Below are 70,608 nucleotides of genomic sequence, written 5' to 3'. Positions count from 1 at the left end.
ACTTCTTGCAGTGACACACCGACTTTAACTGGGCCTACTAGAGTTTCCTCTTCTTCTGTGCTTGTGAAGAAAGTGAGGGAACCAGAGGACACCTCAAATGTCAAACAAGAGGATGAAACAAGGAGGAAACTGAACACGGTGGAGAGGAGGGTAGAGCGAGAATCCCAGGGGACAGAGAGGAGAGACAGCGAGGAGGCTAACAGAGGAGTGGACCATTTTACGCAAGATTCAACAGAAGTGCCCGATAAAGTTAAAGAGGCTTCTAAGAGAAGGTTGGTGCCGAGCCAGTCAGCAGCACCTGTCGACGATGGAGTGGCTGCAGGAGGATCGACTGGTGAAGGAACGGAGCCTAAAGTTTTCAGGTCCACCGGTGACCTTAAAACAGAGGCGGTTTCATCTAAGGGACCAGACAAAGTGACCTCCAGCAGGGAGAAGACAACCAGCCAGACGGCACTTAGACCCAGCGGAGTAGAGAGGAGAGAGAGCCTCCAGTTAACCAGAGAGACCGAAGCTCAGAAGGTATGACTGACAAGGAAGCGCATGTTTTATATTTCTACTCAAAATTATGAGTCTCATCAACAAAACTAAAATTTAAAGCCATTGTGCATCAAATCATGTGTATTTCTAACTTTGTGTTCAGCCGGCACCACTAAACAGTTCTCCTCTGATTAAGGAGACATGCTACAAATCTTTACAACTGTATTTCATGAAAACGTAAATCCACAACTAAGTCAAATTGAGAGGCAGCATTTTATCCAGCTGCCTCCTTCTGGTGTTTCTTTGATAAACCGTTGCAGTTTGATCATTCGTTGTTTTTAAAAGTATCATAATCAACCATAATGATTCCTATTGTTGTATTATTATTGTCATGAAGTTGGTTCTTGTGAACTTCTTGTTTACAGTTAATTCTAATTTTGGTATTTCTCTACAATACCACAGAATATATTAAATATATTATAGTTTGAAACATTATGAATGTATGAGAAGCTTTGGGAACATTTTTAGAACATTTCATTCACTGGTATGTGAGAAGTTTAGTACCACTCAAACATGTTTGATACATATCTGTACCAAACACTGTCAAGTTTTTGCTCCTGGTCTGGAGTTTTAAACAGATTAAATAACATTTTAATTAACGACCTTTAGAAGTGCTTGTAGATACATTTCTTTGTACTTTTGTTCTATTGTACTAGTTAATTGATCATTAACCATAATCATGATTTTGGCTTCCTACCGTTAAATGAACCTGATCAACTGCAGAATTGATGTTTAAAATTTGTGCTCAAATCATAAAAAACTTATCAAATAGAACACCGTATTTTTACAATTTCTAAGTCCATTTTGATCACACACCTATCTGAGTTTGGAGATTAAAAGCTTCTCTGTGCTTTGGATAGCAGCAATTGCATGTGATGTGTTCATAGAAAACATTGGTAAATAGTCGTGTCTGTTATTCAGCAAGTGAGGCATTTTGGGTAAAGTTTCATTTATGTTTTCCCTTCTAGGAGATGCAGTAAATTTACCTGAAAAAGAACCTTATTTAGGTCTGATTGGAGGTAAAAATGTGTTCATTAGCATGAAAGTGGCACAGCTGGAATCAAAGCAGTGCACTTTGAAAATACTTTGTGACTAAAATCAGTGATTTATTTCTGATTTTAAAAAAATTGCAATCTCAACATTGATCAAAATTATTGTGATTATGTTTTTAGCCATTTTCCAGTCTTGGTGCTAAGCTAATCAGCAACGTTTTTACAGCACATACGTGAGGGTTGAATCAATCTTCTCTTATTACTCCAATTCTCAAATTCAGTTTTTTTTGTCCTATAATTTTTATCCTTATTGTGTGCGTGTAGTGTGTGCAGTTGTGTTGAATACGCAGCAGCAGAGCATCACTAAGTTAAACACGATGCTTGTTCATTATTGAACAAGGAGACTGAGTGTGAATTAAAGTGGCATTCTTTAAATGAAGCACAGCACGGGTTCAAACTGATGCAATATTAACAAACCGGTAAAAGATTGATAGTTTCACATTTATTGGCGTTTAACTCCAAGAGTCCGCTACTCTCTCCCTAACAATGGCCTGTTATAGTCACTGAGGTGTCGTTGGCATGTCATAGCTCAGCTCAGTCATGTAATATTAACAAACGTGAAAATCAAACAGACTCTCACATTTGCACCCAACTACTTCTTTTTTCCATTTGCAACGAAGCTTTTATGTCACTTGGTGATGTATTTGTGAGTGTAGGAATTTCACACTGCATTATAGATAAGTTGCCTGCACACAAGCAGAATAAATATGAGGACCTGCTGAGGTGTTGTAATAACCCAGATTCTTCTGTTTTTCTGTAGCTTTTGCATTCTCCCTCCAAAAATCAGCGAGTTCAGCAGCTCGACAGCAGGGCTTTCTCCCCTTCCCGACCGCCCAGAGCCCCTCGGCCCCTCTCAGCTACCCAGTCTTTAGGGCCTCGTCCGTGGGCAACCCGTCAGCTGAGTCAACCAGACGGCAAAGTGCTCCACGGTAGCCTCCAGGTCTTGGATAATACGCCATCTCCTCGTAGAAGTCCGTCCAGACCGCCTCCTGCAGGGGCAGCGGGTTCTGTCGGTTCTGCCACCGGGCGGAAGCAGGTTTCCGGCAGCCTCCTCCCTCGACAGCCTCCAGCGGCACAGGGCAGGGCGAGAGCCGGACAGACGCAGAACCAAACTCAGTATCCAAAACCTCAAGCTTCCTTTCTTCATACACACTCTCACCTGCAACTCCAGTCTCAAACCCAGAACCAGATGGTACCAGCGGAGGAGGTGCACGGACAGGATGAAGTGAGGGCTCCGTTTAGCTTCACTTTCAGCAAGCTGTACAACCTGAAGGGCCTGAAGGACAAAATGAGCAAGCTGCCGACGCAGAGCAAGAGAGGCAGCACCAGCTCCTCGGTGCAGGGAAATAAGAGCTCAAGCTAAAGTGGCGTCGTCAGCCATCAAGGTTTCTGTTACTTGAACATATCCGGCCTCAGAAAAAGGGCGAAATCCCTCCTGTGACGTTGCTAAGTTTTGGACTAATGAGTAAATGTGTGCTTTTCTCTTGAAAATACTTTTATTCCATTTGGTGCATTTCAAACTTGAAATTCTTTTCATGTTGAAATGAAGCTGCTTGACAAACTGTTGTCTGAGCTTTTCCTCTTTAGTAAGTCCTGACCTCTGGAATTCCAGATTTAATCTTAGCTGCATTTAATTAAATTATTATAACTGAAGCATCACAAAACTGTTTTCAGCCTCTTGGTCTCAGTTATAAAACAACTGAATGATGGAGCTGTGTGTAAATATGTTTTTTCTCACATTTTCATGCGAAATAGCTGAACTTTTTTTTCATTGATAGCCAAACAAGATGGTTATAAATCTAGTCGTTCTCTTCCTGCACAGTAAATGCTACAATCAACTGTACAGTGGATCGAGCATAAAGAAAAGTGGTTGTTTATCGAGATGCCTTTTTGTGAAGTGTCACTCTGAGTCGACCACTTCATACCTCAGCGTTATTCTTTTCTGTCTTTTCACTCGCTCTGGGGTGGTGCAATGTGAATGCAGAATAACGAATCTGTATTTAAATTTTACTGTATGAGTAACTGGGATTCAACATAGTGTACTTTAATAGACTTTAAAACTGGTACTGTCGAATGTTTCATGTAAGAAAAAGTGTTTTTAATATGAAAATACACACTGCAGTTCGGGCCAATTCATGCTTTCTGTGTCTGGGTTTCTGCAACGGTCGGCATGATGTAAATTTAAGTGTCCGTGAGGATTCTTTCGGCCTGCAGATATCTACGTGCAAAGAAATTGTACTCAAAACAACTTTTAGTTTTGAAGAGAGGCTGTGCGAAGAGATTCTACTCGCTTTTTTATCCTTTGTATCCTTTAAAAAGTCCAAAGTTACTGCACTTCTGTACTTCTAAGGAAACCTTTTGTGTTGTTAGATGTAATGTGGAAGAGCAGTGCAACCATTTACACAGCAGATCAATGCACAGTGTACGTATATATATGCATATTGGCCTTTACAGAGAACTGCATGGTGCGATGCTAGACGTTGCTGCAAACTAATGAAAGTCAGTTTTCTCCAATTGTTTACCAGCATCACTTTACATTCAGTTTGCAGATAAATAAGTACATTTTCAAATGAACGGTAAATAAAAAAAGAAGTTTGTCTGCCTCCAATGGGAGTTGTTTTTCTCCTCTGTACGTTCAAAATGGCTTTATGATAAAACAAAACAAAAAATTGAAAAACTGAACACAGAATGCTCTCCTATTGTTTTTTTTGTTTTTTTTTTCTCAGACCTTGTATTTTGGCTATTTTGTATTCTTAAGTAGTGTGTGTTGTACATAAAAAGACTAAAGGAGTCAGGCTATTGATTTATTCTTTGTTTACACCAAATCCCATTTACATTCAAAATGCTTCTGGCCTAGAAGACAAAGTTGCAATGACTGTGCCCGAAAGAATGCGTTATCTGCAGAGACGAGCACAATAAACATAATGCAGAACTCTCAGAGGATAGATACAGATGTCCTGCAGATTAGAACAACTGTACACAAGGTGTTGCCCTTGAAATCTCTCTGAAGGGAAGCAGAGGTGCTGTTTGCAGGAAATTCACACAATTCATGTCCCCTGATAGTAAAGCAGCTCTACTACACAAACCATTCTGTTATATTGTTAGGAGACAGACAGTAGATTTGAGTTTTTTTTTGAATGTTTGTCCTTCTAGACCATCTTTATTTGACTGCAGTGCATGACTGTTTGTGAGTCTTTGTGTTTACATTATGTTTCTGGGATTTCCTGTCTGTTGAGTAATTTTGTTTTTTTTTTTTAACACAATGTAGGATGATTTTTTTTTTTCATGAATCATGCAGGGCTGCCCTTTGGAGCTATAGCTGCTCTGTCTGCCAACTCAGATACTCACAACTTGAAATCGTGCAGACCTCGGTGGTAAACAAACGAGAAGACAGAAGCAGCTACCTTCAGTCCTGTCAAAACAAAATCCTGTACTGTACAGTCTCTGGAAGTTCCAGTTTTATTTTACCGCATGTTGCAATTCTGCAAACATAAGCTGTAATACGAATCAGACACGGCTGTGAGTTGCCAACAAAACTCCAGATAGTAAATCGTACAATAGAGATGATCCCAAAGGACTTTTTTTTTTTTAACAGATACCGAATATTCAGGTGCAGCAGAAGAAGAGAGAAATCTGCAGCAGAAGTGTGATTTACAACTTCTGCTTTTAATGTCAAACATAGTTTATTTAAAGTTTTCTCTCTGTGCTGGAGGCTTATAAGCTGTGACAAGTGATGCGTCCGACGGCCGACTGACTCACGAATTTGCATGTTTAGGTAAGAACAGAAAGTGGAAAGAGAGATGTCTTTATTGCAGCAGAGGATGGTGTGCAAACACGCGCTAACTTTCGCACGCTGCAGATTATTCGGGACGCCAACTCAGTCAGAACCCCCGGGTAGGGCTTGTCTCTGCACATTTGTTGAGGAATATTGCTGCTAAAATGAAGCCAGATCATTTGTGATGAATATAGGTCAGGTCTAATATAGAGGTAACACATCACAGTTAAAAGAAAAGGTGAGTTAAACAGAATTTTTAGATACCAAAGAGTTCTACCCTTTTGCAAAATCAGATTTAAGGAGTCCACATTATTGCTTTTCAGGTTTTTCCCCTGTTCTTTAGTTTGTTGTTTGCGTGTAAAAGGACTGAAAACTCTCACAACAGAGAGTTATTTTCTTTCATGCAACACTACTCCTTATCTGCCCTGAATGCCTCGTTTGAAGTCCAGTCTTTTTCTTCTTATCTACGTCACCATGTAACTCATTCGCATGAAGCTACTTTGGTACATCATTAAGTAAAGAATGAGCAACTGCCTTATAGTTTGAATTGTAGGCCATACAATGATTTAATACGTCCCACTGCATAATATGTCAAATGCAGATTGCCAAAAACACCAGCATGTCCTACGATGTCAACCACTTTTCTGGAAATTCTAAAATATGATCATCTTTTCTGTGGAAAATGGGCACATTTGGAGAATATTTTGCACCACAATATACGATATACGAGCAAGACGGTCAAAGCTAAGGTGCAATATTATGATAAAGTAACATACCCTAGTTGTCTGAACACTGCATCCAACAGTATTTTGTACAGGCAGCTCCAGCATATACTGTAGCAGGGTTTGGGGTTGGTGAGGATTTAACTCTGAGTTTTCAGGTCTGCAATGGTGGTTAACTTCTCACAGGGGTCCATCGCTTTAGTAACTTATGCTGCACACCTAACCTGCTCTGGTGCACAGGTAGGGTAAGAGGAAAGTCAGAGTTTTAAGTGAACGCTTAACCCTGACAAGCAGAGACACGACATGAAAACCAGGCTGGTAGATTCTCTAGTCGTCTTTGCTTTATTTTTTTCCGTCTTGGTTGAAAAGAATTTTAAAATTAATGTTCTGTAGACCTTATGAGGTGTAAAAAATGCAACAGAGTATGATTAATGCACTAAAGCTTTGTGCTTGTTAACCTTATAAATGTTGCAGTTTGAATTCTCTTTTTATATTTGTTCTTTGTTTGTGTGCTGAGGTGAAAATTAGAATTAAACACCATAAAAAATAATGTAAGCAGTATATTAGGTTAATGTAAAATGCACTTTGAATTGTAGGCAGATCCAGTTGCACCTCAACAAATGTGCAGTTTGAGAAATATGTTTGTGAACATGAAAGCATATATTCTCTCAAAAATACAATTATAAACCTGTAAATAAATAAGCATACTTTAAAATAACATGAAAAACATTCAACAAATAATACATGAAGATATGTTTAGATTTTGCATATGCTACAAAGTGCTGCACGCTGTATGGAAATTGTAACAACAAATGAGGTGTTTAACGTCATCTGAATCACGACCAAAAAAAAACAAAAAAAAAACGAGTCTAGTCATACAGATGAAGTATGCTGTGAGAATAGTTTTCTGGGTCACACATCCAGATTTAGAATGAGTCAGACACAGTCGATACTACGCACAGACTCATATCACACAGGGAGAGCGGCGGTGATTGAGATGCAGAAAGCAAAAAAAAGATAAAGGAGGAGAGGCAAACAGAAAATCCCTCCCTCTTATCTGAAGTGACTGAGAGGCAAATGGCGAGGAACAGAAAGAAACTGCGAATAAAGCAGGAGGCAGGGAAGGATGGGGAGTCAGAGATCGAAGAGGCAGCCGAACCTCGCTGCCTCCAATGGCCTGCTTGTGTTGTCGTGCGTTTGACAGTGAAGCTCTTGAATCTTGATATACAGCCAGCACGAAATCTGAAAAAAAAAAAAAAAGACTGTCGGCGTGCATGGTGCAGACACAGATTAATGACTGTAATCAATATTTTTAATGGTAACTTGTGACTCATCTCCTAACTGTGCAGTTCCTCTCTGCCACAATAAATCTGTTAATGTTCCTGTTTCGGTTCACCTTAGTTGTCTGTTGCTGCTGTAGACCTTGTTTTTAGTGGATAAAAGCTCTTAAACCCCACAAACACAACATGTTTGGCATCTGAAATGAAGGGATCAGCTTGTTTCTGCTGTGGAAGACTCAGATCCTGAAATTCAGTTAACTGAACTCACCTGTTACAAGGTAAAGGCATGCATTTTATTCCTACTTAAGTTAAAGTACAAAAGCATTAGCTTCAAAATACACCCAAGTACTCATTCTGCAGGGTTCCATACTGCAATAAGCAATGTAATTATTGATGTATTCATGTGTTCATCACTCTTTCATAGTTTATCTGCTGGCTAACTTGTGACTTCCCCTCAGGGATCAATAAAGTTAATCTATAATATTATATCATACTGTAATTTGTCGTTTATGTTGTACTATTTGAAGTCTAAAAAGCAACCAGCAACTACGTCCATCCGTCCATTTTCTTCTGATTAATACTGGGATGCAAACCAACCCAGTGTGCGCTAAAGGCTGCTGAAACCAACAGAACCACATCATCTGCAAAAAAGAAGTAGACATAAGTTTCTGAGATTTCCAAACCAGACATCCTCCTCTGTCTGATATCCTGTCCACAAATACCAAAATAACACGACAGGAGACAACACACACCATTAACCAGAAGTTAAAGCAGTGGACTTAAAAGAGCAACATTCAAATCGCAATGGAGGAGAAGTAGAACCAAAAAGAAAAAGAAAATCGGAAGCAAAAGAAAAATACAACAAAACCAAAACTGAGTAACTGTACTTAGTTACTTTCCACCACTGTGTCCTAATCTGGTATGAAGGCGAAAGGCACTCAGCATGTTCTGGATCAGTTTAAGAAGCTGATGTGCTCCACTTCAACTTCGTCAAACTTACTTGGAAGCATCAAATTTTGCATCAAATGTAAAATTTTCAGACCGATTAGCAACTTCTGAAACATCTGTCACGTCACCTACTTATCAATCTGGAGTTTGTGTTTACTGTTTGTTAGCAGCCAGAAAAATGTTTATCCAGGCAAGAGGGTGGATCCTGGATGGGTCAGACATGCAGCAAGAAAAAAACGACTTCATCATCGCCACACTCGTCTCAAATATAGATACACCACATAATGCAAATCTCTATAGCAGTAATAAACACACAGTCACACCACGGAAGTCTTGTGGCGATCGTCTCGTGTCTGCAGATGAATGGACTGTACGATAGCCGTGGCTCAGGCCCAGAATAGCACACCATACGCACTCAAACACAGCAACAATTTTAAATAGAAACCATCCATTCTCCCTGCAGGCCATTTATATGGAGATGAGAGGCACGAAAACACACACACACACTCGCACGTGCACAGACACACAGTGATCGTAACATCATCCATTCAGCTGAGCACTCCGAGCTCATCATAAATGATAATGCCAGACTTCCACTCAGAGGTCGCGGCGCAGACGAGGATGACACAATGGGCTCACGCACACACACACAGCGGTGACTCAGCCCTTCTTTTGGGTCTTTGTGGACGGTCCTTTGGGCCCTTCAACCGCCAGGCTGCTCGCACACATCAATATAAGCATCGGTTGCCTTGCGGATGCCCGGATGTGTGTGTGTGTGTGTGTGTGTGTATATGTGTGTGTGTGTGTGTGTGTTGGAAGTTGTAGGTGGACTGGGGGTTTAGTCAAGACACCCTCTGATGTCAACACTTTCTGACACTTGAAGTGACTCATCCTTTAATTAGCGCCTTTTCATGCTCACTCGGTCCTCTGGGTAATGAAGTGTCCCGTTAGCCCGTTTGGACTTGATTAAAGACACACACACGTCATTTCAGATTTCTTTACATGACACCAACACGGACGACGACAGAAGACGAAGACGTTAAGTGTCGTCCTCTCTTTCGTTTTACGACGGGTGAATGAAGCTGTGGTGCTTTAAATAGCTGCAGAGAAGTTAATCTTGTCCTCTCTGAAGTCGACGAAGTCCACGGAGCAGCAGGGGAGTGATGACAAACCAAAGTTCTGCACTGATGATGAAATGCATTTGTAGAAAATGTGTTAAGAATGTGTCGCCTTACACACTTTAAATCAGAAAAAGTATCACAGACTGAACAGATAAATGCAATTCGCCCGAGTTTAATCACATCCTGAACCCGCAAAAGCTCATAAAGTTTCACCTTTCACCTGGCAAAAATAGGAGGACGATGCTGATTACATGTAGAATACAAAACAGCACAGTGTCTCTGCACATTTTTAAATCTTCAGTTGTTTGAAGTGACTTATTTCTTGTCCTTTGGGTGCTCTTTTTGTTTTTAATTATGTAAAGCAAATTGAATCGCCTCTGTGCATGAAATGTGCTGAATGCATTCGTTTAACTTGCCTTGCCTTGCAGTCACAGCTGGTGAGCGGTCGCACATCCAGTTAGAAGGAAGGTGGATCTGCATTAGGTTCACAGAAGCAACATTAAAGGACCACTGTGGAAGATTTAGGGCGAGGCTGCAGCTTCTTCACAGCATTTTGACATGAAATATTTGCTTCAAACAGGAGTTACTCATCACATTCATGTACCTAAATTGAACCAGTGTTTTCCTGATATTTCATGTCAAAATGGCTGCCGTGGGAAAAGTGCAACCAGCTGAATAGCTCTCCACCAGCACTTGACTTCCCATGTGTGGGAGAGCCTGCAGTCGATCCCACTTCAATGTGAAAACACAAAAGGCCCACTCTAGAGCCAGTGTTTGTCTGTCCGTTCTGGGCTACTGTAGAAACACAGTGGACACAATGAAAGAGGACGTTCTCCTCATTTAGACATAAAGGGCTCATTATAAGATAACAAAATCACGATTGCAACTTACATATGACTATACACTAATGAAAATTTATAAATGCTGTATTCTATTTCTGCAAATAAACCCCCCCTAAATCCTACAAACTGGTCCTTTAAACACGTGAAAAAAAAAACAAGATGCTAAAATTTGTGGCAGCAGCTTGCCAACACTGCATTGTTTAGTCGTACAATAGTTTCACCACCTGGCTTTAGATGCAGTTTGTCTGATTTCCTCAGGGAGCAATGGGCACAAAGAGCTGCGGATTGAGATGTTTACTGAACGTACTTCGTGCAACACAACTCTCACGTCCTCGTGAAGCCCCACGTTTTAAGATATCAGCTGACAGAAGGTGTCCAATAGGCTTAGAGGAAGTGTCTTGCACAGGATCAGGCTCAAAAGCAACAACAACACAAAAAACACAAAGACGCAGTCACTCCTATAGAAAGCAAATGGATTTTTAAGCAGGGCGACAGAGATGCACCTCACCCAGGTGAATTATGTGTCTGGATCCGCAGGGATGAAGGGCGTGTTGCATTTCACAGGGCGATCAGGTGCACGGGCTTGTTGAGAGACTTCTAAAGACCGGAGTTTAATGCCAACCTTGGTTGTTGGCTTTAAATGTCAACACTCATGCCACGTAATTTGCTTCATTGTTATTTTAGGGCAGAAGGAAAATTCCTTTAAACTGCTGACTCTCTAAGACAGAGATCCTTTTTACAAGCTCTACAAAGTGACGGCTTAATGCGGCGGAGTTGCGTGATCGAGCCGCAGGAGTCGAGACACAGTTTGATCTAAATAGTCGCATCAGTACAATTTAACATGAGCAACAATAATCACAACAGGCATGACTTTTTAAAATATTAACTAACTGTAGCTGTACATTAAAATGATTCTCCTTATTACGTTGACTTACATAGAAAGTGTTTTTCTAGAAAGTCGCTTGCAAAGAAAACAAGAAACTCTGGAAAATAGCTTGGGGGTAACTGGCACATTTTGAAAAGGCACTTGAGTTTGTCTTTTATGTTGTTTTATAGCAAGTACCATCCCCCAGCTGATAATGGGCGAGAGGTATAGTTTGTCGAGTCAGTCACAGTGCTAACAAGACAATCCTTCATAGCCAAACTTGCACCTGGAGAAACTCCCACGCAAGTACAGGAAACTCCACACAGAAAAACCCCCGTGGGCCAATAGGTTTGACACTTCTTGCTCGGAGGTGATAATCGCTGCTAATCTTTTGCATTTTTATTGCAAGTGCTGATGCCGTAATGTCACATGGATGCCTCATAATTTATAATCTGCGACACAACACACCTTGTTTTGTCTCAACCTTTTCCCTACTGACGGTTGGTTGGTAGAGAGTCCTGTCTGGTAATGTCAACACGTACGAGCAGTTTGACTGTCTTTGCTCTCAAAGTACTTACATGAAAGAAAACACACGATATGTGTTGAAAGGTATGTTTAAAGTGAGGGAGTTTTGGAGCAAAATTAAAATGAAGTCGTTCAACCTGTCGTGTTTATACAGACTCTCCACCATCCTGGATGAGGCCGTTGAGTCGTCTGCAAACATCTTTGAGTTTTACAGGCAGGTCTTAGTGACTTTGCCCCAAAATAAGGTTTAACCTGTTCAGCCGTGAGCTATTTTTCAGGCCTCTGCTCGAAAATTACATACCCATAATAAAAACAGTTTATCTCTGCAACCACAAGGTCTATTTGAATAATTCTTGTGTCATAATCAAAGGAACACTTGTAAGATTTGTTCAGATGTGTAAATATCAGTATATATGTTACTGGTTAAGAGTAAATGAAGATGGCACACACACAAATGAAACATTTTCAGGTTCGCCTTAAAAAAAAAACCACTTTCAGGATAATGATCTCTTTGTAGCGATCCAGCTGCAGCTCTACCCTTCTCCCAGATCAGACCACAACATGTGAACATTCTCTCTGCAAAGGTTGACTCTGATAAAGTGAAGCAGAACAAAATTAGAGAGTTTTTAGTCCAGACAGTTCAGGTGAGGTCACATTCTGGCACACTTGTGACCATCTGAGTGTTCTTATGTACAAACTATATATTTCACTTGTATATCACTAATGGTGTTAAGTACATCCAAATACAGCAGTTTTTAGTTTTTTGAACATTCAACCAGACCGCTGTCTGTGTTTCACATCCTGTGCGTGATGCTGATTAAACTGCTGTGGAGCTTCTGTGGTGACGCAGGGCTGTATCTCCGTGATGGATCGGTCGATTTCAGTGCTTAACACCTCCTTCGAATCGTTAGAGCCAAAAGAATATAGCGATAGCCACCAAAATGAGATTGACAGCACTTTTAGCCAATCAGAATCAGCAGACCACCATCTTGAAGATGAGCCGCTTGCTGAGCGAGTGCTCACCCCTCAGGCTTCGGCTAATGAAGCCTCCAAAAGACGCCCGGAATGATTTCCGTGTGACACAGGAAGTAGTACTAACTGATTCCAGTGTGGATTTACTGATAAAATAAACTTTTCATGGCAAAACAGCTAAGGTAAGAGAAATTTTACAACTACAGTTTGATGAAGCAATTTAGTTTTTTTTCTGTTCTTTGGGTTATTTCTCGCTGATGCTTTGATTGTAGAGAGCTTTGATGGACATGCTTGGACTCTGTGGACTGTCTGCTTTCGTTTAAGGGGTTGTTTGTGAGTTTTGCATAAAGTACCAAACCGGCTAGAGCCAGAAATGTGGCGAGTGGGTTGACTTGGTGGCGCTATATCGATGCCCATATTTGATAACTCATTTAGTTTGTGTTTGAGTTGTGTTTGGGGCATGTAAAAATGGCTTATATATTCTTGTAGCCCAGGTTCTGCAATTTAATTTGATGTGCAACATCACTCTATTTTTCATGATGAGTGCATTGTTTCACACTATATTTTTGTGTGAAGCCTGAGTTGGGCTTAAGGGGTTTTATTTTCCCCTTCAGATCACACTTGTGCATTCAACAGTATCGCCACTAAAGTGGGCATTGTACAGAAACTGAGCCAGACGGCAAAGCTCTCGATTTACCCGTCGATCTACATTCCAGGCCTTACCTGTGGTCATGATCGCTGGGTTGTGACCGATAGAATGACATCAAGCAGCTGAAAAAGGTTTCTTCTTTAGGGTGTCCAGACTCAGAGATAGAGTGAGGAGACTGGAAATCCAGAAGGAGCTCAAAGTCCTTCGTCAAAAAGAGCCTGCTGAGGTGGTTCAGGGATCTGATTAAGATGCCACCTGGGTGACTTACTATAGAGGTTTTCTGGGCATGTCCAATAGACCCAAAACTCTCTAGAGGGAATACATATCTTATCTTGTCTAGGAATGTATTGAGATATCCCAGGAGGAACTGGAACGCTTTACTGACAAGATGGACCCCTGGACATATAAAAACACACCATAATGAAGCAAGATATGTCTTGTAACCTCCATCTTTGAAGTTCAGTTTCTTAAGTAGTTATAACGTCTCTGATGCTACTTCATATAAAGATGTTGCCTGATTTATTGCCATGAAAGCTGCTGATCCAATGATGGAAAACACCACAGTTTATCTGGTGCAACTGGTGCAACTGGTGCTGTCGCTTTGTTGGACAGTGCCTGTCTAGTCAACAAACAGAAACTCCAACCAACCAGCCAACTTTGGATGAAGAAATATAACAGAAATACATCGTGTGTAGGTATCTTAATATCACTGTTATACCAACAGTCTTTCCGTGCACACTGTAATTTTGCAAATATCTTGTCCTAAAATAGAAACCCTCGTGTTCAAGTATCTTGGGGTTACCAGTAGGTGAGATAAACATCAGTTTGTGCAGCTTTGGTTCAAACTGTCCATTTCAACCAAAGCTCTGTGAACATGAGATCCTGAGTTCAAATTCCAGTGGTGCCTTTTATCTCAAGAACTGCTTTTGGTATTAATGAAGTTCAGTCTTATCTCATCTTATCTCAGCGGGTTTCTTGGCCCACACAGCATTTGCATCCAAAAGTTATTCTGACTGAGCTAGTTGGCTGAATTTCCAATTATTTAACCAAATAGATCAGATTTCGTAACAATCAGAAAAATGTATTTTCTGCAGTCGCCTCTTTCCTGATGATTGCGTGTTATCGTTGTCATCTCTTCCCCATGTGACCAACATTATTCTGCAGCAGGAACTGGATACCAGACTTAGAGGTGGACCTGCTCAGTTGAATAAAAACTGCTTTTTGTCTTTATTTATGTTTTTGGGGTGTTTTCAGATTTGATTTTCTTCAGTTTTGGCTCAGCTGGTTCCACTGATAAAGACATTTCTTTTCCCAAGCTGCTCGAGGCCTTCGCTGCTCAACACCATCGTTCATGTAAGATGATATTTCAGTCGCTGTCTCACATCGAGGCTCTCCAGGCTGCCCTGCAAACCAACCAGAGAGACGAGGAGACAGACAGACAGACGACTATTATTTTGGATCTGTTGAGGCAGAGCAGCAGGGAGGGTCCTGGTTTAAAAAGAAAGAAAGAAAAAAAAAGCTAAAGGTCACACACACCGTTCTGAGGCCCACTCCCTCCTCTGGCATGCAGCTGATTGTTAGACTGCCATTTAATTAATCCTGTCAGAGAAGGTTAAGAAAAAGAAGAGAGAAGGGAGGGAACAAAACGAAAGACAGAGGGAGAGACGCTGTAAAGTGGAAAACAATGAATTTAACCAAAGCTATTTATCACAGACCTCTCTTAGCAAGACGACTGAATTTGGTCCACCTGAAATCTCACCGAATCCGCACCAAAGATTGAGACAAATCTTGGGTAAACGATGTTAACAGTGCACTATAATTCTACATGATGCCACTATAAATCTATGCGGTGCACAATAATTCCCATCACTGTCATCCTGGATGTGTGTTTTAAGTCCAGGCGGTGAAATTTAATCCCCTCCCTTTACAACTATTAGCAAAGCCTTAAGCAAATTATTCAACCCCTGCTTGGCGTTGCAAGAGATGACTTGTTGTGCAGGTGCGATTGTGTGTCACGAGCTGTTCCAAGAAAAGGGAAAAAAAATTCTCAGCACAGGTTTTTTTTTTTTGTTTTGTGAAAGTACATTCTGACTGAGATGCATGGAGGTTTTCTGAGAGATCATTTCTAGACAGAGCTGTTTCAGGGAAGCTCAGAGGAGTAATAAAAGAGGGTTTTACTGCTCCGTAACTCAAGTTCAGAGTAACAGCGCGTCTGCAGGGGCTACTAAGGTCATTGATTACCTCCACTGGGGCACACTATTCTGTCTTTGAAAAGTCAGAAACTTCAGAGATCCTCTCATGAATGTGGCTACATCTGAACATACATGAGCCAGGAGTTATGGGCAGAAAAAAAACAAAAGCTTACATGGCCTTCACTTTATACATTGACATATTTGAGACAGACTGAGCATAAAGGTGACCTTCGGGGAAACATGTTTTTAGTGTTTGCGGCTGTGACAGGACACACAGAAACAACACCGCCGAGACAAACACAGGACACGCAACAATGATCTGCGGCTTCCTGTGGAACAATGCTTCTGCAGCCTTTTTCAAACATCTGTTCAGTGCCGCTAGATTAAACACAAAAGTCCCCGTTCTTGAGCCGCACAATGAAATCGTTAGGCTGCATTGCCATCTGCAGGCCTTCGTGAGCTCTGAAAGCAGGAATTTGTCGACAGATAATCAGGTACACAGAGGAAATCTAACAGATAGTGGAGTCCAAAATTTATAAACTTAAGTTCACTGCAGAGTGCAAAGTTCTATATTTAGATAATTATTTATAGTGACTGAAATTGGACATTATGCAGGTTAGTTGGTGAAGGAGGAGTGATTTAAGATGCAGCTTGTGTCTCCCCCTGGTGGAGGAAGAGGCAAGGTGCACATCAGAGACCACAGCCTGTATCCACTGTGCACTCTCAGCTAGACGGACTAGATTCATTAAATCATCCCAGATCTAGCCAATGTCAGTGCTTATCTAATAGCTCTGACAGGTATCCACCCTGCAAGAAGGAACGCAGCTCATTCCTCCCAACAGCAATAAGGCTGGACAACATCAGCATCACTGGCTGATGTTAACCAAACAGACAAAAATTAACACATGATTATAATTCATTTTTGCACAGCAAATTTGCACAAGTCTGGGGTTTTTTCAGTGTAAATATTGTATATATTTTTTTCATTCAATAGTATATTTTTGTCATCTTGTGTATATATTTATTTTATTGCTTAATCATTATTTCCTAGTACTTTCTTTTTTTATATATATGTTTTTTAGATGCTGCTGTGGCATGTACATTTCCCCCAATGGGGATCAATAAAAATATTTTATTCTATTCTATTCTATTCTATTCTATTCTATTCTATTCTATTCTATTCTATTCTATTCTATTGGCTAATGCTTGAATTTTTACCTGAAATAAAGGATTGACATTTATATTATTGTTCCTGCGATGTGGTTTGTGCAGATATGGAGTCTTGTAGAAAGAATTATCAACATCGGATGCATCTCATCCTTGTGTCTCTCCGTATTTTGGAGTTTTAAGTTAGCAGTTATCGACTACATTCGTTCGCTGTTGTACTTGCAAGTGAGCAACTTAAATAGTTACTAAGTCATGTCCTTTAAAGTGAGACTAAAATAGACAGTTGAGGTTTTTTTTTGACATAATTAGTGAAGTTTGATCCTGTTTGAATCAGTACCTACAGATATTATACATGAACCACACCACATGGAAAATGAGTGCTTTTAATCAGTTATTAAACACAACTGATGTGATGATCTTCTGTGGCCACAGTGTCGCAGCTTCAGCATAAATAATTCCTTGTAGGCATTTTGCACATTTATCCACCAGTCTTTTGCTCTTCCTGCAAAATTCCCTCAGTTGCACGATGTTTAAAGGGTCCCTGCCCGTTTCAAATCCCCTCCACAGCTTTTCAGTGGGGTTATGGCTTTGACTGAGCTTCAAATTTCTCCTTTCTGAGCCATTTCTTGGTGGATTTGCTGTGTGCTGAGGATCATTATCCTGCCGAAAGGTCCACTTCTGGTTCAACTTTCAGACACATGGCCTCATGTTATATTTAAGTGCTCTTTGGAATGATGCAGGATTCATTGTTGAATCAATGAGGCCTGAGGTAGCAAAGCAGCTCGAACATTTCCACCTCGCTGCTTTCCAGTCGGTATGAGGTTCTTCCTGAAAAGCTGTCCGAGATCTACAGCAAATATATCTACTGTTACCAAATAACTTTATCTACGATTTGCCGAGGGCACGTTACTCCAGAAGACCCAATCTTTGCAGATATGTTCGTTGGCTGCAAAAGTTTAGTTTCTCTCTCGTATTCTTGTTTGAGAGCTTTTGACCCCAAACAAGTGTAGTTTGTGCAATCTGTCCCTGATTGGAGGCGCTGTGCAGATGCTGTGATGAAATTTTCAGGTTCTTGGAGACTTCAGATGGTCGAATGGCAATTGTGGATGATTACAGTGAATGATTTATGTAAAATCATTTGGAGGTCAAGTCCACCAAACACTTCATCACCAAAGAGAACAGCAAAGTGTAGTTGCCAGATGGTTTAAATACTTCAGAAGGAGGTTCTAGTCCTTGGCTTATTTTAATAAACTTCGTTTTTTTACACATCATTTTTTAATTAAACCGTGAAAATGACCACGGTGTTTACATTTTAAGTCATTTGTTTGAGTGTCGTTGTAGGAATAACTTCAAAGAGGATCGTGTATTCTCTTGTTGTGACGTGAAAAAAGTCAACACTTTCCATTTGATGTACTCACTTACAGTCGCAGCATCATTTTTATTTCCATAAGCTTCACAAAAGTTGTTCTGTCACCGATTTATTTTTCCTAAATGTCAAAGTCGGATGCTGAAGCACTTTGAACTGTCATGAAATAAAGAGAATCCTTAAAACCTCCCGAGTCAGTCGTCTCAAACGTTCCTCACATTTCACCAGGTGACAATAGCTAAACAAGAGAGAACACTTGATTACTGTTTGAATTTTTCAGCAGTAAAACTCACATTCATCTTACATGATGTAACAGTTTCTGACAAAACTCCACATTTTTTGGTTGGTTTTTAAAAGTCTCCTGTTTTCAGGCCTCGTTTAAATCTCAGCTTTTTAGCTTTAACCTATTTTTGGAACATAACAATCTGTCTGAACAAAATCATCTTAAACACCAATTAAATGAAAAGAAGAACAACCAAGAATCGCTTATTTCTATATGAATATGTTTATTAGTCTTTTAAAAAAAAGAAGTCCACAAACAAAGAATTACAAGAAAATAAAAGGAGATGATGAACGTCTGGCTGTCATCAGCCAGTTCAATGAATGTAATAACTTTATGTGGAAGTTGAAGATTTAAACTCCCCTCCACATGTCCGCTTTGCGTCTGTAAATGCAGATCAGAGCCTGAAGCAGGAAAAAACACTCCTTCACAAAGCTGACGCCATTTCATGTGGCAAAGAATTTGTTTCTCGAAGATCACCAGTATTTTATTTTCTCTGTGCACACATCACTGCTGTCTCAGATAAAGACTAAGGCACTTTCTAGAGAAACGTCTTTTCTTATATTCACTTGTAAAGCTGCTTTTTTTGTTGTTGTTGTTTTTTTGTCACTAACAAGAAAAGTATGACACATTCAGCCACACCATGTGGATCTACTGCACTAGAAGCCAGTTTATATCACCACATAACCCCCCCTAACAAAAAGAATAAAACATTTGCCACTTCATGTAAATCATAGCAATATTTTGGGCTTTTTGATAAATGTGGATACAAGAGCAAGACACAAGAGAGTTTTGAGTTAAGCGTAGTGTACATGGTACCGAAAGCAGAACATATTCAGTTTCTAAAAGCATTTTAAAAAATTCTCATAATGAGGTTTTTACAATTTCAGTTCATAGTCTTCTTAAATCATTTATAAAATGCTGCAACAGTATTGACGAATACAATATTTGTGTTTGTAAAAAGCTGCTGTCACATCAAAGCAGCCGGTGAGAGGACAACAAGTTTAACAGTATAGTACCATAAGTTAACAGCAGTGGAACAGAGATGCAGCTGTGCAAGAATCAAGTAAATTTCTCCGATGATGAATTACAATAAGCTGGATGTCCACGAAGAATGCAAATGTCCTCAGCTTGTTGCGACACTAATCCATTCATGATCATTATTACTGCAAATGTAAAAAAAAGCAGGGATTACATTGTATAAGGATGCGTTTTCAAGATAAACCCCTTCACTCCGTGTTCAATCCAGCAGAGGGAACCCACACTCCGAGTATTATCTGCAGCCATGACAAGGCATTTGCATAGCTCATCTCGACCCTGGTGAGATGGACTCTGTACGTTTAGTAATGACCAGCGCATGTGGGTGGCCGCGGTTTCAGGGCGAACATGAAAAAGCATTCAGAGCACCTGGATAACTTCGCTGAGGATACGGTAATGGTAGAAGGTACAGTGTGTCGGACATGAGTTGTAGCTTTGACCATGTTACAGTATATGGAAATGTAAAATCAAGTCACAAGGAAAAAAATCGGCACTGCAGTGAAGACGGAAACCCAAATTTACACGATAAGTCAACTTCAAGTACATTACAGTTCATTAAGGGACCGTACAAAAATTATTAGGGAGAGGGGTTCCAGAAAGGGGGAGGGGTTTTTTGGGTTTTTTTTGGCAAAAAAATAGGGTCTTATTTTAATTTTCTAGTTCTAATTTTGGCTCATCCTTTATTTTTTTATACACCATTTCACTAAAATGACCGTTACAAACTAAAGTGCATTCTTATTTATGTTTTGAAAGAAATGTGGGGGTTCATTTCTTCTCCTTTCCACCCTTTGATTAAGGGTTTAATATATAATTTGTTGGCAGAAAATTGGCCGCAAAAAGGCAATAAAATAAAAGGGAAACATGTTGATTAGAGATGCATTTGTGATACGTCACAAACAAACATAATAAGGAAGAAAATGCCCTTAAAGCATATATAAGAATGCAGTTTAGTTGTATAGGAACACAATATTTAGAAGATGGGTTCTGATTTTGTACTTTTTTTCATTTATGAGATTATTTACATAAATCATTTTCATGATTATAACAATAATAAAAAAGAAAGGTTAAATAAAAGATGGCTCTGCCGTGCGACACAAGTCTTAAAGGTTCATTCTGCCTCAAATGCAGGGCAGCAGTTCTGTTTTTGTCTTTGGAGCTTCATTTTTCTCAACACAATCAAGTAGCAGCTACAGGGCTAATTTGTTTAAGAAGCACAATGATGTGCATCTCGATACGTAGTTAATAGCGACTGACTAATCACCGTCTCTCCAGAGCGCCTGTTATTTTTACCAGCAGCAGAAGCAATGTGTTGCTAGGCTCAGCAATATGGAGCAAATTCATCTGACCAATTGGAATTTTAGATTTTGTACTATCTGTAAAAAGTCTTCGTTTTTTGTTTTTGTTTATTTAAAACATGCAAAAACAACAGTTTATTTTTCGATCTACTGGCTAAATGACATGATGCACATTGATTTAAACATTTTCCTTTTTCCACATGCAATCATCGGGGCAAAACAAAATTTCTCCGAACATCACAAATCCTGCAAAATCTGAATTTGTTCCACTCAGTCCAGCAACATTCTAGTCTAGAAGAGATGCAAGATTGTTAAATTTCATCCCATTCCTGGATGTTAACACTAATATGCTACGGAACCAATATTGCGGAAGCATGCCGAGATCCAGATCCATCATGGAATTTTTTTGGTTTATTCACTAACGAGCGGATTTCATTTTAAAAAATAATAAAAAAAAATGCAGCACCAGTTTGTATGTCGTTCTATTTAAGAGATTTAGGGACTCCAGGAGCCTCCATGTTGATCACCACCACACACTAATAATTTTTGTACAGTCCCTAAAAACTACGTTTGCATTCTGTTTTAAAAACAACAGCTCTGTTTGTGCTCCTTCGATTGGAAGCCAGTCACTTGTGGTTCCAGTAAAAGCAGCAGAAGACGATGTGCGCTATCAGCTCGTTGCATTGACTGTATTGCACTCAGGATGACTGTGATGTATTCATCAAAACCTTAAAGAGCTGACAACCAGCACTTCTTTCAACATTCTAGTTTTCACTTTCAGCATTACGGGTGATTTCGTTTTTGCGGATGCACCAGCATTCGTACGGTATGATCTGATCCTGTTGACATTTTCTGGTTTATTTCTTTAATTTATGAACTGTTTTTTTTTTTTTTTAAGATCAGGAGAGAAACCTTGGCTGTTTAAATGCGATCATAACTCCTCTCCTGTAGCTGAACAGTTCTGGTGCGTGACCTGAAATAAACTGTGTGTTTACAACATGTGTGTATAAAAGTGTGAAGGGGGCCACTGATGATAATGCTAACATTTGCACTCTGCTCTGCTCTGGTGCACTAACTCTCATCACCACAGCACCAAACAGCCACCGAGAAAAAAAAAAAAAAAAAAAAAGGCCACACAGCAGAGCAAAGCACTTGACTCCCTCTTTGCTCGCATTGATCGCATGTCTCTCAATATGCAACACCAACTGACACAGTATCGAAGCCCCCTGCGCCCTCCACTTTAGTGCGCTTCGACCAGTCTCATGTGTTTGAAATCCACTTAAAAGCTTTCATACGATTAAAAAAAAAAAAAAAAAAAAGACTCTCTATTTAGCACGCTTTTACAGATGTAAAGCTTCATATTAAGGACACATTAGGTGCTGATGGCTCGTTAACCGAGGGAGGGAGAGAGAGAGTACAATCTTAAGATGATGGCGGGAGGAGAGGGGATCATATGCACAGTAGCAGACCATGCACCTCCCCCTCGCTAAGTGCTGCAGAGATGCAAGGGAATGTGTGTGTGTGTGTGTGTGTGTGTGTGTGTGTGTGTGTGTGTGTGAGGATCTGTGCATAAGACAAGGGGGGGGATGGGGGAAAAAGAAAGTGTGTATATGTGCATGTGAGTGGAGGCAGTTCCTACAGTTTAATGATGGCTGCAGATGAAACAGGACGGGAAATGCATCGAGGCCGGCGGTGGAGGTGTAACCCCAGCTGGCCAGGTTTCTGTCTGCCTCGCCAGCACTTCATGCATTATCAGCTGACGGAAGTTTCCAAGAGGAGGAGGGGTTGCTAGGACTTAATATGACAAGATCTGGTATTGTTCTGAGTTTTTATATGTGAAGATTAAAGATCTGTCGACGCTAAATCCCCAGGGGATTTATATCTCCTCAGTAAGAAAGCTCCTTTTTTTTTATTTTTTATTCCTAGACTGAAGAGGGGGGGGGAGGCGATGCTGTCAGAGAGACTTGGATTGTCAGCCCTGGTGTAGTACAGTGGGACAAGGGGCGTGGTTTCTCCAGGAGCCCTCCAAGGACGGGAAATGTGCTTCTCTTCACGTGTGCCGCGCTTATGAGCTCCGACAGCGGAGTGCACAATGCACTCCTCGGCCACCGCACCAGCCGAAGCCCCTCGTGCACAATCTCACACGTATACACACACTCGAGTGCACGCAAACATACATAAAGATCTCTCTCTTTCTTATGCGCACACACACACACACACACACACACACACACACACACATATACACAATCCCTCCCCGTTTCTCTAAGCCTGGACCAGCCAGCAGCAAGAACAACCATCCATGGCTTTGACCCTGAATCAAACATTGAGAGAAAGAGGGGACGTAAAAATCGGACAAGTTGTTATTTTGTAGAAAAATAGAGGAAATTCCAGAGGCTGATAAAACGTCTTTGGCACTTCTGAAAACACAGCATACATAAAGGAATTGACACTGAGTATAAAAGGCCAAACTACAAAGCTATGTAGCCATAAAAAGATTAAGATAATCCGAGTTCATCCACATATGAGTTTGGCCAGTCCTGGGTGGATTTGAGCCTGAACCGGCCCGTACTCCACCATCTCTCCGTCCACAGTGATCATGCCCTGTGGAGAGATGGGCTCCAGCCGCAGGGCCCTCACCTTCTCGTACACCAGGTGAGGGCAGTCGCAAGCCAAGTGGGCGCCCTTCTCCATGGCGAGGAAGAGGCGCAGGAGGGCGGGTCGGGAGATTCCAGCTGTCACGTAGAACAAATGAATCACCCCATCGTCTGCCATCGCACCGGGGACAGTCCACAGGTCCTCGGCCAGGTGCGACTGGTAAATAGCCAGCACCAAGACAAAGTCCTCCTCCTTGACCACTGTCCAGCTCTCTGGGACTGGCTGGTCCAGGCCAGGAAGCAGAGAGTCCACAGGGGCTCCGGTTTTGCCGTCGCTCTGCGTCTCAGGTCTCTTGGTGGTGATGGCGTTGTTGGAGGAGTTGGTGATCGTGTTATGGTTGGAGTTCGTGCTGTTGCAGTTGTGACGAGAGCTCTGGTTCGGAGAGGCGTTGGGGATGAGCCGGCAGGGAAGGGAGGAGCAGAGCGAGGGGTGCTGAGGCGTGGAGGGTGGCTGGTTTGATTTGATGCTCCCTTTTGGATGCTTCGGTGCTTCCTTAACAGGCAGGTAAGCTAACCTGCCCTGGTATACTCGGAGCGTGGCCAGACGCACCAGGGTGCCCATCAGGAAGCGGATAGCTCCGACGTGGCGGTACTTCTCGCTCTCAATATCGACATCTGCCACAAAGCCCCAAGCTATGGAGAGGAAGGAGAAGAGTCGCTGCCTAGAGGCCAAATGGATCGACACCAGGTCCATGGAGCCAACCAGACCTTTGCACAGCATGAAGCCACAGCTCAATAGAAGCTCTTCATTCCACGCTGGAGGTGACCTGAGGGGTTGATACAGAAATCAAGAACTAGAAGCAATGGCAGCATCAACATCATATGAGAGCGCTATGCTATGATTTACTGTTGTGGAATAATACCAACAGGAATCAGCAGATTTTAACCATGTCACCCTACGCAATTTCTGTTCATACTGAAGAGTCTACATTTACATGCTAGCAGCTCAGTGAGGTTATACTTGAGCCAAATGCTAACATCAGCATGCTAACATGCTCACAATCACTGCTAACGTTGATAATTAGCAGGAACAGCCTATTTGCCATCTTTGTTTAATGTGTTGCGTAGCGTGGAAAATTTACCTGTAAATGCAAAGTCGGACTGAGGCTAGCCGTATGTCTTTAGTTTTGCAGGTATTTGGTCACAAACCAAACTTAAAGTGGAAATTAGTGTCTCAGTCAAACTTCACACAAACTACAATTTCACATTTCACAACTACAAATGTCAACTCAAGCACATACTGACTGAGCACGCAACTATCATGTAAAAAAAAACAAAAAATCAAAATAATACAACAACTAAAAACTTTTCTAACCTAAATATACTCATCTTTGACTTAACTGCGAGTTTCATTCAAAATTTGTGAGCCTCCCTGAAGTGCAGCTTACCTTCTATCACTTACAGCTAAGACTTCTTAAAAGTATAGAAAGTTAATTAAATGTGAAGGATTTTAGGATGAAGCAAGTTTTTAATTAACTTTCACACCACTCACAAAGATTATACAAATGTTTTACATTGGTGTGAAAGGCTGTTGGTGTATTGTTCAGGCAAAGAACAAGCGGATATCTACAACTAGACCATCTCCATGATTCGACAAGCAGCAGAAAAGCTCCCCAAAAAGCTAGTAAGTGGATTCTGCATTAAGATTACCCTTTAAAATAGATTGACATTGGTGGCAGAGCGTGTTGTCCACTTTTGCAAGGCTGGTAGTTCCATCCACCTTTACGTCCTGAAGTGTCCTTGGGTAAGACACTGAACAAGAAGATGGTCCCAATGGGAATCTAGCCTGGATAGACATTTACTATTTTAAATACGGTCCTGACCACAGCTGCAGCTTGTCAAAGAAAATCAGTAACAAGCAATAACACAAACCACTAAAATCACCTACACATGAAGTGAATAATGCTGATTATATTGTAAGAACAGCATATGTGAAGGTTTGGGATATGTTAAACACTTAGCAAACAGCCACTAGTCAATGTGAGAGGTGGGCGGGCAAGACTTAAGTGACTTTGACAAAACCATTAACTGGTGACCGGATGTTGCTGGACGTCCTGGAATAAGATTGATCTGCAGAAGCTTTACGACTTGAAAGATCTTCTTCTAAAGTGTTGAAGCTTTGGTGCCGTACCAACAGACCCTCCAGACGTCAGTGGGTTGGAGCTGTTCTGGCGAATTCCCAACAGCTTATTAGGCAGGTAGTCATAATGTTTTCGCTCACCTGTCTATGTTCCGCTTTGCCTGTTTTGATGTTGTGCCAACAGCCAGCCAGCAGATGGAGATGATACCCTGGACAACTGCTGAGATGCCCTGTTCCACAGCTGCACTCTCAACTATAATCACTCATAATGTGCGAGTTTTCTAAACCCATTACATCACTCCTCTGAGAGTTTCATCAACCTGAAATGACCTCTCGCTGCACGGCAAAACAGTTCTAGTCTCTCCTGCCTCCTGAGGAATGATGTGCCCAGTCAGCCTTTGGTATAATTACACAGAAAGGAGATAAATTGTCCTTTTTTTGGCTGAAGAAGGTTCATCTTTTGCACTGTTAGCCCATGCATTTAAATGACTCATTAATGGATTGACTCACTGTGAGTAGTGGTGGACGGACGCAGCCAGGGCATTGCCGGAGCCACCTGGTAGAATCCCCAGAGGGGTCTGGATGGCCTCTTGCCAATCCTCTCGGTCCATCAGACCATTTATCACCTGAATAAACAAGAACAAACCCAAAAACAGAATCAGATCATGTTCCTAAATAGAAAGTAGCATCTGTGTATGAGGAAACGCCTTGATAAAAGGTGTTCTGTGTCAAGTGTGACATTGCCTGGGAAGCTGAAGGCAACATGGCAGAAGATTTATTATTTCTCATGTACAGTACAGCGCTGAGCAGAAAGGCAACAAAACACTGTTGTCCATCATTGTTGTACGTGAAGTGAAGCATATACAGAATAAAAAGAAGGCTATTAATCAATGACTGGTGATTTCTGGTGCTAGAGTCACAGTACCTGAGCTTTTTTGGCACATTTGAGAACAATTCCATTTTGTACAGGCCTATTCTAAGAAGCGCTGAGAATAGAAACAGGGCTTTGGAGGCTGATTTTTGATTGATGGATTGATTGGGTTGGGTGAAAGTCGAAGCACCTCAAACAGCAGCCCATCTCCAGACATGATAACCAGTGCGTCCCACTGCGACAGGTCGGCCTTCTTCACCAGCTCCCGCGCATGGTTCTGGTGCTCTGCAGGACACATGACAGAAAAACCAAAAGATAAAGCAGAAAATTTGGCAAAGTGTGGGGGACAAAACTGACAAAAATAAAAACAAGGGCAAGGGCAGAGAAAGAGACACGCTCCCTTCATCGCCAGCCTCTGGGGTGGGATCAGGGAGATTAGGCTGAAAAGAGATTCAATTTCCCCTTATCAGGCCAGACGTATCACATTAGACCATCCAGTGGCTACTCAACAGCTCCGAGGCAGCTTAGCCGGGCCTGCAAACATCTGTGACTGACAAATATCTGCGTGTGTGTGTGTACGTGCGAGTGTTGGTTAATGCGCTGGCAGCGGAGTGAGCTATTTGTTCAGCCCAGTTTTATTGGCAGCATCCTTGAGTAGCGGGTCCCTCTGCAGGGGGTCTCAGTGGGCTCATCCCGCCAGCATTAAAGTCTGCAGCCCTGCCAGCCGAGACTCCCCGGTGCAGTCATGTGGTTGTGGAGACGGGAAACAGCTTTACAGAGGGAGAGGGAGTTTTAACAAGCACTGATTCACTGCCACCATGATGGGAACAGTTTCTGCACAAATATCGATCGACACAGTGAAAACTTCCCCTTTCACTTTGCTCAACCTCTACCTGTCCCAGTGGCCTCTCCCGGGGCCTCTCCTTACCACCGGTGCTTCCCCCCTCCCACAATGTTGCCGCTGTTTGTTTGCTGTGGAAAAGCTGGAGGCGTTGATGCAGTGCTGTGTTGACAGACCCAGGCAGAGGGAGTAACTGCGCTTGCACGGCTGACTCAGCACTTTGCTGGTGCTTTACTTCCCAGCCACTTCCTTATTCAGGGGGTCACCAGCAAGCACGAACGTTGAGCTAAACCCCGGAGATGAGGGCAGTTTATGGTTTTCGACACAATCCGTAAACGCAAAATCTTGGGTAAATTCCAGCTTTGCTCCACTTTCCCCACGTCATGTCACCCTCTGCTGCCACCTTCTGAGGTTAGCCCGGGTAAGGATTAAACTTGGTACACTGGATGCTTCATACAGTATGTAAAAGGTACATGCTGACACAAGAGGCGCCTCCATTGGTACTTGTCCTTCCTCAGGCAAAGGCAGTGTGATACAGTCATCAAGGAGCTGCGTGCCGTTTAAGTGGACTCATAGTCACATCTGACTGTATCTGACCACACAGGGCCCTTTACTGACCCACATTCTCCCTCCATCATGCCGGTTCTATTCTGTGTTGACATCAGTAATTACTCTGTCTTTTTTCATCACCATCCAGCTGCTGATCTGACCTTCCTTTTAGTCCCAGGAGTCTGCACAAAGAGCCCACATGCACATCGGTACTCGTACCCAAATACAAAAAAACAAAAACAAAAAAAAACAGACACAAACACAGTTTCTCCCTTCTTTCTCTGCCTTTGCTGTCATGATACATCTCGCTTTGAGCTGTAGCAGAGATTCAGCTGTGTACTTTCAAGCTGATACTGAAAGCCAGAGCCAATTCTTACTTGTCAAAATGGAGATTCTGTCAAACAGGGCTGGGGTGGAAGGAGGGGGAAAGTTAAAGATTGTGCATCGCTGACACTCTCTGACATGGAAATTTTTACTACTTATGCTTCTCTTTTCTGTATTTTACATATTTACTGGGTGCTACATCATGTGAAAGTTTGTTTTCTTGTTCACTTTCAGTTTGCGGTAGGAGGTTAGCCTGACCTTGGTGCCTCGGTGTGCAGAGGAGGTCTTATCTGGACTCTCTCGCGGATGTAAATCAAAGAGCCCAGTTTTAGGGAGGAAGAAAGGCAGACAAGTTCGCACATATATAATATTCTGTGAAGCTGCAGTTTGCCTTGAAAAAAAGATCTATCAAAAGGAATCAGTAAAACCCAGAATAACTGACCCCCACCATTTTTCTTGCTGGAAGAAGGGGGATGTGAGACAAATTTAAAATATCCTAAAATATGGACGACAATTTTATACCTTTTGTCCGTCTTAGGAAGGCGTGTGTATGTTTTTTGCTTTGTTTTGTTTTTTTTGCAATAAATCACTCTAATGGATCCTTTTACTTTGTGACTTTTTGTTTCACAGCACAAATCAAATACGAAGCTACATGATTCTGACACTGCGATTCTGTGATAGTCAATACGTTACATTATCGTTACTATTCAGTTGTAGTAGAACTAATATATGAGCTGTAACCAAACTACTTCACTTGCACTGCATGTTATACTCCATATTCTATTCTAATTAGCTTAATGTTCACTAGTGATGAATTTTCCTCTATGTTTAGGCATATTCAAAGTAACATAACTGAAATATTTAACAAAATGTCTTATGTGCTTCATTCTCCATGCGACATATTCATAACATTATTTCAGTGGATTTAATTCGAATTAGACAAGTTTTCTTTTGCTTCAAAATTCAGATTTCAGTGTAAAACGGTCACGGACAGTAACTTGTGGTTCATTATGGGGTTATTGTTTATTAATTTTCTAGCAATGTATTTAACAAACTAGTTAACAGCATATCGTGAAGACTCCACTTTACTCCGCACCATCTGCTACATGTGCTGCACAGTTTACTGGAACTTTACTGAACCAACTATATGATGACACCACCTTTAAATTATCCTGAGCATCTTTACCTGCATTACCTCCTTTTAAAATGAACATTTATATATAGAGATAGTAGTAGAAGTTGAAATCAGAAGTTTACATACACTATATAAAATGACATAGAACCTTTTTTTTTTTACTATCTGACATTAAATGTGACTAACCTTTTCTTGTTTTGGGTCAATTAGGAGGACCAAAATTCGCTCCATTTACTAAATGCCAGAATAATGAGAGAGAGAATTTTTTTATTACTTTCTTCACACTGAGATTACTGCACCTTCAAACTATTTGGGAAGATGCCTGGACATTCCCATGGTGTTTATACTTGTGTATAACTGTTTGAACAGATGAACGTGGAACCTTCAGGCATCTGGAAATTGTACCCAAGGATGAACCAGACCTGTGGACGTCCACAGTTCTCTCCCTGATATCTTGGCTGATTTCTTTAGATTTTCCATGTTGTCACAAATGGAAGCAGAGTGTTTGAGATGTGCCTTAAAATACATCCACAGGTGTGCCTCCAATTAACTCAGATGTTGTCAATTAACCAATCAAAAGCTGCCAAAGTCATGACATCATCATCTGGGCTTTCCCAAATAGTTTGAAGGCAAAGCAATCTTAGTGTATGTAAACTTCTGACTTTGAAGAAAGCAGTAAAAAAAAATAAAATCTCTAAAAAAAACTCTCTCTTTCATTATTCTGGCAAATAGAAATAATTTTGGTAATCCTACCTGACGGATCCTAACTGATAGCCGTAAATCAGCTGATAAAATTAGCGGGCTGATAAATCCGCCCGGCTCTAATTTTAATAATGTGTCAATTTAATTAATTAGCTTTCTAATTCGCCTTCCCCTGTCTGTTACCTTGGAGTTTCTTTGCAGGTTTGCGAACTTTACCTTCATTTATTTAAGGGCCACCACGAGTAGTCATGAAGCAGTGACTCTGACAGGTTAAAAATCTGACATGAAAATCCATTCAGAGCGCCTGCATGTTTTCATAAAAGGTTTTGTATTTAGTGTCAAAGTGTCACTAACGTATAATTAGAGAAATCTATATCATATATCTGTATTTTGTTCCACCCCTAATGTGCATGGGTTATTTTTGTTTGTCAGATTAAAGTCTTTCCCTTTTTTCCCCCCAGCAGCTCCTTGGTATTCAGAGCGAGGTCACTGAGAGTCTCTGATGACAGTCACCAACACAACGCTGTTTAAGGTCACAAAAAGGCACCAGTAGCTCATCCAGAATGCGGAGCAGCTGGGACGACTGAGATGAGAATTTAATGCGCGCACGTGCTCGAGTGCCTGCAGATGTGCATGAACTTGTGGCCTCGTGAATTTGCGATCGCACAAACCATGTGTAATTCCTGCAGAGATTGAAAGTCGGCGCAGAGTGCAGTGACACCAACTTTAGTGTGTGTGCGTGCGAATTGGCAAAATGACCCAGTTGTCAGATTGATCATCCGGCGATGGGGGTCAAAGCTTTAATCCCTATTATACATGAAGGTGACCCTGAGAAGAGAGCCGGCTAAATGCATGAGGAAAACATGTTCATGAGCGAATACTGACCTGTGAGGACGAGTTTGTAGGGAACAGACGCCTCGGTCAGCATGCCCTGTATGTGGCCGGTAAAGAGCTGCAGAGCCTGTCCTCGCCCGCTGTGAGGGTTCACCAGAATCATGGTTCTACAAGGCCGACGCACCTCCGAATACAACACACCTAAGACAGACAGATGTCAGTGAAGGCAAAGGCAGATATAAAGCGAGAAGACAAAAGGAGTATCTTAAAGAATGTATAAGGAAGGCCTCCTCCCTCGAGCTCTCTGTGGCACAGAGATGCACTTTGAAAAGAAAAAACATGACACAGTAAAGTTATCTGCTGCGAGAGCATTCAGGCTGACGATGCTTAATTTTAATGTGGCATGCTACTTTCTTCAAAGAGAGAGGGCGTACAGATGCTTCTCATTCGGGATCTTACCAATTATTAATAGACGTTTGTGACATCTTATCATCCCCATGAGGAAAACCATCCTGTTGCTCGTGTCTTTCAGGGGGAAGGCAGGTTAATGGAATAGTGAAAAATGTCACTACCGGTGGCGTTTGCGGGGTTTGAACTTTTTGCTCAAGGGTGCTTTCATGGGACGGATGCTTGCTTGCTCCCTTCAAACATCTTTATACTAATGCCAATATTTATAATTGTAAAGATAAAGGAAAACAATTGAGGGAGGTGGCTAATGGCTAAAAAAGCAACAAATTATTGATGTTAGGACACAAAAAATGATTTAAAATCAACATTTTGGGAGAAATATTTATATTTTGTAACTCATACTAAATCAAAAGATTAATCGATAAAATAATCAGTGGAATAATGATAAATAAAAACATTTGTGAGTACTATTGTAAAAATCTAAACATATGCATGATTCAATTCGAGGGTATTTATGTGTCAAAATGTCCTTCAGAAAGACTCCAAGCCTCCAGATTGCTCTAAATGTGATCACTATGAATGTATGAAATTCTGCCTAATGATTGTTATGCAATGTAATGTAGATTAAATAATCTCATTGCATCAATAAGGCTGGTACAGGATTTTATCCTAATGAACAGCGAGCTATTTGCTCACGGAGTTCCCACTGGAATTATACACTAAACTGTTCTATTCTCGCTGGTTGCAGCTGAAGTGATTTGCAGCTTTTAAAGAGAATTTGGAGAGAAGCTTCCCCCCTCTGGAGGTGGATTTTGCAGCAGATGCCCTTGTCCTTATAAGCAGACACAGACTCGCCAGAGACCATATCAAATGAATCAGAAAGGACAGCAAATCGTTCCATTTCGGGGTACACGGAGGGCAGAAACTTCAGGATCCATTTCTGTCATAAATATTTGGCTGCAGATGGTGCTGACTTTGGCATGAGGCATACAAAATTTCTCACAGGCATAAAATATGATGGATGTTTAAATTGAAGCTCTTCAGTCATTTCCACTCTCTAGATATGTTTCATCGTTAAGCTTCGTCATTGACAAAGCCAAACGCTTTAGGCATCCTTGTTTTCACTCGCTAACATCTGTCTCCTCTGCCTGAGCTGTCAAAGTATTTTTCCTCTCGCCGGTTCGCAGCCTCGGTTTCCCAGCACCGTGACCCGAGCTGCTGCCACCCTCCACTTCATTTGGCCTGTTGTGATGTGACACGAAAATATCTCAAAGAAAGAGGTGTGAACCCGCCAGGAAGAGTGAGGCGAGAGTGCGAAAACACACACAGGCACGTGCCGAACCCTGCCTCCATTCACCCACACGGGGTTAGCATTGTTTTTTACTTGTATCTGAGCACAATGTGGCTTTTCACGCACAAAAGGTTCTCGCTGCACTTCCAGAATACAGTGGAAACTGGCTTTTGACAATGAAAGAGCTTTAGAATCAGGTTTTTGCACTCAAGTGTGTTGAGCTGAATAACATCCCCTTAATAAACCCACAGATGCCCTTGGCAAAGGTCAAAGCTGAAATCCTGATTGCTTAAAAACAAAATACCTTTGGCATTTTGGACACTGGGATAGGTTGTGTGACCCCTAAATCACTAAAAAAAAAAGAAGTGGACTACTTTCCCTTTAGCATCAGTCTGATTAAATGTCTCTGATTTGCTTCCCACATCTACGTTTTTTGTTTTAGTGAATAATAAATAGTGAAGTGAAAAAGAAACAGCAGTTCAGTATCACACAGCTAATTCAAACCCATGTAGTTCAACTGTAGCATGAACTTACTTTTCATGCAGAGGAACACTTATTAACTAGATTGCGTAAATAAGTTGGAGAGCATGAATTCTGTTAAATCCCGTATCGCTATTCAGACCATTTTTTAAAATGTTGTTAGCATTAAGATGATGTAATGAGATCTAATGTAAACTAACACACAAGCCATGCAAAGCGGCACTGAATGCAAACATGAACATGCTAAAATACTGGCAATCATGCTAGTATAATGTTTTTTATTTTTATTTCTTGCTGCTATTGTCGTGTTCTTCCACACAAGTTTCGTTGTACTCCTGCACAATGACAATAAAGTCTCTTTATCTTATCTTTATCTTAGCATGTTCAGCGTCATACTTTGGTAAGACAGCATGCTAACATTTGCAAACTAAAGCTGAGTTCGATAGGAATGTTGTGCACGTATTTTGTCTAAAAGAAGGGATCGCCGTGGTGGTCTATGCTTAATTTCACGGCCATGCATTCAAAAACTGCTGATATTTCATTTAAAACAACAAATGTCAACTTTATAGTGGTGCTAGAGTCCGATGATCACCAAGTGTTTCATCTTCTGGGGACCATGAATCTCTCCATAAAATTTTATGCTGTTGTTAAAACATTTCAGACAGTCGACCCTTGACAGCAGTTTTGATGCAAAGTGTCGTGACTGTGACTGCTACCATCTTGGCACAACCCGACTCCTCCTAACTCCCGACTAATCCAAAAATGACAAAAGTAGAAGTGCGAGAGTGGAGCTAAGAAGGACCCTGCACAGATTTCTGGACCACGAGCTGTCCAGTGATGGAACCCGCCTGTCACTCAAAGCGGCCATACTTTAAATTATGCATAACTTTAAGCCTTAATACAATTTAAATGGGTGAGTTATATATAAAAATTCACCAGCATACAGTTGACCACAAACGGGGATATTAACTGTACAGATCAAAACTGTTTTTCATACCAGGCTGTAAATGTGTGTATTCCTGCTGTAACACTGATCATTTAAAGAGAGTCTACGAGGACTGATACATGTATGGAGGCAGCCTCCAATGGGCATTCGAGGTACTGCAGTTTTTGGTACTTTTGCATTAGCATCATTGCTCAGCACGCGAGGTTGATGCTTGTAGCCAACTTACACATCAAAATCTTCGAATTAAAAATGAAAAAAACCCTCCTCACGCTGGGATTTTTTGGATTGTTTGTGTAGTAAATGTTCAGTCATTGTCCCTCGGAGACAAATACTATTAAAGATGATTTAGGGGCCTTTTAATGGTTATTCATTTTATCTAGTGATTATTATTGTTTATTAACTGGCCCCTGGACTCCTGTCATTTTGCAAAAGTTGCCCAAAGGCTAAACAAACTGAGTATCACTGCCCTCGAACCATATGATGCTAATGTGACTGAAATTAGGGTCGGTGCTGAATGCATTCACACAGTAAGTTACAACTAATAAAACAGCTCGGGCCTCATTAGGCAACTGAGAGATCTTTCTAACAGTTTACCCGAACTTATGACGAATGAGGTGGACAAAACCACATCTCAGCACTGAAATCGTACAGTTAAAACAACAATTATCTATTTGCACAGTTTCAACTAAAACTGCACATTATAACCTTAATAAAACTAGGATTCAGTGTAGCCTTCCTAATAAAATCGCCATGAAGTTTAAATAAATGGCACATTTTGTTATTTAAGCTGGACTATTATTTCTTATCAGTAAATAATGGCGTATGGTTTATACTGAGCTCACAAGCAGCAAGAAAGCAAATGCATCTATTTGCAGTATGATACTACAGATACAGGCCACAGTTTAAATGATTTTCCATCCCCCAAAATTTGCCAAGCCCTGTCGCTGAAAACTATTTCTTCCTGCACCACATTCCTCCTGACCTGAGTCGGTTTGTGTACGTGTGATCGAGTCAGTGTGTGATGTGAAGTCAGATACCTGCAGGCAAATCCTGCCCATCACACTGGCAAGTAAACTTTCAGCCGCAGTGTGTGTATTTCACAGTTACAAGTGGGTAAACACACACACACACACACACACACACAGGCGGCGAGGCGACAGGCAGACTGGATATGACAATGTGTCAGCGCTAACAAGTGCTGCGATGACAGAGCTGATTTACCATCTCATTGCCACGACTGAATCACTATGCAAATGCATTCGAAATAGACGTGTAATGCACAGTCAGTATCACATGCTGCAGCACAGGTGGGGTTTGTTAAAACATGACATAAATATCAAAAAAAAAAAAGGAATCTTGGAACACAAACAAACATGCGGGATATTTAGTGAAAGCCTTCTTGTTCGGACGTTCTATATTCAGACTGCAAATGAGCTGCATTCCGAGGCTGGGTGAGTGTTTGAGGAGGGGAGGAAGGCCGGGCAGCATAAACACCGCTGCCCACTGAGGCATCTTCAGACAAGACAGGGGGAGCGAGAGAGAGGAGAGAGACAGGGCGGGGCGCTGACAGGCCATCACAGCCGTGTGTCACGGACCAGAAGACGAAAGCTCCGCGGGGACCGAGATGCTGGCCGGGGTCAGAGGTCGCCTGGTGACGCATTTTAACTGTGAGCCTCGGGGGGAGATCGCACACTGACAGATACACCTGACCCCGAGGCTGCCGAAAAACAAGGAGCTGGACACACCACAGCTCCACCCCCCCCTTCCCCTTTTCTTTTTTGACACAACTTGTTACCCAGACACATGCAAGAATCATGCTCGCTCTTGCACTGGAATTGCTTATTTGCACTTTTTTACTGGGTCAGACCCAGATTTTTGGGAGAAATCAAAACAATCCTTGATGCCACTGTAACAGAAGCTGGATCAAAAATAGTAAAAGTCTATGATGTATAAATGTGTAAATGTTTAATCTGTATCCAGCTATTTGAACAGCAGAAAAAGGATACAGCCAGTAGCAAAAAAAAAGAAAAACAACCACTCCCAAGAAAAGTCAAATCAAGTCACCATCATCTTATTCCTTTTGCATGCAATCTCACTGTGGATCTTGGAAGCAGCAGGACTATATCATAGCACTTCATTATTTACAGCTCATTCATTCCGATGAACCCTCAGCGAGGATGTGAGGCTGGATTTCAACACACAAACTAAATTAGGAGAGCTACATCCTCGCTGTAAACCACACCTGCACGTATTTTATTTCATCATTTTTTTCCCCCTGCATCACCATGATAGCTCTCTGCCCAAATACCAATCTTGTGCAGCAATTGCACTTTTAATCCCAACCTTTCCATCTGCAATCCCAGATGAGATGGCACGCAATTAACTTAGGAGGGGTAAAACACACGACGAGGGATTAGCGACTCGACTTTCATACATCCTCTATGACAAGACAGTAAAGCGAGCGGCGATTCTGCTGCATCTATTAGCACAACATTTAGAGCGCATAATAGATTCCGTTAAATACTGTATTATTGGCTTTAGCCTGGATCTGGGGGATGCTAAAACAAGCTTATAAATTAATGATATGATTGCTGAGTTGCTGTGTTCAAAGGGCACAAAAAAATGTGGAGTGAGAGATCTACAAACTGTTGGTTCATTAGTATGTGTGGCTGAATTTCAGCCCCGTCCTCAAGCTGGAGCTCTTTGATGAGTCCAGTGAGGGGAGAGTGGGGGGCTCAGGTATCTCTCAGGTTACCATCTGCCTGCCTTCCTGCCATACAGGCCTGGATGTCAGAGTCCTGCTGGCTGCAGACCAGAGGGAGGCTGGATGTTAAGGTCTCTGTGTGTTTGCTGTGTTCACCTGGAGGCTGCTACCAGGAGGGCGACCTCATTCCTCATCCCTCATCCCAACACTTGCCTCCATCTTTGGCAGCCGACATTCCAAATTAGTCACCGCCGAGTCAAATATCCGCTTCTCCTCTCAGTGCGCCGACTGCTCAAGAATGCACAGCTTGCTTTATATTTTAAACAGTTAAATATTTCTGTATGAAGACAGAGGATATTACCTGACCTGACACACAGAGGGGGAGTCGGGGATTTGCAAACCACAATCCTCCTTTAGCTTTTGTCTCTGCAATTTTTTTTTTGTCCCAAATGAGTGGCAATTAAGTCGCACAAACACTTCTCGTCTTGTGTTCGTGTTAATCACTCTGTCATTGTATACCAGGGTGGAAGCTAATGAGACTGGAAGACAAAGAAAACTTGAGGACAGTAGGCATTTTAAACAGAGCGAGACATGATGAGACCTAATTAGACGAAGCAGGATGAAAAGCAGACGCTGTTTTGATGTGATGCTTCCACCCATCAACAATAAACTCTCAGTGGGAATTTACTGAGCAGAAATAATGAAGCCTGAGCAGCAGCTACACTGTCTGCTGACAGAGGATCAGTTGAAAAAAATCTAAGTACTTAAGTGATCATTTTTTTCCAGGAGTGTGTGTGTGTTTGAACCTTTTTTTTTTTTTTTTTTATCCAGGCTGCACATCCAGGATCATCACTGATTCACACTGTGTGCATGAATGAGAGCTGCTGTTGGCAGGCAGCTCACCTTTCGCCTCTCACAGCAGGTAGAGCAGGTTACTGAGAGCAGATGGAATGTGTCTCCTGTCTGCCAAACCTGTTTTTTGGCGTTGAGAGGATGCAGCTTACAATTGAGGTATTATATATCAGCCCAATTACACAGGTCAGAGACATTCAGTTGGCAACTCAAACGCTGACTTTGCAAGACTTTGGTGACATAAAATCAAAAGTGCAACACAGAGCAACTCCATTCAAAGCCTTTTTTAAAGACTTTACTATCTTCACATTAAAATAAAGTGTCTTTTTTTGCAACACAGGCCCATGTTTTTCTCAAATGTGAAGTTACATTTACAATCTAATGCCTCTGATCCATGTGTCCCCTCCTCACCGTCTCTCCGGGGCGCCTGCAGCACCGAGGCGTCCCTGATGGCATGAGCCCACCTCTCAGCCTCCTGGAGGTTCTGGAGCGGGTCCTGGACCAGCGCGACCCGAAAGCACTGCTCCACTCTCTGCCGGGTCACTCCGGCGCTCATCCAGCGCCTCTTGAACGGGTAGAAATAAGCGGTAAAGTACGCGCCGACGTCCGCGCCGTCCGGCCCTCTGTACGCGCGGCAGCCGATACAGTCGGTCAAGTTAAAAACCACCTTAGTCCGGCCGGGTGACGAGGAGATTCTCTGGATGGTCAGGGCGCTCTCCGTTAGGCTCACCGAGTATCGGACCCTGTCGTTGAGCGTGTCGGTGAACTCCCCGTACAGCACGCCCACGAACCCGTTCCGCTGGCGGGATGGGTCCGGATCAGAGGCGTCTTTCTCCATCCCGGACGGAGAGTGCGACGCGTCCCGGAGGCCGGTGTGCGGATGGCGGTGCGGTGCGGACTCTAAACCGAGCAGCCTGCTGTGGGACCCTTTAAGCAGAACAACAGGAGCTTGAACGGTTCAGAGTCTCTCCCTAGTGACTGGAAGAGGAACGGCAGTGATGGAGCAGGAGGAGAGCGCAGCGCAGCGTCCTGTATCCAACGCTGCGTCTTGGAGGAAACACCTTGTGCCTTTGTCTTTATGCACTCTCAAAAGTAATTAAAAAGACCTGTTCCTACCACTAAACTTGATGCACAATTTCTAATTTAGAATAAAACAGAAAATAAACCAAACCCCCTTTTTTTCATGGCACAGAGTAAAAGGAAATTACGCAGCAATCCTGTCAGAGCATTTACACAGTCAGACTACACTTTACAGAAATGTTGATAATAGTGCAAAATGTACACATAAGGTGCAGTCTTATATAAACATATGTACAGTTCAATATATACGTGCAAATAATAGAAGGTGCAAAAAAACGGAGACAATGAAATAATTTACTGTTTTAGATCAACATTTTAGGTTGCAAACGTTATTTTTATGGGTTGGGTTGGCATAATAATGTCTGTAATTGCGTCAACTTAATATTGTGAGTTATGTAAACTTGAATCTTCCCGTTAATTGATTAGAAACTAAATATAAGTTGATGGAACTTACTGAAATTGGCTTGATAACTAAATAAATCGCGTTAGTTCTCTTAAGGTTAAGACGTAGTTTTTTTTTTTATTTGTTTGTTTTTAATTTATTACCAGCTTAAAAACTTGAGTATAGTGATGGTTATGAAATACATAACACTTTAACAAGAATAAACGATAGTTAATCCAGTCGGTTAATCGATTTTGCCACTGACTAGAACCATGTGTGAAAGATTATCATGAACCTTAATGTATTTGTTTAATATTGAATAAAATTAGATCCTGTAAATCTTTGTATTTTCTCCATGTATAATAGTGCAGGGGTTTATTTTTCAAATTAGTCAGGTCATTGTTCGAGTACATAATACTGTAGCTTTATAATGCTAACCTAGTGAGATTCATTTGTATTTGTAAAATATAGTTACAATACTGTAGGGTCTTAATCATAACATTGAATTTGTATTATATTTGTATTATATTTTCATGTAAATTTGTTCAAGATTTTATAGAATATTTTACAGTCTTAACTGTAGTATTCAAATGACTCCAGTAAATTTACATAATATATCTCGTTGTAGGATTTTAATCTCAAGGTAAACTCTAAAGCCATTTTATTTCTCTATAGCAGAAACAATTTTGGCTTGATGTTGTTTTAAGTGTGATGTAATAATTAACATTAATCTGACTACAGTATACTATGTAAAATTTTGAATGTGAGACTAGCACTTATGATGAAGTAGCTTTTGTTGAAAAGTGGCGTTGTTGATTTTATTTAAGGATAAACAGGAAGCTCAGCAAATGAATGAATGAACAAATGTGGTTGTTGCTCTCCATGTCGTAGATTAACAATGACAACTATCTACAACTAGTTCTACCAGACAGTCACATCATCACTATTACTGAGTATTATTTTATCAATCATACTGTTCAGTTTAAGTATAGAGCAAATAAACTGAAGTTTTCAAAAAGTGTTCAATTTCAACTTTTCTAACCACACCCACTCACGAATCACGTGGTCTGTGACGTATCCAACATATAAAAACGCTTCCACGCGAGAGTTCCGGTCTTGTTCTACCCTCGGAGGCAGAGAAGAAATACTGCAGCTCCTACAACATGCTGCTTTTAGGCGTTGAGCTGCATTTATGTGCCAGTATGAAGCTGAACCACCGTGAACAGGTAAATATTCAACGAGCAGTTGAGTTTTTGAACGTCTGGAGGCGATTTGTTCATTAAATTTGCTAGCATGTTAGCTGTTAGCTTCCCTTTAGCCGGGAAACACGTGCGAGAGGGCCACGTGTGGCAGAAAGTAGTCACTCAGGAGGTGTTTTAGTCAAATCAGAACATGCATTCAACTAACAGGCATGTAAAGTAGCAGGAATACAAGTTGAAGTGTTAATATTAACTTTTAAATTTAAACTAACAGCAACGTGGCCTGCGGAGCCAACAGCTCATGTTGTAAAGCGTCTAAATACAGACGTAAAAAACGACTTAATGTGTTTTAACTTTGCAGGGGAGTGTTGGATGATGTGGAATCACCTTCATGTTCATGGCAACGAAGGACCACATTTTCAAAGGTAAAACTGCACATTGATTGGTGTGATAAGTCTATTCCTGACTCCGGGCGGTGCATATGATGATTTTGTTATCCCTGTCTGAAATAAAACGTGTGGAAACCAATGGTATCTGATCTGCTGCAGATTAATGTGTTAAACATCATGCTGCTGAGTAATTATCACTAATGAGATGCGTTTTTGCAGGTTTGTGGCCTGTATGTCCCATTTAGCGCAGATGGCCACATGGAGGAAGCACAGTGAAAAGGTTTGTACTGCAAGTACTACTTGTGATGTAGGTTTCCATTTATTATTTGATTTAGAAACAGCTGGATTGGACGTTCTGTTCTAGACGTATGATCTGAGATTGATGTGCATTGTGTTTATACAGATGTAGGAGTGAGAAAGGCAACACTGTAAGGCGATGCGTGGACTCCGAAGATGACACGAACAGGTAAATGTGTTAAGTTATGCGTGTCTGCACTAAAATATGTAATCGTAGTAACCTAAAGCTTGTGTAATGTCCTAATCTAAGCTTTTCTTTTCTTTTCTTTTTTTTTTAATGCTTAACAGATGGCGTCAGTGGAAAGCAAACACACCAGCTCGGGATTAATCCATAAGTCTAATGCCAGAGGATTTTGTTACTATGAAAATCAAGTCACGTTTGAGCAGAAACATGTTTATTAAAACTAGAATGATGTATAAAATTCAAGCATTGTTCTTCATTCAAGTATGAAAAGTAACACGATTCCTGGCTGTGTTGGTCAGTCTGTGTTGAAGGGGGATCTGTAAGATTTCTTCTTCAAATTGTCCAGAAAAATCTGCTCCTCTTGGAGGTATTCGCGGTCCTGTGGGCACGAGAAACACCCGATTATTTAATGGAAATTTAATCCAAAAAAATTTATTAAACATCTGCAGACACTGGATGTGTAATTGTGAGCTGTGACCAGTTTCAATTTCATGCGTTCAATAAAAGCTTGTACAAAAAAAACTGTCATGTGCAAAGTTGTCTTTTCTGAAATTATCTCTTAGAATGGCTGTTATAAGTTCACATTATCATTAGTTGTGGCCAAAAGAATTCACAATATATCTTTGGAAGAAAACATTTTAAATTCCTCTTACTGGCAAATGAATTGCACTCTTATTACAGCTGAAGAGACCTTGCAGCCATAACTTCACTGTGTTCTATGTGGGTGTGTATCTTTTTTTTTTTTCTTTCAAGATAACTAATCCTGGATATGTCACCACTATCTTGTAACAGACTAATCTACAATTGATATTTCTTAAGTTACGCATTTAGCTTTTCAAAAGCTTTTTTGGGGAAAAAAAAAAGGATGTAAGCTAAATATGTAGATAAGATGTGATTGACTTGGGGGGAAAACAAGTGTTTGGAATAGCTGATTATGTGCTACTCTTGATGTCTGTGGAAAGATTAAGATATCTGGTATACGTAGGGTGGCTTAATTGAACGATGTAAGTAAATACATATAAATTATGTCTTTATAACAGCATTTTGAAGATTTCTCATCTTTAAGTTCATGAACCAGTAAAAATGTTACTTGGCCAGCATTAGAAACTGAAAGGGAGTGTACACATGTTCAAACAAATTGAGCTTGTGTGCTGCCAGCAATTATAACTCTGTTTAATAATTTACAACATCTTCGGCTGAAAGTGTTCCATAACCGTTACCTTTTCTGCAGTGTACTTCCACAGAGCCAAACTGGCCTGAAGCGTCATGGACTGAGCGTTGGCAAACGAAGCAGCAGGACGGATATTCAGGGCTGCTGTCAGCTCAGGGTCGGGCAACACTGAAACTGGGTCTTCAGAGAAACAAAAAAGCCCAGTTGCAGATCAAATGCAATCTAATATGACAAATTAATATTCCTGAATGATAGATTTTCAACCTCACCTGGTAAAGTTGGTGGAATAATTTGTGGCAAAGGTATAACAGAAGGGTTTTGTCTCAGCCTCTCTGTGTCCTTCTGCAGATGACTTAACCTCATTCGCTCCTGTAACAACACAGTCGTCATTTATGTGCTCCATTGTACTGTACAGAAAGCTGACGGACAGACAGACGTACCTTTAGGATTCGCTGCTCCTGCTGCCTCAGGTGTTCCGTTTGGGAATGAACACTCCTCAGTCGGGCCTCATGCTCTGCCTCCACACGTTTCGCCTCCTGCAGCGCTCGTTCTCCTTCCTCGTACTTATCTGCGGCGAGCTGTGATGAGCGTAGCGTAGTCAAAAGTCAAACATTAAACATCACGCTACATGTGGGGATCGTTGTAGTGTGAAATTACCTTGCTGAAGGCCTCGACCTCCTGGGCTTTTGTTTTGAGTCTCAGAGCTGTGCTGCTTATTCTCTCTTTCTCTCGGTCCAGCTCATCTCTTAGCCTCTCCAGAGTCTCTCGCTCCTGTGCTACAGCCATCTCCTTCTGTTTTAGCTCCGCTGTGCGAAGCTTCAGGTCAGCTTGCTCCTAGAAAAGACACAGATATTACATTTTTGTGTACTTTGAGGCTAGGGTTAACTAAATTCACTTGAGAAATATACTCAGTTATATTTAGCAGGCACATAAAGCTGATATAAATGTCTATCTGTGCAGTGATGTTTGAGTTTTTTTTGACAAAGCTACCTAGAAGCCGCCCCTCTCACCTGTGCCAGACTGATGATGGAGCCCTCTCTCTTCTCCAAGAGGCTGCTGACCTCCCGTTCGGCCCTCTCATGCCTCTGCTTCTCCTGGGCGTGGAAGTGGGCCCACTCAGCCGCCAGCTTCCTCCTCTCATCTGCACAGTGCTGCATTACCGATTTCTGCTCCTCTAGCAACGTGCTCTGACGGACAGAGAGAGAGATGGGGAGGTTTGGGGAGAACGTGGAGGTGCATGATATCGGTGGAAAGCTCTGCACTGACGTGGATGCTTGACAGCCTCACCTTGGCTCTTTCCAGCTCCTCTCTCTCGATGCCGATCTGCATGCTGAGGACGCGCCGCTCTTCCTCCAGGCTTTTGAGGGTAGACTCCGCTTTGGCCTGCTCTGCTGTCATCTTCCAGCGCTCCTGAAGCATACAAAACAAACCTGGCATTTTCAGCCTTTGAAGGGAATAGTATTGGTTTAAATATTAGGTGTTCTAGACAAAAGTTTGTGGCACTCGTAAAGTGAGGATGCTTACAAAAAAATAAGTCTGCATCACACGTTCTTTTGCAGATTTAGCTACTTCACTTGTGTCTGTCTCTCGGTGTAATCTTAGATCGACTCCATAATATTGAGATCGGGACTCTGTGGCGCCAATACCATCTGCTGCAGGACATCTTGTTCTTGACGAGGAAGAATTTGTTTGCACTTCTCAGCACTAAGAGGACCACTAATTCTGGTAAAATCCTCGACTCAGAAATGCAGCCCGCAAACTGTGAAGAACGCCCAACATACTTTACTGTTGTTTGCAGACCCTCATCGTTCTATCGCTCTCCGACCCAACAAACAAACTGCCATTTCTCTGTACACATTTTTTTGTGCATAGGTGAGTCACAGGAATAACTTTCTGGCTGCAAGTATTCCATAAGGGCCACTTTGAAGCAGACTAATGTGCAGGGTAGATAAGTGCTTCAGGCCCCCGCATGGTGTCTGCCAGTTCGGAGATGATGGCACTGCTGGACGTATTCCCATTTCACAAAGAAGTCAGTGTCCCCGGCCTAATTACAGGGTTTCTGGACCTTGCACATTTCTTTGTGCTTCTGCAGAACTGCTTGTACAGCAAATCTCAAAAAATAAAAAAACAACTCTGATGTGAAATGTCCACCTGTGAGACACTCTGCTGATGCCACAATGTCACCTCTTGTTGCTATGTGCACCCTTATCACGGTGTAAATTTTTAAAATCAAACTGTGACGGCTTCAGCCACTAACACTTTCAGTAAACCCATACTATTTTATAAGCACATGTTTGATATAATTGTTTAATAATGCACTCAGATATATATCTACCAATTCTAATTACTGTTTATTTGCAGTGAAATACAAATATGTCACTGAAATATTTATGTATTTGCAAAAGGAAATCTAAAAAGGACAAACGTGAGATGTTTTAGTGTCTAAAACTTTTGGACAGCACTTCTGAAAAACTGCTATTCCTAAGCAAATGTTCTGCAATCTATGTAGGGTTTTTACATCTTCACCTTCTCGAGCTGTCTCTGCTGCTCATTCAGCTGAGCGTCCATCCTGGAAATAATTTCCTTCAGGTAGGTTTTCTCCTCCGCCATGGCTTTCTGCTGCTGCGTCAGACGGTCCTGCATCGCTGAAACGCACATTTAGAAAATGACCTTAACCCACTTTGCACTGTGAGGCCACTACGCTCACGGACAACTCGCGTCTCCACCCGTTTGTACAAAGCGTGCGCGTGCATGTCGGTGTGAGTTACTTCGAAGCTGCTCGTCTCTGTGCCGTGCCCCTTGCTCTAAGCCATGAGCCGTGTGTTCATGTGTGCTCTCCACCCGAGAAGAAAGCTCTCCAAGCCGAGAGGAGAACTGCTCCATCTGCTCGATCACCCCTGCCAGAGACCTGGACGAAGACGAAGGGATCACAAGTAGACATAAAAATCCCTGAAATCCTGACCAGCATTAGTCAGTCAATCCTTAAAAAGTGCTGTTGTGCTCTCGCTACAAATAAATAGAACTGAAACTGAAATCACACAAAAACACAAAGTGAGATATATGAAATTAAGTGCATAATTGTAAAAATGAGTATTTTTCCTTCTGTCCTCTAGTGATAATTTACCTGGTCTGAGATGTTGCGCTTGTAACAGCATCAATCTCTTCGTCTTTTAGCCTCTTCAGTCTGTGGACCTGATCCTCGTGGTCTTTCTTCATCTCCAAAATAGATTTTCTGCACAGCAAAGGTGGAAAAATGTGGCAAATATAGATTACAGTCTCCTAAAATAAAGCAAATTTTGGGACTTACTGAGTTCTCTTATTGATCTGGCTAATTTGAGTTGAATCCAGATGAAGTCTTTTGACAGTAACAATTAATCAATTAGTTATCAACCATTACATTTTTGATAATTGGTTAACTGGTTTAAACAGTTTAAAAATTCAGCTTCTTAAATTTTCATAATTCTTGGTTTCTTTACTTCTTTATGGCCAAAAATAATTGATCTTTGCTTTGTGGACAAAGAGAGGATTTCGAGGACGTCATCATGAGCTTTGTGAAACACTGATCCATGTTTTTTTTCACTCTTTTCTGCCATTTTATAGAAAAAACAACTAATCTATCAATTTAGAGAAAGTCAGTGAAAATAATCATTAGGTGCAGTCCAAGTTGATATCACCTACTTTTCCAGATTTAGGGGTTGTCTGGGTGTTACTCAGTTAGATTATTCATACACCACAACAAACTTACTTCTTGAATTCTGCCCTTAATGTTCTGAACCACTGAACTGCATAATATAAAGATTAGGCTCAGTGATCGCATTGGTCCAAACACGTTTAAATAGTTTTCCGTTAATTTCGATAAAGCAGTCTTGCTTTATTAACTGCTACGGTGTTGTGTCTCATGGGTTCTATGGAAAGATTGTTCTTTGTTTCATTTAATTTTTACTCGTTTGCATGTATGACGACCTTTCACTCAGTCAGTAGATGTGTTGGTAACTGTAGAACAAATCCCACAATAAAGAATTTGCCATTGTTGTTGCTACACAGGTTCTTCCAGGTTTACCTCTGTAGATCTCGGAGTCTCTCCACCTCGCGGTCTCTGTCCTGTTGGGCTTGGGCCAGTTTTCTCTGGTACTGAGCCTGCAGCTCCGAGCGCTCCTGCTCGGCTGATCGTGTTGCCGTGGTCAGGCGTTCCATCAGATCTTCACACTCGTGCTGCGCTCGTGCCTCCCTCTGGGCTGCTGAGTCTTCGAGCAGCTTCACACGAGCCCTGGAAACAAACAGGAAGACTTAGAGTATGTGTCAAGCATACAGAATCGCACAGAGAAATATGTACTGTGGAATATATTTTAAACACGTACACAGGTGCTTCAAAATTTGTGCGTGTGGTAAAATAAACAGGGTGAATGTGTGTGGTCTCAAAATAAACTACTTGTGTGTGTTCTCCACGAGCTCCATATCCTGTTTATGCCGCTGCTGGAGCTTCTCTAACATCATTTGGCTCTGGTCTCGCTCCAGCTGCAGCGTCTTCACCTGGATGATAAAGCAAGTTTTAGGCTTTGACGACTTTTAAATCGAAGCTGATGCAGCAGCGAAAGTTTTTTACACATATAACACAGTGACAATGTTTGTACCTGTCCCTCCAACTGGATGATACGAGCCTGTAACCCTTGATATTCTCCAGTTTGCTGTAAACCCCCCAGACCCAGCAACTGAGTCTGCATCATCTTTAAAAAAAAAAAAAAAAACGAGCAGCCAAATGAAGAACAAAGCAAGTGATGAATTTGTAATGCATAACTCTTGTAAGTAGAGGAGAGTAGGTTGGTCCCTACCTGCTGTTGTAGTAGCAGTTGCTGCAAACTGTCTGTTGAAAATGTCGCCTGTTTAGAACAAAAGAGATTTTAATTTTAAAGTTATTTATCATAATCATAACATCCTTATTACAGAAAGGGAGCCATACCTGTTGTTGGATAGCAGCTGGCGTATTCTGCATTTGGTTTTGTTGTGGAACTGCAAGCAAGAAAGCAAATATGATTAACCAAGCTGAGGTGCTCACACATTGTATATTACAGCACTGGAGTCAAATGTGCCTTTATGTATTTAATCAACTCAGCCATTTTCCTATGATTACCTACACCACACGGTGCCAGGCAGCATAGCGGACAAAGGGCTGGGCAACGGTAGCTGTTGCACGGTTTCGTCTGAAGCCTGCCTGGGCTCCCTGAGCACCTCGGATCCCCTACTGGATGGAAAGTGGTGGGGTTTGGACTGAGGCTGGGGGAGGCTAATGCTAGCTGCAGGGGCTGGCAAGGGATCAGTAACTTGAGCATCTGAGGGACGAGACGAACTAAGAGTTTGTCCAATGTCTACTACTTTAGGGGGTGATGAGGGTGATACCTGGGTGGTAGGTGTGGACTTGATAAGCATAGCGGGAGACTGAGGTGGAGTTGAGGGACGGGTGAGATTGGTGTCTATACAAGAGGAGGAGGACATGATTCAGCAGAATACGAGTTTGTGGTTTACGAAGGTTTTGAGCATGATGTGATGGTATGGGACTCATAGGTCAACAGAAGTATGAATCAATGGCTGATCTTATGGGAACAATTTTCAACCTTCTACTGTGTTGACAGGAAGGCATATGGCTTTGAAAAATGTGATCGTTATGCAATTTCAATTCATCATTTTATTGAAATGGAGTCAGATACCTTGCTTGGGCCTCTCCTCTCTGACGGGGGTGGAATGAGCAATAGGACTGGGCTGTCCGATAAAGGTGCTACAGCACAAAACAAAAGAAAAATGAAAACAAGAGCAAAATCTTGCCACTTCGATGAATTTAATCAGTTTACACAACAAGCATCGTACCTCGCTTCCTTGACGGATGAAACAGTGTCTGCTTTGCCTCTGGGAGTTTGTGGTGTGACTTGCTTACTGAAAAGAAAAGATCAGGTTATCGTTTATCACTACTATAAACATTTCTTTTGTCAACGTATTGCCTCTTCTGTTGTAGCGTGCACAGTACCTAACATTTGACTCAAGATCCACTTTTTCTTTCAGGTCTGAGGAGTCTTCTTGCTTCAAAGTTGTTGCCTCGGTGTTGGACAAAGCCTTCTTCCTGCTCAGTGCTCCAGCTAACCAGTCATCCTCCTCCTCTTCTTTCCTCTGGCTTTTGGAAACTTCTGATTTGGTTTGTTTGGTGATACTATCTCTTGGGACTGGGGAATCTGCTGCCATTTTTGCAGCAGATGTGGTATGACTGCTGGTCAAGGAGGGCTTTCTCTCCAACACAGGAGAGGAGGGGGCCTTTGGAGACTCTGCTGAAACCTTCGTCTCTTTGCGACCATCCTCTAGGTAGTTGGGTTCATCATTCGGCTTGAGGCCGAGCCAGTCGGTTGAGTTTTGGCGTCGGGTGGCGGTGGGCGTGGTGGGTTTTGGTTTCTTTTCTGGGGTAGAGGCACTGACGTCCTCTGTGGAGAATCTGATTATAAGAAGAAAAAAAAAAGTTTAGTGCAGTTGAAAACAACAGGCAAAAAGTACAACATGAAGCCTGGACCAACCTGACAGACTGTCTGCGGGAATGACGCCCTTCAGGAGTGGATCCCACAGTCGGCTGATAGGCCGTGAATGTGAGGTCATCTTCTACAAGTGGCTCTGATACATGAAACCATATTGAATGACCAAAAAGGTACTTGCTCACAGCTATGCCATACAGAAAAGCATGCTGTTGTATAACCTTTTAATGTCTTCTCCTGTTGCTGCCTCTCTTGGGACTGAAGCTGGTCCTTCCTCTCACCCGTGGGCGGTCGCTCCAGAAGCTGCGGTGAGGTGAAACTCTCCAGAATCTCAGTGATTCTAGTTCGAGGGGCGCTTCTCTGAGGGGCGTCGCCCCTGAGACAAACAGAGACATGAAATAACATGAGGAACAGCAAAGACTGTTAGCCACCATTGGAGCGGCAAGATAGTGAAGCAGAACAAATTAGAAAAGAGAGGATGTCAGTTTGTAAGACATTGTCAAGGTTTGTTTTTGTTTTTCGCTGCATCCCAAAGCACTAACACAGTAATTATTCATCATTTGAGGACTATAAATAAGGACAACAATAAGAGTGAGAAACAAAAAGCGAAAACAGGGCCGTTACCTTTCCTTGGTAGACCAAAGCAGAGTCTCTTTTTTCTTGGGATTGCTTTTATCGCTGTCAAACCCGAGTGCATCCATGAAGTCATCCTCATCATCTAAGGCGAGCTCACCCTTCTTTGCCGCCTTAGCTGATGAACAAAGAATAAACACACACACACAGTGTTGGATGATAACTCGTACAAAAGATAAATTAAAGAATCTTGAAAAGGCTTACTTGTTTCCCTCTTCAGGAAGGGAGATGCCGAAGGAGATGGCACAGTTTTTTCCGGTTTGGGGTGGCTGGGTATCGATTCAGGCTTAGTTTCATCTGGAAGCAAGTCATCGAGGGGATCAGACAGGGGGTCGTCTAGATCTGCAAGAGGAAGGAGACTCTTTACTCTTTTTATCGTGACACCAAAGTGTTAAGCAGTAAATTATAGATAGTAATTTTCTATGCACAGATGTAGATACTTATAGTAAGTTTTTTTTTTAAAAATAACACAAACAAAAATGCACACATATTTGTGTATATAAATATATTTTACTGTGTTTTGCTATTTAGGCCTGCAACAATAACTAGTCGTAGTGTTGGACTTGATTCACTGAGGGGCATGCTTTATATACTGCCCACTTCACGTATGTAAGTGAGGGTGGAAAACATACTCAAAACAAATACAAGATTTAATGGAGGGTTGTAACACTGGGTTGTTGACATCTGAAGCTAATTCAGCAAATACACCTCCAGATTTCCACATTTGTGTGGGATTTCCACTTTTTATAGTGTGCACTTCTGTTCAAACTACCCACAGACACCCACTGATATTACTCAACTACGAGGACGGGGCCAAACACACATCTTTACTAATGTACCTTTAGTGTAAGGTGTCTGACCAAGACCTTCATTATCACCACCACTGTCTGAGTTAAAGCAGCAGCAGCAGGAAAACAAAGCAAAACTATGAACCAACGGCACATTTGCTCTCCTGTGAAGTCACACAAAGCTCAGAAGTGAGTGCGACTTGGACTCACCAGAGAAGGTGAACTTTTTGTAGTTACGGGTCGTGGATGAAGGTGCAGAGTTTGGCTTCTTCCCTCCTCTGCTGGGTTCATCTGAGTGAAGCAGAGGCAGACAAAGGCTTCTCTGATTGCTGCTATTAATGTGAACTTCAAAGCTGGTAAAAGATGTGAAGATAATAATGAGAAAATAATTTATGCAGGAACATTCTGCAGTGAATTACCTGCTCCCTCTGGTTTTACATTACTTTCTAACACAGCAGAGTCTTTCTTTGGCCCTTCATTACCAGACTGCTTTGTTTGTGCAGGAGCCGAACGGGGATTTTTCTTTGATGAGAAAAGGTCAGCATCCATATCATCCATGTCCTGTACGAGGGTGGACAGGAAAACAATAGATGCTGTCAGTGAACCAAAACTGAACTCTGTCTCTGCTTTTGCACATTTGATAATAACGTACCTTCATGTTCTTCAGCAGGACGGTGGGGTCAGCTGCTGAGACATCGGATTCCTTAAAAAGAAGTGGAAATAACAACAATGAGACAATGAAGTAATGTAAACACAAAAGACACAGTCAACTTGTTTGCCTACATACCTCACTGTCCCCCCCGTCCTGCTTTACGTCCTCTGCTAGCATACTGAAGATGTTATCACTGGCATATGTGCTGGAAACAAAAAAAAAAAACAATTTACAAATGAAGGAGTAATCATTTATGATTGGTAGTATGCAAAAAAAAAAAAAAAAAATCTAATAGCAAATATTTTGACAGTTATTGCAATTTCAAAATGAGTCAAAATTTAAGCAGGAATTTCTTATTTTATTTCTTTTCCACTGAAAAAAAAATCTAAAAATGATGATGCAGTTTTGACTCTGGTCTGTACCAAACAAGCATGTTTTCTTCAGTCAGGTGAATAAGTTTCGTAGGTCAGCATCTCTGCACCACAGCACAATAGTTTATTTATAATAGTATGCTGTGACACGTTTGACCACCATCAAAAAAAAGCAGCCCCTGCAAATTGGATATTAGAATTTCTATAATATTTCAATTAGCTGTTCATCCTTGTGTGTAACTGTGTAATTCTTCCAACTTACCGATGCAGTGGCCCTCCGCGAGTTGCTTTCCCCTTTGCCGGTTGTTCTGGTGAGCAAATTGTTTTAAAAAGTATACATAATATATCACAATTTCAACGTAAAATTTTAATAATGTTTGAGACAATACTTTTAACACTGATGCTGACAAAACTGCAGAATGTTGCTCACTTACTTTTTTCATCAAACAAGCTGTCAAGCAAATCATCATCTCTGAATGAACCTTTAGAAAACCACAAGGATACACTTAACATGACTGTGAAACTTTTGACTTTGTAAAGTTAAGACTGCTTTGCTTTCTGTGTGTTCATACTTAGTTTGTAAAGCTTTCTCTCATATTCTACAATAGAAAGAACCTTGATTTGATTTACGTTGACTTCTTCTAGAGGTACATTAACACTGATGGTAAAGCTGTGTTGTGTAACATATAACTAACACTGGTGAAACTTACCTTTAGAGGTTTTAGCCTTCGGTTTTGTTGCCTGTAAATATGGGTGAAAAATAATTAGCTGTTTTACAAGTGGAAGGCTGTAAATTAGCCGGATGTAACTTCTCTGTAGCAAAGGGCAAACGAACTGTTCATACACAAAGTGGCTGAAAACTTGGTGTTAACATTTTCAAGAATCGCTTAACCCCTGACAAATCATTTAAAATGTTCACTCTGGCAGCAGTTTAACTCACCATGTTGATTTTTTCTTTCTCCTGCTAGCGTTAAAACTTGCATGTAGCTAGCTAGCTAGCTAACTCTAACTAAATCTGATTAGGCGTCTCCCGTCTCCATTGGTAACCGCTATGCTAACACTACTTAGCATTTCTGTCCTTGTTAGAGACACGAGACGGCTGTAACTCGCATGTTTAATATGCTTTTGTATCGTTTAATGCTTTCATGTCGCTACTCGTTTTTAGCAATTTAAAACTAGTCAGTTGACTAACGGTAAAATGAATCACACCGCCTCGAAACGGTACACATTCACATAAGGTTTCACGTTAGCCATGTAGCACAACTGAGCTAACTCAGTCTTCTAGCACAAACTATCTGATCAGCATGAAATAAGCTAAACGTGAAGTAAATAATAAAAAAAACACGGAGCTTCTGTGCTTAGGCGATTCATTGCAGCAGTACCACAACCTGGCAAAACGCACACTTCCTGTTTACAGTCCGAAGTGCATTGTGGGTAATGTATGTTTTAACCTACTGTGGAGGGAAACGTGTTCCAGAAAAGCTAATTCATTTGTGTTTGAAGACGAAGTTGGTTGTTTTGAAAGTCACCTGACATTTTTACCTGTTTGCTCAGGCCTGCTGTGTTAAATCTGTCCAGCTGCTTTACCACCAGGTGGCATCAGAGCTTAGAAAACTAGTCAAAACAAATCAGTTACTGTAAAACTGATGGGCTGAATAATTCATCTGCTATAGCTTATGTTTAAGTTGGTGAGATCTGGGCTTGATGTTGCACTTCAATCAGCACAATAATAAGCAGGCATCATCATTCAGTACGCACATTGCTTAAAGGTAAGTTTATGACTCTTTTCCTTATCTATATCGTCCTCCATAATCACAAAATGAGCTTCTTCAGAAACTAGGAGTAGATTTAATTGCTGATATCACTTGATTTCCCTTGATATCACTCTATTTGTGTGTCAAAACTAAGATTTGCTCTACAACTATGTTTAAAATTCTGCCCTGAGCATGCAGGGATATACTCTCCTCTTTGCTAAATTGGTGGAACCTGGGGGAGTTGTTCGAGGGGAGTGTTTCTTTACCCTGTCAGGGCAAATTTGCACAGTATTTCAAGCTATCTCGACAGATTAAACAACACAAATCCAAGATTTGTTGGACTAACACACATTCCAGTGATAATTCCTGGTAACTTTCCTGTGATAAAGTTACCAGATTGTGCATATCGCATTTCAGGCAGGCTGGAACTGATTTGTGATGCATGCCACGCCATCAGTCTACTTTAGGGAGTTCTCTATTTAGTATAATGTCAGGTGATATTTTAAATGCTGCAAGTAACAGCACTTGTTTCATTTATCAGAAAAGGTTAATCTCTTTAATAAATCACCAAGGAATTAAACTCAGGTATTCTTAAAGGAGACAAACTTCATTGACACACAGCAACATACAAATGCCTTTCATTGCTTTATTCAGTCACTGGGCTTCCTCTGTGAGAACAACATAAAACTTTAAGGTTCACAAGCTTTCTCTACGTGCCATATGCTGTACAATACATGACCACTATTTCAGAAGAAATCACTTATGAGATGCTAAGATGCATCCAGTGGAAGCCCTCCTCATTAACAGCTACAAAAATAGCACAGAATCAAAGACATTTTTGTGGCTTTTTTCCATATGGAGGCACATCTTTGTCACTTTAAACCCTGAACAAATGCCAGAGTTTGAAGTCACAATGTAGGTAATGCTGTAAATTCAGCACTTATCACAGGCTTCCTCTGCACTCACTCAGCTGAGATTTCCTTTTCCAGTAATGAGAGCATCTGCTGGACAGAAAGGAAGACGCCATCATCAGAACAGGCCTCAGTGTTTTTGTAGCCCACTTTTCTTTTTTTTTTTTTTACTCTTAGTGGGAGTCTTGGCGTGAGCTGTCAAGTGCAGATGAATCAGAATCAGATCAATGAGAGAAAACCAACAAAAGACTACATGAAGTCTCTCCGGTAGTAGCCCGGGAAATAAGTCTTCACATCAGAGGCCACTGAAATGAAAAAAACAGAACACAAAATAAATGAAGATTTTGTTTTTATGTGCATTTGTTTTCTGCTTTAAAACACATTTTAGCTCTAAAATAATGGACAGTCTACAGGGGAGGAAAAGGAAAAGAAAAGCTACCATGCAAAGTCATGAATGGTTTGGGAAAATGAAATTATGCCTCATAAAGAAACAATGCACCGTGACTCAGCTGGATGCAGAGTATAAGTTCACACACAGACTACCCGTGACCAGGCTGTAGTCAAGCACGGTGGTCATTTAGGTCATTTAGATCTTACCCATTTAACAATGCGGTGGCAATGGCAGGCGTTGTGTTTATAATAACCCTCTGAAGAGATGATGGATTGTTATTCTGCCCTCTGAATCATTTAGTATTAGCAGTGTAGCAGCGAGTACTTAAGAGCCAAATGTGGGGCAGGCATCTTGGCTCTTCATGCATCTGTGCTTCTGTAACATGCTCCACTGCTCCACTTTCTCCCCTTGTCTGGAGCCCCTTCTGTAAACCCCCCCGACACACACACACACACACACACACACACACACAACTTCCACATCACTGTCAACTTGTTTCTCTCTTTCTCTTTAAATGTAATTCTCAGTTTTGTGTGTTGGCATTGTAAGTATTTTATATTTAATTTCCCAAATTCTGTTTAATTTCACGAGTTGCTACTTTCTTGTCTGCAGCGCTGTAATTAATTTTAGAGGTAGTTCAATTAAACTAGCTTTGCCAAGATTTTTTTTTTTTTACTGCCAAACATATGTCGTTCAAGGTAAAAGCTAACACTAAAATTAAAAAATTCTAATTTCATTGATGGATTGTATTTACAGCAGTTCATCCTGGAGACCAGCCAGTTGCTCATTAGCATCTTCTGTGGCAACCGAGGAAATTTGTAAAGCCTGATGATGCATATGCAGGATTCTGTACAGTTTATGCATTAAGTCAGAAAATATTGCAGAAGCCTGATACTGAAACATGCACCTGGAACCACTCTGGTGACACAATGTGAGATCGTCCGGCATCAAAGCTGAACCAGGCTCAACTTTGGCTGCATGCATCCAGCGAGATGTTGCGTTGGCCAACCAAACACATAAACACAACCCCATATTCCTGCTGTTTACCTCACTGCTGTTATGATGGAAGATAAACTAGCTGCCTCAGGGTTTTAGTGCATGACTTCCCGACAAGTGTGTGAAGTTTGAGGATGTGTTTGGGTAACTTTTTATCCTGTCACGAATCTGTAATTTACATCTGTTTATTTCGTATTTTGCGTACTGAGGTTGTATAGGGTTATATCTCAAAGCTAATGTCACAAACTGGAAGTGGTGATTTTAGGGAGCATGGTTGTTTACAAAAGAGTTGCAAATTAAGCACATAAAAGTCTTGTCATTGACTGCTTTTTCAAGTTCCCAACTTTACAAAAACACTACCAACTGAACTGATCTCTTACCCCGTCATCTTCACTGCTGTCATTTCTGGGCGTCCGCTGCTCCTTTGCTCTTCATGTATGGCACGTCTTTCTCAGTATCATCCTTCTGCCTGTTGAAGCTGACGCAGAACAGAAAACACAATCAAAATGTAACATTAAATGCTTCACCCTCATTATTACATGGATAGGGCGGTAAACTCATTTTGCTGTTGAGAAGCCGTGCTCCATGGTGCTGCAGCCACGTGGCATTGTTTGCGATGGCAGCGTGAGTGGCCGAACAGGGCCAGAGGGGCCGAGAAGATTGCACTTTGAGTCAATTAGTAGCCATGAACTGAAGAGCTCCGATGCTTTCTCCTCCATTCATCTTTCCATTAAAAAAAAAGATGCTGGAATACACTGTTGTTATGTAGTCAGCCACTTAATCCACACACTGTTGCTCAAGGCAAACCCCAAAATAATCACAGGAGTGATTGCAAATCAATGATGCAGATAAGTCTCTCTCTTCTTTCTCACACTCTCTCCCACACATGAAACGCTTATGCATTTATTTTTTCTGTATGTGCTCACAATCTGGTATGGGTGGAGGTATTTTATTTTCTGAAGTATTTCATACTTTTCTCTCAAGGCTCAAGCTGTTGATTTTTTTAAAATCACATATTGTCTGAATCAAAATCTGAAAATGGAATATTGACAGAAACTGGGACAACCACAGACGACAAGTTTTTTAAATCGCCGCTATTCTTCGGTGCTAAAAATCAAAAGGTTGGTTTCTGACGCTTACTCACGGTTTGATTTTGTTGGAGAACCTCTGCCGCAGGATGAGGGCGATGGTGGTGAGGACCATCATAGTGGTACACATGGTTCTACCCTCCCCAAGGATCTCCTGCCTTGGGACTTCTGGCGGTTCAGAACTCTTCTTCCCCCATTTGAAAGGCTGGAATGGTGAAAGGCAGAGTTTGTGCTGTAACAATCTGACTATTCCTGCCTTTCCGCTTGGCTCTCACTCATGATTGGGAAGATTAGCTCAGAGGATTAGCTAGGGATCAAGCAGGGGGGTTAGATCTCGCTGGCAGGACTGGGAAGTAAACAGAGCATGCTGTGTGCTGCTATTCTGAAAACAACCCACCGCTCCACCGTGTCGATTGCACAGCGAGACGAATCAACCTCCATAATGTCTTTTTTAGTTACGAAAGGGTGGCATTTCACGAGCAGGCCTATGGCAGCTTCACAGCATGGGGTTTAAGGATTAACATATTCCAATCAGCTCAAATTGGTGTATATCTGGATTTGTGCTGTTTCACTCCGATTGTGCTCAAACTTACTTTGGAAAATGTTGGATCTTGGTTAGATATCATAGGGGTGCTTCTAAATATACCTTCTAATGACATCCCCGCAGGCCAAGTGCAGGGCTCCTACAATATATTATGAAAAGAGAGAGCATAGTGGGATAAATAGGGGTATAAATAGGGACTGTCAGCAGCTAAGCCACTTATACTTAGCACTGCTGACTCAAACAGAGAATAAGAGTGCAGTAGGCCAAGGAACAGACAAGAAATTGGAATTTTGTTGACAGAAATGCAGGATCCGATAGAAGTTTTAAAGAATTCATCATTGTGGATGGACATCTAGTAGAGTATTCTTTGTATTTTTTTTATTTCAAAATTTACTCAGTTACAGATACAAATGTGAGTCATAATGAAAAAAATGTACAATCGTCACAAATAACTGTTAGAAATGTAAAAATGTCTTTGTAATACCTAGTAAAACGGACACAAGTGGGCACGCACTGATAAGAGGAAACGTCTGCAAAAACATCCTAATATATAAAGAATGCCGTTTACATTTCATTCTTTCCAGATATACACATTCAGCAGAAGGCACATCCAAGTCAAATGTGACCTCTTGTCCACTGTTGGATCTACGGTTTGTATTTTCTTCCTCTTTGCTCTCTGCTTCCAGCCTTTTACACGAGAACAAGGAGGGGAGCTTTAAATATTTTACTTTCGCTCTCACACACAAACACACACTCACACACTCTGCTAGCCACGACGAGGGCAGAGTACTTGTTCTTATTGTTGTTTATAATAGAGTGTATGTTCCACCGCCCATTATTATTGTAGATTACATGAAACTGTATTCCCAGATACAGTCCAGGTTACAGTCATTTTCCTATCTGAGGAAAAAACTGGAAGGATCTCCATGTGTCCAAGTTTGGGACCTTCAACCGGTCGAGGTCGAAAGCTTCGTCCAGCCCACCTCCTCGTAGACGGCTGTGATGCCGCAGTAGACCGTAGCCAGGAGTTTGGTCCATGCTGCAGCCACCTCCGGCGTCACAACCTCCGCAAACTCTTCTCCCAGGACCTCCAGAATCACACCACTCAGAATCTGAGCAGGAGGCAAACAGATGCATTTAAGACTTGAAGTTCCATGAAAGGAAGTGTTTGACATCATGGCCTGAGAATATTAAATACCAATACTTTGAAATGTAGATTAAGTAGAATGAAATATAACATGCAGATTTGTGGTGCTGCTCAAAGTTCTTGGTCAAAACCAGGCTAGCTGTTTTCATTGTTTTCCAATCTTTGTGACTGTATCTTCAATAACCAATCAGCAGTATCGATCTTTTCAGCTAACTCTAAGCATTCATTTACCACTTAAACGGTTTTCTCTGATCACAAACCCACAACAATTGCCTGCACAGACCACATCTGCTCAACATGACATGTTAGACCAGCCTCAGCTCAATAAATAGTTGACATTTATAATGCCAGAGGTGGTAGAAAGAAGACTCAGATGGGCTTAACCAAGTTTCTGCTTCTGTTAATTGTGTAGGCAGCAATAGGTGAGTTACTATGGGGGGGGGTCTATCCCAGCCGACTTAGGGCGAAGGCAGGGGACACCCTGGACAGGTCACCAGTCTATCACAGGGCTACACTTAGAGACAGACAACCAAGCACACTCACATTCACACCTACGGACAATTTAGAATCACCAATTAACCTCAACATGTTTTTGGAAGGAAGCGGAAGAACCCGGAGAGAACCCACGCTGCACGGGGAGAACATGTAAACTCCACGCAGAAAGATTCCGGTGCCCCCACCAGGACGCAAACTGGCGACCTTCTTGCTGCGAGGCAACAGTGCTATCTTTCGAAATATAATATCTTTATTCAATAGATATTTTCACTTCTAGGACTAAAGGACCATTTTTTCTTTTATTATTAGAAGTTTGAACATCCTTCTGCCACTGAAACACTGTTGCCTGTCTCATTTTACAGTATCAACCAGATTTTTTTAATGTTTAAACTGTATTTTTCAGTTCCTGTAATTGAAAAACTTAGTCGCAAGTCGTAAATTCAAATGCAGGAATCCTCTGTCAGTCTAGCTTGATCTGTTCAGGCCACATAATAATTCTATTTTGATAACAAAAATCGTCAAAAATTGGTTGTTTTTTTTCAGTGAGCTAGTTTCTCCCATAATGTCATGGACAGAAGATGGAGAAAATACTCACAAATGGAAATAAATGTAGGGTGGGGGGACGTATTCGTAAAGACATTTAAACTTATGGTTTGATTGATTGTCTGACGTTACATAAATTGTATAATTTCCTGTAAAACAATGAAGCATATTGGATCCTTTGTATAATAACTGGTGGTTAAAATGTGCTATACTGTATTGAATCAGTGTAGATTACAGATTTGGGACACAGCTTTAAGTTTTCTTGTTTGTCTTTTATAATCTACTTTCTGCCCTTTTGTTAGCAAAAAATCCCTTAATTCCACTTTTACTAACTTTTCTTATTCATATCCCTCCATGTAACCCAACCCCAACCCTAAAAAAGCATCACCAAAAACCTATACCAAATGACTCAAAATGGTCTGAAACGTGCTCCAAAGGACTCTCTGTGGGGTAAATACGCTCTATAACTATATCACAAGCATCCCAATCATTCTGCGTTTTTGTTTTTCCTCACATTTTACCTTGAAGTACACAGGCTCCACCTTGTGACGGAGCGCGTGGGCCTTCCCCACCAGCTTTAGCACTGAAGCCACCTTTTCGGAGCTGTCGAGGCTCTCCACCAGCGTGTTGAGGGCGTTCATCACTCTGTGAGCGTGTTTCCTCAGCTGGGAGCTCTTCTCCAGCTCCTCCGCATCCTCGATGTGCTTGAACTGGCTGAAGTACTGCTTGGACGAGGGGAAGTTCACAAACAGCCTGCGAAGGAGGAGAGAGTTAAATGAGAGATATGTTGTGTAGTATGTGAGCAGCTGCCGAAGCTAACGCTGTTCTCATTGGCCTTCAGCCCGCACCGACTTGATCCTGCAAACCCACGTTCATTTTTCAAGCTGGCAAGATACCATAAGTAAACAGTAGCACTCACATGACAGAGCTGTGTGTTTTTCCTTTTCAGCTGTTTGCGTGTAGCTGCTACTGTGTGATATGGACTCCATATATTTCCGAAAGTGAAGGTAAGCATGCTGCTGCAGAGTAAATGGGTGAAAACATACATTCTTTTAACATGGAAAAGTTATTTAAGTTGTTTTTTGTTGCCCAAGATATAATACAGTACAGCAGGTGAAGAATAAAGCCTCATTTTCCCTTAAACATGTTGAACTGGAGAGATGCAATAAATTTTGTAGCATCAGATAAAATCTCTCGAAGCTTCATCTGACTCCAAGTGCTGGGAGAGATTCTGTTTCATAACTGTTTGAACTTTGGCTTTGATAAATGTCTGTTCCATGTTTTGTTTTTTTTTTTTTTCCAGTACTTTCCAGTGTATTTGTTGCATAATATCTGTTCCCACTTGACATTCTTTGTAAATTAAACATTGGATGTATGTAACTGATTCTTCCCTGTGAGCCCAGTTTGATAGTTATCTCCATAAATGAAGGTTTTGAGGAAGCATGAATTGACTATTAACTGCGTTGTACCTATCCGTGGCCATTAAATGTTATTTTATTCACTCCCTTGGCTGGACACCCAGATATTAATCAGAAATCTGACCTCTGGATGCACATCTCCTGCCACCACTCCTCGTTTGCTCATGTGTGTCACTGGTCCTCCACTGTGGTTCCTGTCATGTCTTTTCTTTTTTTTTTTTTCTGTAATGCTGCACAATTTCTAACAAAAGGTGAAATGTGCTATTTAGAGAGAAAGACATAGCACACCTGATGACTTCCTTTTGACTTTGTGATGGACGATTGTAATGACTGTAAATGTCTCGTGCTTCTGTTGGCGTAATTCTGACATTTTTCTCATTTTAATTCAACTTCTAGATCTTTGATATCTCCTCACACATCCTGACTCACACTGTGGTCTCTCTGAGGATAAACTGTCAGTTCAAAGATGTTTTTCTTTGATTTTATCCCTGCTTGACCTTCAGAGGTATCATAGCGAATTAACAAAGAGGAACCTAAAAATTCACCCCCTCCCACAGTCTGGGAAGAGGGCCAATGCATCTGGTTGCTGGCTATCAAATCAAGATGTCCCAGCTCCCCCTGTTTCCGCAACAACTAACACAAAAAGGAAGCAAATATTTTGGCTAGATATTAGAGTTTTACTTGTGAATTTAAATGGGAGGAGGTTAGAAAAGTGGTGTCTTAGTTTTTCAGGGCTGCTGCAAGTGCTGGAGCTAAAAAAAAAAAAAAAAAAGATTCCTAGTTTTACTGCAAACTAATGAGGAACCGTGGTGTTTAATCTTTCTTTCTTGTAATTGCATGACCTGTGGTTGCATATAAATAGCCTCATTAGTATTTTATGTAGTCATTGGACTCTTAATCCTTCCTTATCTTATTTCAAGAATAACCGAAGAGCCGAATTGAGGGAAAGTTTCTAATTTCAGAGACAGAGCGCCATAATTTGCTACTTTGGATCTTATCTGTTACCCCAAAGACAGTTAGTTTCAAGGATTAGCGGTAGCATTCCAGTTTAACAGTGAATCTAGTCTTACTGTCAAATGAAGAATTTCCCAGGGTCATGCTTATCGATCAGTCCTCATTCCTTAAATTCCTAAAGGTCGTGGGGTCTTTGTGATGGAATGCGAGTAGAAAAATAAGGTGGAAATTGAGCTAGAAAGGTGCAATTTTAGCAATTTCATTTGGAAAGAAGAGGATTTATTGATTTTTTTGTGTTTTAAAGTGCTGCAACTACATTTTTATATTTAGTAGTCTGTGAAGACCAGTTTACCAATGATGAGTGTACAAATCTAATGCTGCCCTCCCTCTCAACTTTCACCTCCTGCAATCAGAAAGGATTATAAAGGCATGCAATGTCATGCAGGGAATCTCGTCACACGTGAAAGACAGTCAATGCCTTCGCATCTTTGCCAAAATCCCTGCCGACGGTTAATTTTTGGCACAATTTCTTTTCTTGGATTCCAGGGAACACATTAAAGGACTTAAAGTGACTATAACAAGCGGAGGAATTGTCTAACAGATCTTCAAGGCTAATTAGATACAGTGAACATTTAAATGAGTGATGAAGAATATCTCAGAAAAATGTGAAACACTGATATCGATATCGTAATAGAAAATGCTGTCACGCCTCGTTTTCAGAGAGCAGAGGGACTTTTTAAAGATCTCACTGCCCATGATGGAGGAATCATGCCGCTGTAGGTTGCCTGGCCCTCTAAACAGGCATTCAAAACATGACCTGCTGTGTAAGGGAGGGAGCCCTTTGAGAGCCAAAGATGCCTGACTGATGGATTGCAATGTTTATGCCTCTGCGATTTCGTAAATACGACGGGGAGAGGTGAGAATATCTTATTGGCTGTACAAGAAAAAAACATGACTGGCTGCGTTCCTTTGGACAGACTATAAACTTGTAAAGTCAACATTAAGGTTAAGCTACTGCTGCATTCTGTAAGATCAAATTCCCACAATCTGTGCTTTGAGTTGCATTGATATGTTTGCAGGTTTTTGGGGAAAATGGGTTGCATCAGTAGTTTTGTGGCTGTAGCAGGTGGATTAGTAGCACTGAGGTGAAAAGATGCAGAAAGCAAATTGCATCTTAAAAGCAGTGGCACAAACAAAGTTGCAGAATTGAGAAGGATAAAAAAAAAAATCTTGATGCATACAGCGTCTGTTATAAGCCCCTCAGTAGAAAAAATAAAAACCAAGATATGCGCAAATGGATGCACAACCACAATGGTGATAAATATCAAAATAGCTCAAATATAACACCTTCTCTCATCTAATTGTAGCCAGCATCTGTCACTGTGTCACCTCTCTGCTATCATTTCCTTGTTTGAATTGGATAAACATCTTCTGAACTCAAGATGCAGAAGCTGCAGTAACAAGTTCAAGCATGAGACAAGAGAACAAACTCCAAGAAGCAATACCTGACTAGTATGGCCACCCCGACGTCGTCACAGTTCTGGTAGACTTTAGCCCACGAGTCCTGGATCATCACCCTCTCCTTGTCAGTCAGCGGGCTCGGTCGCTCCAGGTGGTCCACCTCTCCCTCTCCCTGCATCCTCTCCATCTGGAAACACAGTGTGGAGCGAGCTGAGCACATGCAGAAGGCAGGGCTGATGATGAGAGTACCCCTCCCCCAAAATAAACACAATTTCTACCTTATTTTTTTGTTCGTTTTTTTTTTTCTTTTTCTTTTTGCTTATTTGTGTCGCTTTCTTGGTGCGAGAAGAAGCAATTCCCTTTTTCCACCTTTTCCCCAGTGAGAATCTCTGCTCTCTACCTTCTGAATCTCTGCTGAGCGAGAGTGTGAGTGAAGAACAGGCTGAAAAAACACAAGAAACGCACGCAGCGAATGAGGAGGAGCCTCTGTACTCTCTGCTTTTACACTCTCCCTCCCTCTCTCCGTCTTCCTCCCTCTACCCACCTCACCTTTGTAGGTGGTGTTTGATGAAAACATGATGAGAGCTGAAACAAATCCTTAATAAGACAGCCCGATATGTCATACATGCAACGTGTGAGCATGGAGGCAATGTAATATTATGGTGTTAAAATAAGATAAAGGAGCACACTGACCTTTTCCTCCAGAGTTACCATTCCACACTATCTAGGAGATTAACTTGCAATATTATTGAATTTCTCACAAAGCCCTGTAAATATAAAAACACTTTGCTGACGGAGAATTAAACCGTATGACGTCTGTTCAGTTTGATTTGTTCTGTGCTTCAAACAAGATACTGATCATATCAGTCCATTTTTAAATTACTTTACTCATCCCATTATACGCACACACCCTCAACAGGCATGTTTCACTGCACAAAAGCGTGCATTTTCCAGCTTTGTTTTGCAGCAGGCGTTATCAGCGGGAAATCATATCTTGCCTCTGCTATCAGCTTCAAAAACTTACGTATGTTCTTAATCCAGTTTCATAAAGGGTCAAGTGAACTGGATGCTTTAGCCTGATATCTGGGAGTGAAGTGTCAAAGGAGAGCAAACATAGGAGGAGTGAAAAGACATCAGACATAAGAAAAGTTAAGACTGAGGCTGTGTACAACGTACACACTCAGGTTAAACATTAACAGAGTCCTTGATAGTTTGTCATCAAGTTGCACCATGAGGTGTATTAAGAGAAGGCCAGGAAACAACTGAAGGTAGCCACATCTCGTATTTCATAGACTACAGTGTTTCAAACGCAACAAAACAAGCCGTGCAACTTTTCCTTTGAGTTATATTATATCAGGTAATCACATTTCAAATAATATAATATGGTTTAAGGTGAATAAGACCTTCTCAGAGAGGCCGCTGCCAGAAAAATACAATGAGATCAGTGTCCATTATAGCACCGGCTTATGATCGTATAAACCAGTTCAGTTAGTCCAGACCAGGTTGTTGTGCATCAGTCGATCAATGAGGCTTGTATTTGACTGTAAAAAAAAAAGTCCTACTTTTGCTGGTTTATGTTTTACAGATATTCTGTTAATCCTTTATGACTATTGGTGTCCACACCCAGATAAGCAAAGTCAAACTCCAGGTCATGAGTAATGTCATCCAACATGCACTCAGCTGTGAAAGCTCATGCAATCCAGCTCAACAGCAGCTCTGTCATAGATGCTACTTTTACAAAAATGGTAAATGGCAAATGGACTGCACTTATATAGTGCTTCTCTACCTTAGCGGCACTCAAAGCGCTTTACAATGTTTTCTCATTCACCCATTCACACACACATTCACACACCAATGGCGACAAAGCATCTGGAGTTTCAGTGACGTCAGAAATGTGATAATTCCACTTTACTGGGTGGTGGTGGTGCATTACACGAACATGCATGCAATGCTTGTGAATGTATCGCAGTCCACTACACCACCACCTGCTATGACCTCAGTGATAAACATAAAAGAAAATTATTACCTTTTATTACAGAAAAATGAAAATGTAGACGCCTTGTAAAAGTAGAATTTATGACAAAGCTGTTGTGTTGGAGATTTCCCATGTGCCTGTGATGAAGTAGCCTTTACCCTGCTCTCCTGGGGGGGAAATAAAGCTCACATGGTGTCAGCAATCTACATCCAAAGGCATAACTCTGCACTAGACACAGGACTAATGAGCAAGGACATCTAGTGGGCAGCGGGAGTAATACTGCTTCTCAAGTCAATCCAGACACTATTTTGAATTATAGAAATCTGGGTCAATTTATGTAAATTACTTGTGGAAAAATAAATCACTAATTGTACATCTCTCAATAACTGAGGGCAAAAAAGTGACACTGAGGCTACAACAGGCTTTTTGGTTTAATCAGGTTATCTGCTATCATTTTAGTTCATCCAAGCGCCGACAATAATGGGATTAATCCACGACAATGTGACGGCTGTTAAATCCATTATCCTGTTATCCAAACTGACAGATTAACAGGGTGTAAACACATTTCTACACCAGGCCTCAGAGTTTTTGCACTTTTTGCTTCAATACAATTATTCTAAAGGTTCAGATTTATAAAATATTAACAGAAAGTGTAACCAACAAAATATGAAAATGGTTAAAATCAGCTCATCTACCATCAGCTGTATTAAAGTGACACATATTGCCAATTAATGCATAAAAAATGACAATCTTTTATTAATCTGTAGTATTGGAGTGTTTGACTTGATGTTGATAGTTATATTTTGGCTAACTTGTGATAAACATGTCTACACTATGACTTTTAAATAAGCAACACATTAAATACTTTCACTTTCACCACTGAATAATTTATATTTTATTTGCCTAGGATCAACATACATAAGCAAAGCCGCTAAGTTTGACCCAGGGGAGCTCCCGTAGTTGTCAGTGTGGACGGTTGTCAGGCTACTGTGCTACCTGACGGGCAGGTATCAGTCGTTTACCCGCCCAGAATCAAAACGAATTTATTTGCCACATGACAGTAACTATTATTTAACTCGTAGCTATGTTTTAGCTAAGTTTTCGTCGCACTCTGACGGTAATTTCGCGTGATTTAGCTCACCTCGCAGGCTTAGCGCGCGTCTAGCTAGCTAGCTAGCTAACGACAACGCCGTAAGAATAAAATCGCAACAAACGTGTCGGTCGGTTTGACAGCAGTATCAGTGAAATAAAGAAACAAAACAAAACACTACATATACTAGGATGAATGTGGCTAAAAGCGGTTACCGTGTCTTTTCCGCGAACTCTTCCGCAGCATGCACAGAACTGGCCAAGAAGATAACGGAGTAAGTCGTGTTTTAAGTCAATACTGTTGTAACTTATGGCTTTCAGGTCATTTTTAACGATTCTCATACAAAGAGTCAACAAGTAAGACGTGTTAGCTTGTGAGTAGCATATGACTTTGGCCTTTAAAACCTCCCCTCTGGGATCAATGACGTGCAAATTGGTCAATTAATTCACCAATCACGATAATTGATACATGACAGATAATTGTGTAACATGGAACACAGTGTTGTTGTGTTACAGCTGCTTTTGAATGACGGTGTGAGTCTGTCTGGTCATTGATGAATGAATGAATGAATGAATGAATGAATGAATGAAGATTGCCCCGTGTTGGTTTGATGATGATCTTTAGGTTTCAGTGTGACTGCAGTGTTGTGCTCTCGTTTCACAGGCGGCTGGGAGTTGAACTGGGCAAGTCTGTGGTCTTTCAAGAATCTAACAGAGGTCAGAATGCAATTTAAAATGAATATATCAGGCATCTCTCTGGCTAACTCTCATTATGAAAATGATCTCATGAGCATTTAGTTTCTAACAAATGTAGGGCTTGTGCATCCGACAATGTGGTGGAATGTAAAGAGCATTTGTGCTGCACACAAGAACCCTTTGTGTAGATGATTTCCCCAAAAGTTAGTGAATATATTCGCCATGAATGTGTTGATCTGACGTTTTCACCCGAATTTAAATACCCCAGGTCAGAGTATCCTGTAGATACCAAGTGCAGATTTAATCTCAGTGCTGAATCAGTGTGTACAAGATATAAGCATCTTGAATTTTTCTGATGACATGCACAAAAATATACTATATTTAATGTGGATTGATGATGTCATTACTTATACCCAATCTGCCACACATGGTCCGTATCTGTAACCACTATGACTCCAGCGCATTACATCGCTGGGTCCCCATTATTCACATTAAAATTCTTTAGAGCCTTTTAGCGCATTAAATATTTGAGCAGGACATGGGCATTTATAATTGATGACCGTTGCGGAAATTAATACATCCTCAATGGCACCTTGTGCACTTAATAACCAACTTATCGGGTCACGAGCTGAGGATGTGCAAACACTGCATAATATACAGTAATATTCAGCTGCTGCAGAATGTGCAACTTTACTGTTGTTTGTGAAATGTGAAACCTTAGCTGTCAAGTCAATGTAAGGTTTTAATCATGTGTGCAATTCCTGATAGAGAGACTGAAGCTTAAACATTTTCTAAGTGGGCATAAACAAGTGTACATTAAGAATTATTGACGTTAAGATGCAGCTTTTCTAAAATAACTCATGCCTTATTTTTTCTTCTGTACAGAGACTAGAGTGGACGTAAAGGAATCTGTTCGTGGACAGACTATTTTCATTATCCAGACCATACCAAGGTGAGTTTGCCATTTTCCCTGCAACAGTTATTTAAAAAACACAGATTAAAACCAACCTAAGTTTACATGATTTCCTCTTTTCTCTCTGTTTTTACAAAAAACAGAGATGTCAACACGGCCATTATGGAGCTGCTGGTTATGGCTTACGCCCTCAAGACGTCTTGTGCAAAGAACATCATCGGCGTCATCCCGTACTTCCCCTACAGCAAGCAGTGCAAGATGAGGAAGAGGGGCTCGATAGTGTGCAAGTTACTAGCTTCAATGTTAGCCAAAGCAGGTAAAGACAGCAAATCTTAAGCTGTGATTTGTAAACAGTCTCGTCATTCGAGTTTGATTTGTATCTGCCTGTTCCTTTAAAGGACTGACACACATCATCACCATGGACTTGCATCAGAAGGAGATCCAGGGCTTCTTCAGCTTTCCAGTGGATAACTTGCGTGCCTCCCCTTTCTTGATTCAGTACATCCAAGAAGAGGTGATAGCCCCATTTGAATGTCTTCTGTATGGATTCAAGTATAGGCGCTGATACCTCCATATAAACCAAATCAGTCAGTTTGATTGAACATTTGTTTTCTTCTGTCCTGTCAGATTCCTGATTACAGAAATGCCATCATTGTTGCAAAGTCACCTGCTGCAGCTAAAAGGTAGCTGCTGATGCATTTTTACCTTTTGATTATCATCCCCTTTTCTAAGCATTAATCATCTTACGCCTCAACTCAGCAGTGTTTGCCTAATTTCACCACTGCTTCCTGTATTTTCTTTCCGTTTATTATTTTTTTCTAGGGCTCAGTCGTATGCAGAACGTCTGCGTCTGGGTCTGGCTGTGATTCATGGCGAGGCTCAGTGTTCAGAGTCTGACATGGCTGACGGAAGACACTCCCCACCATGTGTGCGCAACACCACAGGACACACGGGACTGGAGCTGCCTTGTAAGAACGATCATCTTTGCATATCACTGTTTTCTAGTTTCAAATGCTTGATAGATTTTACCTGTATCGTTAACATGTCACTGTTTATTGTTTCTCACAGTTAAAAACTCTTTTTTTTTTTTTTTTTAAATTTGTCAGACCGTAGTCCCAAGCCAGCAAGAAATTTCTTATAATTTCTGCTTGTTAAACTGCTTTGATTTTTAATATGTCAACTGTTTATAACTTAACAGAACTTTTTCACAGCAGACATTTTGACTTGTCAGAGCAGGAGAAGCACCGGTGAAAAAAGCTTCGCCAACAAGCACAAGAGGTTGACCTCCAATAAGTGACGTGCAGCCATCATTAATGCTCGTGTGCTTTTCCTGCTGTGACATGTTAAAATGTGTGCTGTGTGTAACGTCGGCTCCTGCCAACAACTAAATACGGCTCTTTTTTGTGCTAACCAGTTCTGAGCTGTTGATTCTGCCGTTTTCTCACTCATACCAACCATCAACCATACCGAAGACGAGGATTTTTTGTGTTACTGCATGATTTATTTCCACAGACATACTACTTTTACTCATGCTGCATCCTCAACGAGCCGCAACTCCTAACGTACAAAGAGTGACCTACTGAATAATCGTAGAAGCATAGCCCTCTGCTTGTTTTCTTGGCACATACCTTTATTTTGAAATGTTCATTTCTGGTGAGAACTAATGGGATTGTGGCATACAGTTTTTTTTACCATATTTGTAGTGTTGATTCCTGGTAAGACGATTGAGTCAGACAGAATTTCAAAGAAGTGTGTCATTGGCAAATGACTCCGTATTTGCATCCAGTATTTATTTTATTATTTGGTTAAAAACAAACAAAAAAAAAAATCCTAATTCTTAACCTCGACTTAAAAAATCCTCCTTTTGGAACTGCAACTCACAAATTGCTTCAACCATTTGTTTCAGATTGTAATACAGTCAGCCTGATTTGTTGTTGTATTTAAACATTTCTGTCAACCTAGGAAGAGGATTTTCCAAGTCTTGGCATCATGTGTTTGTCATGTCAAATATTTGTGCATTTTGTGTTAACGTGGTGTTTATTTGTTGATAATAGCAGGCAAACAACAAGCTCCGTTCCCTGGCATAGAACTTCCAAGTACGACCGTAAAATTAATTTACATCTGACTATGAAATGATTCCTCTTCAAATGGTTCCTCAGTTCGTGCATGTGTAGAGAAAAAAAAAAAGGGGTTTGTGTTGCATCTTGTGAAAATACAGTCTGGATTCAGGAGGGGGAGTTTGAGGGGGAAAAAAATGCAGACTATTTGTGCCCAGGCAATTTGCACTGACTAAACCTTCTCAGGCCTACAGTGTGCTCCATACTCTATGCTATTTGCATGGCATGTTTGACTTGGAAAAAGAACACCTTTCATGTTTACTGCACCTTTCTACGATTCCAGACAGCTAGTTCTACAAGATGGCCAAAACCCTCTTTGTTTTGTTGTGTTCTGATTTTTATTTTTTTTTCTTCTTTTGAAATCCATAAATCAAAACCAGAACCATGCCAAACATTTTTTCCTTTTTGTTTTACTTTGTAGTTAAATATCTGGACTCATCTTGCCAATCAACACATGGTGCACCCATAAGTAAAACCGCTCTGAAAAACCTGATTAACATTTGGTCATAACCGCATGTGATGAGAACAAGAAAGCATGCTTTTGAAACTTAATATCCAGCGAGTTTAAGAAGAAATGTGATAAAAGCACCTCTTGGTACGCTCAAGTTTTAGTGTCCTGCCTTTGTGGTAAAACAGAACCTTTTTTATTAACAGTAATATTTAGTGTGGGATTATACTTATCTCTGCTGTTAACATTTGCAAATTGAAACCCTTTAAACTCCTGAGATCCATCAGACAATTATGTTGACTTATGGGTTTTTGTTGACATCCTAAATTCATTTTAAAATATCTGACCAAACATTTCTCAGGTAGCCAGTGATAGTGCATCAGCAAGCTGTCACGACAATGTATTTTTGAGAAGTGTGTGTACTGCTAACAACATGGCTTTTGCTGTTTTTGTTTTGTTTGTTTGTTTTGTTTTTTTGGTTAATAGCGGTAAAAGACTGAATGTGAAAGTGCCAGGTTTTCTGATGCTGTGGGACTCACGGTATTCAGCAAAGTGTTCTGCAAGGCATGCTCCTCCTTTCTCTGCTTCTTTATACCTTTTCCTTCACAATCGGCTTGGCTGGCTGATTGTTTACCAGTTGATTGTTTCCTCAAACCCTTTGAATGTCTACATTTACATGCACACCAACACTCAAAATGCAGCTTTTATTTTGAAAA

The 70,608-nt window shown here is 41.2% G+C and overlaps 5 protein-coding genes and 1 long non-coding RNA gene across 7 annotated transcripts in view; 3 read left to right on the top strand and 3 right to left on the bottom strand.

Moving 5' to 3' along the window:
* LOC103375407 (mucin-4) overlaps nt 1-4,197 on the top strand; it is a 16,749-nt gene extending 12,552 nt beyond the window's left edge. The window contains exons 4-5 of the mRNA XM_008305684.1: nt 1-519; nt 2,350-4,197. The exon at nt 1-519 is cut by the window's left edge and continues 2,746 nt beyond it. Of these exons, the coding sequence (XP_008303906.1) occupies nt 1-519; nt 2,350-2,952 (1,122 nt within the window). The 3' untranslated portion in view covers nt 2,953-4,197. The remainder of the gene's footprint in view (nt 520-2,349) is intronic.
* An 18,943-nt stretch (nt 4,198-23,140) lies between these two features.
* sphk1 (sphingosine kinase 1) lies at nt 23,141-38,138 on the bottom strand. The gene is made up of 5 exons (XM_008305672.1): nt 37,712-38,138; nt 30,671-30,820; nt 26,425-26,519; nt 25,874-25,989; nt 23,141-24,050 (listed from the first exon to the last, which is right to left on the bottom strand). The coding sequence occupies exons 1-5, from the start codon at nt 38,136-38,138 to the stop codon at nt 23,141-23,143; spliced, it is 1,698 nt and encodes a 565-aa protein (XP_008303894.1).
* Nucleotides 38,139-39,867: 1,729 nt separating this feature from the next.
* LOC103375387 (uncharacterized) lies at nt 39,868-41,353 on the top strand. The gene is made up of 5 exons (XR_521204.1): nt 39,868-39,988; nt 40,323-40,386; nt 40,570-40,630; nt 40,754-40,816; nt 40,936-41,353. It is a non-coding gene; the product is annotated as an uncharacterized LOC103375387 (long non-coding RNA).
* Nucleotides 41,026-52,330, bottom strand: fbf1 (Fas binding factor 1). The gene is made up of 30 exons (XM_008305661.1): nt 51,893-52,330; nt 51,663-51,693; nt 51,387-51,434; nt 51,215-51,260; nt 50,717-50,786; nt 50,582-50,632; nt 50,349-50,490; nt 50,140-50,220; nt 49,346-49,483; nt 49,133-49,259; nt 48,730-48,884; nt 48,554-48,647; nt 48,019-48,474; nt 47,862-47,927; nt 47,705-47,772; nt 46,960-47,009; nt 46,832-46,879; nt 46,634-46,726; nt 46,432-46,532; nt 46,063-46,269; nt 45,127-45,234; nt 44,771-44,910; nt 44,529-44,647; nt 43,290-43,412; nt 43,013-43,189; nt 42,660-42,836; nt 42,443-42,580; nt 42,272-42,371; nt 42,052-42,182; nt 41,026-41,210 (listed from the first exon to the last, which is right to left on the bottom strand). The coding sequence occupies exons 1-30, from the start codon at nt 51,893-51,895 to the stop codon at nt 41,127-41,129; spliced, it is 3,372 nt and encodes a 1,123-aa protein (XP_008303883.1). The 5' UTR covers nt 51,896-52,330; the 3' UTR covers nt 41,026-41,126.
* A 4,677-nt stretch (nt 52,331-57,007) lies between these two features.
* LOC103375378 (cytoglobin-1-like) lies at nt 57,008-62,841 on the bottom strand. The gene is made up of 3 exons (XM_008305644.1): nt 62,699-62,841; nt 59,343-59,574; nt 57,008-57,748 (listed from the first exon to the last, which is right to left on the bottom strand). Exons 1-3 carry the CDS (start codon nt 62,839-62,841, stop codon nt 57,584-57,586), a joined length of 540 nt encoding a protein of 179 aa, XP_008303866.1. The 3' UTR covers nt 57,008-57,583.
* A 2,723-nt stretch (nt 62,842-65,564) lies between these two features.
* Nucleotides 65,565-70,608, top strand: part of prpsap2 (phosphoribosyl pyrophosphate synthetase-associated protein 2) — a 12,605-nt gene continuing 7,561 nt past the window's right edge. Inside the window, exons 1-8 of one of the 2 annotated variants that reach the window (XM_008305626.1) lie at nt 65,565-65,993; nt 66,383-66,435; nt 67,300-67,366; nt 67,471-67,643; nt 67,726-67,841; nt 67,955-68,010; nt 68,150-68,295; nt 69,866-69,913. In XM_008305626.1, the coding sequence (XP_008303848.1) occupies nt 65,911-65,993; nt 66,383-66,435; nt 67,300-67,366; nt 67,471-67,643; nt 67,726-67,841; nt 67,955-68,010; nt 68,150-68,295; nt 69,866-69,913 (742 nt within the window). In that variant the 5' untranslated portion in view covers nt 65,565-65,910. The remainder of the gene's footprint in view (nt 65,994-66,382; nt 66,436-67,299; nt 67,367-67,470; nt 67,644-67,725; nt 67,842-67,954; nt 68,011-68,149; nt 68,296-69,865; nt 69,914-70,608) is intronic. The other variant, XM_008305633.1, reaches the window with a different exon arrangement.

The sequence above is a fragment of the Stegastes partitus genome, unplaced genomic scaffold (genome assembly GCF_000690725.1).
Source record: "Stegastes partitus isolate 25-593 unplaced genomic scaffold, Stegastes_partitus-1.0.2 Scaffold43, whole genome shotgun sequence".
NCBI classification, from domain to species: Eukaryota; Metazoa; Chordata; class Actinopteri; family Pomacentridae; genus Stegastes; species Stegastes partitus.
Note: the sequence above shows the minus strand (reverse complement) of the source record. Positions and strands in the feature narration are given on the sequence as shown.

Excerpts from the sequence above, each read along its gene's own strand:
- sphk1 (XM_008305672.1), bottom strand. The coding sequence starts at position 38,138 with ATGGAGAAAGACGCCTCTGATCCGGACCCATCCCGCCAGCGGAACGGG. Across the intron at positions 26,520-30,670 it reads CTACAAACTCGTCCTCACAG|AGCACCAGAACCATGCGCGG; the intron begins GTCAGTATTCGC and ends TGTGTCCTGCAG. Across the intron at positions 25,990-26,424 it reads GAGATGGGCTGCTGTTTGAG|GTGATAAATGGTCTGATGGA; the intron begins GTGCTTCGACTT and ends TTGTTTATTCAG.
- LOC103375378 (XM_008305644.1), bottom strand. The coding sequence starts at position 62,841 with ATGGAGAGGATGCAGGGAGAGGGAGAGGTGGACCACCTGGAGCGACCG. Across the intron at positions 59,575-62,698 it reads GGGGTGGCCATACTAGTCAG|GCTGTTTGTGAACTTCCCCT; the intron begins GTATTGCTTCTT and ends CCTCCTTCGCAG. Across the intron at positions 57,749-59,342 it reads TGGAGCCTGTGTACTTCAAG|ATTCTGAGTGGTGTGATTCT; the intron begins GTAAAATGTGAG and ends CCTCCTGCTCAG.
- fbf1 (XM_008305661.1), bottom strand. Across the intron at positions 48,475-48,553 it reads TCCCGCAGACAGTCTGTCAG|ATTCTCCACAGAGGACGTCA; the intron begins GTTGGTCCAGGC and ends TCTTATAATCAG. Across the intron at positions 46,270-46,431 it reads CTCGTGGAGAACACACACAA|GGCTCGTGTGAAGCTGCTCG; the intron begins GTAGTTTATTTT and ends GTTTGTTTCCAG.